At 35.6% G+C, this 72,089-nt stretch overlaps 1 protein-coding gene across 1 annotated transcript; it reads right to left on the reverse strand.

The window, feature by feature from the left end:
* Positions 1 to 990: 990 nt before the first annotated feature.
* On the reverse strand, positions 991 to 59,130 carry LOC129753545 (uncharacterized). Its single transcript, XM_055749375.1, has 9 exons — positions 58,963 to 59,130; positions 58,476 to 58,876; positions 49,824 to 50,168; positions 49,433 to 49,673; positions 45,658 to 45,954; positions 32,536 to 33,707; positions 32,102 to 32,409; positions 14,893 to 15,227; positions 991 to 2,843 (listed from the first exon to the last, which is right to left on the reverse strand). Exons 1-9 carry the CDS (start codon positions 58,975 to 58,977, stop codon positions 1,968 to 1,970), a joined length of 3,990 nt encoding a protein of 1,329 aa, XP_055605350.1. The 5' UTR covers positions 58,978 to 59,130; the 3' UTR covers positions 991 to 1,967.
* Between the last annotated feature and the right edge of the window lie 12,959 nt (positions 59,131 to 72,089).

Raw genomic sequence — 72,089 nt, forward strand, 5'->3', positions numbered from 1 at the left:
TGGAAAACTGCCTCATCATAGAGGAAACTCTCCCCTATCCAACGCATTTTCAGGAAAAAATCGCGGAGGGAACATAACAACTTTCTTTTTTGAAGATTTGCGTACACAATACACGAGCAAAATTTTCAAGTTTTCGCTAAAAATTGTCCCTAAGAACTTCATAAATCACAGTTTTGAGCTTAGATGTTCTAAGGTTTTTTTTTAAATTATTGTTGAAAACACAGGTTTCAGTGGTGGAATAGAGTTATATTTATTCATTTTTCGTCAGTCTAATCATTACATAACTGCACAATTGATTAGCGATTGCTATTGTCGCACTCTCCACTTATCATATTCCGTAACCGGGAAAGAACTTATTTCTCAATGAGTACTTTGATACTCTTACCCAGAATATCTGGCAACACTGTTGTGTTACCACGAACCCAATTTGAGTAGTCTCGCTTAAACGTGTGATAATGTAAACATTTGTACCGCGTTTATCATCATCACCGATTGATCATCGATGATCGCAGATGACAGGTGAAGACAAATGTTTACAACATAACAATGTGAACTGAATCTACTCATACTGTGGTTAGCAGCTATTCTGTAGTGTTGGCAGGTGATAGTGAGTAGTAATTTCATTTTACTCATAGATAAATGAGTACTATTGGACCACCGAAATTAGACTCGATCTCCAGAGGAAAAAAATATGTGACCTTGCTTAAAAAGAATTAATATTTCGAAAAAAAAATAGGTATAAATTGCGCAATTTTTGCATCATACTGTTTAACGGTTCCATAATCATTTGGGACAAATTTGAAACTAAATCTAAATCACAAAATCTAAATCACAAATTGTTTTTTTTAAGAACGTAGGATCTCAACCGGCCATTTAGAGCAAAGATATAGTTGCTTTGCGTATTATCCAGCAGTTTCACACATCATCGAGAAATACTCCCGAAGCAATTAAGGGTTTGTGATATGGGTTATTGATGAAAACAATCACATCTATGAACAAGATCGATAATTGTCGATATATTTTCTTATATTTCAGGACTTGGGAAAATCGAAACAAAATGACGTTATTGCTTGAAGTAATGATAATCTAACGAAAAAATTAGCCATTTAACCAACTGAGATTGACACAAACGAAAAGAAGAATAAGTATCCTAAAACTTCGAATTATTACAACAATACTGAATTCGGTTTTTGGACGGGATGAAACGCTACTCTAGGGTTGTATTTATTGTACAAAAGTTGTTTCAGATTTGTTGGTATTCTATAGGTGAATATATTGATCGTTAGGGTGTTAAGTTAGAACCCACTAGCCTCTAGTTACCCTACTCGTAATAGTGTAATTGCCTTGACTGTTAATACTAATCATCGACTCTTTGTCCTGTTTATTTTTCGTCTGTTGTATTTCTTTTTATTCGGGATTTCACCTTTATATTGGAACTTTCAGCGCTTCCGTTCGTTTCCTCGCGTAAAGGAAGCGAAGGTAACAATTGTCGCTATCGTCTATTTAAAATATGAAAAATAGTTAATAACAACTTAACGATACGCTAAAGATTAAATGTTTCATCTGTGTGCAAAACGTGCGATAAAATCTCTTAGATTCTCACTAAACTTCTATAGTTTAATTGTAGTTCAATTGTTTTTGTAACAAATTAATCTCGCTATCTGCTAGCAGTGGTGGCTAGTCCCTAAGGTTTTCGTAATCGTTTGTCTGAAACTGAATGAAGTTTTCAACCTAGTTGAAATATTTGTTTTGTGAAGTTGCCTCTACTGAGTTTATTTGTAAGTTTTTATCCAAGGGATTTATCATTATTATTTTTTCTGTTTATAGTAGTGCGTTTAAAACGTTGGTTCTTGTTTAGCTCTCACTCTCTCGTCGCATTTTTTTTCTTATGGTTTCTTGTTCCATTCGATAATGATCACATTGGTGATACTGGTGAACATGCACACATCACATTTGAGTCTTAATTCTCAGAGACGATCTTTGTCCCGATCGAAACTCATTGCCTTGAAGACCGACCCGCGGTGCTTGCTGCTGCCCAAGTTCATGCTCGCTCCTCGTCGTAAGTTATGCTGATCTAAGCTGGAAGCCCTTGGCCGTCTCATCGACTCGAGCTCCGGCCCACTGCCATCGGTATCCGTATCGCTGCGCTTTCGTCTCCGCCTCAACAGTCCATCATTTTCTTCCAAATCGCTCGGGAAGTCTGTACTCACACTTTCCCGTCTTTGCAACTCCGCTGCCAACATTCGCACTTCCCAATCGTTGTGATTCATCTGCTCGTCTTCGTCATCGTCGTCGAAGTCGTCGTCGTCGAAATCGTCTTCACTGCTCCGATTGCCTCGATTAGCCACCAGCTTACCCGACTCGCTGGCGAATTCGTCATCTTCATCCTCCTCTTCCTCTCCTTGGCCTTCGGGTACTTGCTCTTCCTCCTCCTCTTCCGCTTCTTCCTCTTCCTCATCGTACACGTTATCGAGCTCGGATTGCGATTGTTCGGAGCTTGAGCTGTTATCGATGTTCAGTACCACACTGTCGGAGATTATGTTTCCGGTTACTTCGGAAATGACGATGTCACGATACGGGCTACGAACTCCACTTCCACCGGGTGAGGCTGTCACGCGCCTTGGAGGAATCGGAGGAGGAGCGCCGGTTGGGGTGGCTGCAGGTGGGGAATCCTTACGGTCGAAGCTATCCTGGTCAGTGCTTTCATCCCAGGTGGGTCGATTCCTCAAAGGTCTGTGGCGCGGTGAGCTACGAGGTTTTTTCGTTCGAGGCTTCGGTGTTCGAGGTCCATCCGAATCCGAGTACGGAGACGAGGCAAAGATTGTGTCCAAAGAATCGCCGCGCTATGAGGAGAAAGATAAGGATTCCGTTAATTTTGGGATTTCATGATTGATCAGAATTTCTTTTTATATATATATGGTACGTGATCTCATTTATAACCATCAGAATTATCTGGATTGGACAACGGTAAAATTTTAAATTCATGCTTTTAATCCTACGAGGTTTTGAATTAACTGTCCATTTTTTTTTCAATCCACCCTACCAATCATAATAAGATGTTAAGAAATTTGTTGTAAAAATTCATGTTCAATTTTTATTGTTTCATGGCTTCGTGTTGCGCAAATGTAATTTATTTTTCGAAAAAAATATGATGAATTTCACTGATTCGGTATTTGAGTCTTGTGACCTGAAATAAACAGCAAAATAAGGTTTAACTGAAGCCAAACGTTATGATTATTTGTTAGACGCTGTTTTTGAAATCTTGGAATAAAGTTCAAGATTAGAGACATAATTTATCATCAACCTTAAACGAATAATATTGATTAAAACAACATTAGCAAACAGCGTTCGGCACAAATGCGCTGATCCGCTATTCGCTTATAACAATAAAAGGTTTTAAACAACCTAAATAGCACTGGAACGATAAATCAAGGAAATTTTTAACCTAAATTTAAAAAAAAAATACAACATGGATACATAAAGCGATGTAACTACCATCTTCCACAATTTGTTTTTTGTTCGGCTTGCTAATTGTTCTAAAATTCGATTATTTTCTTCAAATTTCCATAAAATACTTTATTTCTGGTGGTCTCTTTGGGCCATTTGGTATCTTCCTCCACTCCATATGCTTAAAACTGTATTTGTTCCTCATTTCAGGATTTTCATAAAAATCGAATGGGAGGAACAATGTTTGAATTGAAAACAGCAATTTTAATGGATAAGAATTTGTTGAAATGAGTAATCAACGCAGGTTTCAGTGATGGAATAGAGTTATCGTTTATTCATTTTCGTCAGTCTAGTCCTTAAACTACAGACAATGACATTAGCGATAGCTATTGATCACTCTCACACTGAAGTTATATCCTCACTATTAATGTTTTCATTTCCGTGTGATATTCTGAGCTAACCACTCAGAATATGGTAACACTGCTGGGTTACCAAGAACCTAGTTTGAGTAATTTAGCTTCACGGTGTGATGATGCAAACATTTGTACCTTGTTTATCATCATCCTCTGATCCTCAGTGGAGATGTGTCGAAAAGATAGCTGACCGCTTCTTACGATGTCCCTGATGAAAGCATACTTGAGTGCTCTATCTCCTGTTCCCTGACCGCATTCACGAAGACGTTACCGAGGGTGAGACATGCGAAGATTCTCAGCATTATCAACTTACGAATTGAGGAGAGGTGTTGAAACTTACGGTTTGTTCGGATCCTCCAGAAGAACCGTTTCATGATCCAGATGGAAGATTAGCCCGTTTCGAAGCTGGATATTGAGAGTGTTACTCTCACTATGTGGAGCTACGCTGCAGATAGCACGCGTTAGCTAATCCAAGCATACAGTATGTTTTTTCTGTGGCATTGGAGGAGTTGTTTTGTGAGACGGTTAAATGCTAGCAACGCATCAGAGCCTCATTGGACTCATGCTGCTGAACGTTGCCTTCCGGCTTTTTGGACCACTCAAAGCGTTGAAGCAACAGGACAAAACTCCATGAAGCTGAAAGCCGAGAAAAATGTTCTCTTGCTTGGAGCTGCGCTGCGGTTAGCTTGCGCGAGCTTGTCTTCGATGTTTGGAAGCTGTTCCAAGTACTTCGAAGGAAGAGGTTCATGCGACGGTTAGTTGCCAGCGGTTTCAAACACTTCTTGATTTATACGACATTTTGCACAAGTGCTGTCGATCGAAGTCTGGCTAATTCTCGGGGCCACCGAGAAAAAAAAACTTTGTTAGCTACAAGAGGGTGCTTTTCAGGGTTACCAGAACACAACACTCAAGATATGTTGTACGATCGCATGCTGAGGTTATCAGCCACCAGAATCAACGAAAGATTCGCGTGTCTGGTGTCCGTCAGCGTATGGTGCATGACGAGAGCGACTTCAAGGGTAGCGAAAACGACTATGACGATAATGGCGTTCAACGATATGATCGGTTGTTTGCAGTCATTTCGAAGATCTAACATCAGTTCTGTGGTAAGCGCTCTAAGCAAATACCAGGCAAGCCCAGCTGATAGGCATTGTTCAGGCCTGAAGCCTGTTTTGCGATACCTTTGACGAATGACCGATATAGCGTTGGTATACCGCAGAAACGCGAACACGGATTTACATCGGGAATCTTACTTTGTGGTCAACGGAACGTCAGCAAACGGTCAGTCCGCCATTGACCGAAGCTGAGACTTGTGCCCTGTGCCATGCGATGAAGGAAGGTTTGTTGTTAACAAACTCGGTAAAATGGGTGAGGTTAGCACTTCTTTCACATTGATGGATGTTCTACATCCCTTGCATCCAGTATATTGAGAAGGCGCGGTCTTATTAGCGGATGAAGCATTTGGACGTGAATCTAAGCAATCGAAAGATTCCTTTTAATTCTACCACGGTAAATGAAAAGTTCATATACCGGTATTTCGATAGCAACTTACTACCTTCTTCAGTGAACGTTTTCACTGAAGAAGGTAGTAAGTTGCTATCGAAATACCGGTATATGAACTTTTCATTTACCGTGGTTGGATTAAAAGGAATCTTTCGATTGCTTTGATTCAGTTGAATTATTCAACCAAGTAGGCTCACAACACAACATTTGGACGTGAAGTATGCTTTCATCAGGGAGATCGTGAGAAGCTTCACTTAGGATCAGCCAGCTGATGCATACACAAAGGCGTTACCAAGGGCGAGGCATGCGAAGCAGTTCAGCATTTACAATTTACGAATTGAGCGGAGGTGTTGATATTTGGTTGGGATTCGACCAGACCGAACTGAACGCCATAAACTTGATTTCGAGAAAATCGAGTTCAAAGTTCACAGCCCTACCAATTGATACCATTTTATTAGATATCTCATTTAATCATTTTACAATAACATTTAGACTCTTATAAAGCCGTCGAGGCTATACTGGTCGATTTTTGATTACACAATCAGCCGAAAACTGCAGTTTAAAGCAATATGTTTGCACCCAGTTCACTCTGGTCGAACCAAAAAGTTTAAAAAATTGCCATGCGCTATCATTTAACTGGGCAATTTGTTCTAAACGTAGGAACCTACTAATAGGCGCTTTACGAGCAGCACGCAACGAGTATAGCTGAAGTTTAGAATTTTTTTTTTCGTTGAGCCAGAGGGAACCGAGCCATACAAATTTCGCTCTTTTGAAATCCGGAATATCTTTGATTGGTTGCGTTCGGTTGCGTTCTAAACGACAGTGAGCAATAAAATAAAGCATTTTTTATCGTTAAATGTTAAAAATTCTATCATCCCCTCGAGTAAATTGGAAAACAAAACTCGAGGGATTTGGTTCAGTCTGGCGGAGCGAAATTTTAACAAATGTTTACAATTCGAAATACAAATTTTTTAGCCACGGGAATGTTTTTAATCATTTAATTTATCAGATATTAGTTCGTGACGAGCCGAAGAACTGTTTTGAATCGAAAAAACTAACACACATAAGATTATTTCGCACAAAATCAGTTTTCATGACCGAAATAGACTTTTTGTCTTTACCTCTAAGGTGGCTCTCAGTTCACTTTGTCGCAACGCATTTTTGCCATTTCCACTGTCTGCAACATTGAAAGTTTCTAATAAAATCAGAAAAAATAAAAAAAAAAGTTCTGATTTTCATTGGACAGGTAGTTTATCATGTTTCGCATCCGCTGCAATAGATAACTCATTTTTTTCAAATTGGCGTTCAGTTCGGTCTGGTCGAATCTCGGCCATTTACGGTTTGGATAAGTTCCGGAAGATCGAGCATCCTACAGCAGAAGGAATCTGTTGTTCCTCCCGGGACGACCAAACACTTGTTTTGGTTCTGTCACTTTGCTACGTGCAATTCGCAATTGAGGCAATGGATTGATGATTAAAAATGACAATTGATGATGGTTAACTCGGTACAAATGTTTACATCATCACACTGTGAAACCTAACAACTCAATTTAGGTTCGTGGTAACTCACCAGTGCTGCCAGATATTCTGAGTGGTTCTTGTTGGAATGCTACATGTACATGTAGGGTGATAGGAAAGGGAGAAAGGAGCTGTCTTACAATCTATTTCATAACTCGAAAACTAATCAAGCAAATGGAACCAAATTTGGAATATAAAGGTGTTTTCTCATAACTCGACTTTCCAACTCACCAAGCAAGTGGAACCTAATTTGGTATGGGATGGAAATATGTATATGATTATTTGAAACCACTTTTTTTTTCGAGTAGTAGCATAGAATTGACGACATAGGAAGGGTGCACTAGGGCTTCCATACAATTATTGTCATAGCCCAAGTATTGATCTAACAGATGGACAAAATTTGACATGGGTAATTATTATGATATGGTTCTATGATTATTTGAGACACTACTCTACTTTCAGTGAGTAGGAACTTATCAACCATTAGGATTAAATATGATATGAGAGGGTTTTTGGATACGAAAAAATTGGTATGATTATTAGAGACCCCGACTTCATTCCAGCAGTTTTTTTTTCCATTAACCGCGAACATTTCAAGCAATGGAACTATATTTTATCAGATGGATGTTTTGCGTATGAATATTTTGAGACCCTCCCTTTTCAGGGTGAAGTCTGGAAGGAAGAGGCAGGTTTTATTCATATTTTATTTGATATAACTCGAAAATTCTTATCAAGCAAATGAAGCCAAAGGTGGCATTTTTTCAGATATTCGAAATATTTTCCTGCCCCGCATTGAAAGGGGGGAGGCGGGAAATTTAAATTTTTTAATTCTTGAAAATTAGTTCATGTTTATGTTGTAATTAGATTTAAAATAATGCTCAAATGATAATTTGAATTGTAATAACATATAGAAAATTTCAATTATTTTTGAAAGGTGTAGCCAAGCACACTTGGTCAGCTAGTTAAAAAATATAAAACTAAACGCGACTAAAAAGGACAAAAAATAACAAAAGAAATTATGGAGAACGACAAAAATAGCAAATATGACAAAAAATGAGCATTAGGCCGGAACCAATATCAAATTCTTCTTAACCCCCCCCCCTCCTTCGAAATTTCCAAAAAACCCGAAGGGAGAATAAATAAAGTTTGAAGTATTTTATGAAAATTTCGAAAAATTTATCAAATATCCGAAAGACTACAAGAGCAAAAAACAAACTGTGTAAGATGAGAATTTCATCACAATTTATATTCTTGGTTTTGTTGAATTTTCAAATAAAAAATTACTTGATTAATAGGTTTTGCGCAATGATATAGTATGCAATTTTGTTGCATACAAGCTTTTGTGCAGTTTGTTGCAATTTATAAGTTTTGTGCATCATTTTTAATTACCTAATTTTTACATATGAAAAAATGACCCACGAATGAAAAAAATTAAAACAAATATGAAAGTGTAACTTGAGAGAAGACACGAATGCCACAAGGATGGTAAAGTGTCATTAATAAAACCTTAAAAAAGTAACTTTAGAAAAGTGGTCCTTAGCCTAAAGGATGAGCTAAATTGTTTTTAATGAAACCTCTAGAAACAAAATATGAAATTTTGTTTCATCGGTGGTTCAAATTTTTGGATTTGTTTAAAAGTGTGGTAGATCAAAGTTATTTAATTTGAGCATAAAATGATTTCTTTTTAGGATAGCCTTCAATTTCTTAAAAAAAAAAACTAATTCTATTTTCAAATCAAACAAGCCCAATATTCTAAACTCTTCTGCAAATTCCAAGATTCAAACCTTTGGTGAAATGAATAAAATATTTCAAAAAAAAAAAAAAAAAAAAAACAGTAAGAGATAAAAAAAAATTGAATCAAATTTGCTTGATGCAATTTTGAACTAAATTTATGATTTTATTTTTGAAATTTTGAAATTGACAAGCAAATTTTCAAGCTTATGTCCTTCTGAATTTCTAAACAATTTTATGTTGATTAAAAAACTCATTCACAAGCTAAATCTTTTTCTGACTTTTAAATCTGAATTCTCAACCTGAATTAGAAAAGTGAACTTTGAATTTGTTTCCGAATTTCTATACGATTTCAAAAATGTACAACAAACACGATTTCCGAATCTTAATTCTAGATCAGAGCCCTCATTCATGAATCTATTCTTTAAGCTGTGTAGTGCTGGTTTAATCTTAATTCATTATTTCAATTATTTATTTTTAAACTGTTTCGTGAATCTGATTTAAAATGTGAATTTCGAATGATGAATCAGAATCTGGTTTTCAATTTTGGATCGCCATTTAAAGCTTTGAATGTTTAAATTTTGTGTTAGAATAAAGTTTAAGAACTTCGAATTTGAATATAAAGCCAAATTCTTTCATATTTGGAAAGTTATTATCAAAATATTGAAATGCATTTGATTTTCGAAAAACTTGATTGAAATTTGATATGAAAAGCAAAACCGAATTTGAAAAAGGATTTCAAAACAGCTTTTCATTCCTAATTTCTTATGATTATAGATAATCAGAAATACGAAAATATGTAGAAATACAATTTTGGTTATAGGAATATTTTTCTTTGTTTGTTGGCTTTTCAGTCTAATATAAATAAGAATGTAACAATATTGTTTACATTATGTCCGACGTTTCGGCCTTGAGTCTTGGCCTTCTTCAAAGGAAATCTATAATTTATTTTCGAAACATTTAAAATCTTTTCTACAAATTGTTTATCCTAAATGTTGTACTTACTATGTATCATACTGTACTGTACTAGGTGGTATCGTCTGTGCTTAAAAGCTTCTGGATGGGTTGACCTATGTGAAAATATACTGTGATTGTTTTCTGTGTTGACTTTGCTATAGGGTACGTTACCATTTTGATCGGTGATGAGAAAATTATTTTTAGAAAACTGCGTCCACTTAAAAATTAGATAATTTGCGGGAAACCTACTCTGCACTATTTTTAGTAATGGCTAACTTTTTGTTTACTTTGTGCATTGATGTATGTTTATGTGTGTGTGTGTGATGATTAGATAATATTTTCGTGTGTTTTTTTAACGTATAATATAAGTAATATAGGTACAAATATTCGTAGTGTGTCACTCCGTTGGTTGCAGCTACCCGGGGGATGTTGGTGTTGAAATGAGTTCTTGTTGTGACGGGTTTGTTTTGGATTGTTTCTTACTCCTGTTGGTACTCACCATGTGTATGATGTTGGTGTACATGGGAGTGAACTCTTCTACATCTGAGCGGTAATTTACCGCGCTCTTTGTTGCCTTGATGTGGAAGGTTTCAAGCGTGTTGAGGCGATTTGAGTGGTAAGAACGATCCAAAACCTTTGCCTTTCCTGTATCAAACCGGTGTCGATGTGTGACACAGTGCTTGATCATAGCTGTTGTGCTGTTGGCCAGAGCTTTTATTTCTTCGCTGGAATAGTTGTAGCCCGTTTTGAGCATTGTGTCTAATTTCGTTTGGCTCGATTTGTGTGCAGACATCCGCTTTTTTAACAGCTGTTTTGTTTGTCCTATGTATTGGCCGGGGCATGATGTGCATGGAATGCTGTAAATTATGTTGTGTTGATCCATGGTGCAGAGTGAATCTTTCACCTTAGTGAAGAAATTCTTTACAGTATTGTTCGATTTAGTGGCTATTTTCCAATTAGGGAAATCCATTTTTAGCAGCTTAGAAATTTGTTCGCTTAGAATTGGCACATATGGTATAGATATATATCCAGTAATTTCCTGTTTTATGAGATGTTCATCTGTATCCTTTTCCTTTTTACTTTGTTCTTGTGCTGCCACTCGTTGAAAGATCCTGTTTATTAGTGTTAATGGATAGTTGTTCAGCTTGAGTTGTTTTTGAATTATTTGTTTTGTTTGATCTTTATTCAGGTTCTTACTAAGGTTTATAACTCTATGGATGAAATTATATGCAACATTTATCTTCATTTTAAGGCTATGTAATGACAGATAATTTAAAATTCTGCCTGATGCGATGGGTTTGCTGTACCATTCTGTGGTTAGCTGTCCTTCCGTATTCCTTATGACGATCATATCGAGAAAAGGTAAACGCCGTTCGTTTTCCTCTTCCACAGTAAATTGTAAGTGGGAGTTGTATTGATTGAAGGCCCCTAATGTTTCGTGGATCTTGTCTTTTGGGAGAATCAAGAATAGGTCATCCACGTACTTTTTAAGGACTGGTATTTTGAAAGTCAGACTATTTCTGACTGTGTCGAGCAAAATGTTCAATACAATATCAGCCAAAATTGGTGATAATGGGCTCCCCATAGCTGTGCCAAATTTTTGTAAATACACCTGTCCAGCATACATAAAATAACTTGAATCTAGGCAGGTTTCTTTCGACGTTATTTCGCTGTTCACCAATATACCAAAACATCTGGTCATCAGCGGGATCATCAACAGTTGGGACAGCATAAAGGAACATACGAAGATTAATTTAGACCTCTTCCTTGAAGTTATAGAATTCTGCCTAGATTCAAGTTATTTTATGTATGCTGGACAGGTGTATTTACAAAAATTTGGCACAGCTATGGGGAGCCCATTATCACCAATTTTGGCTGATATTGTATTGAACATTTTGCTCGACACAGTCAGAAATAGTCTGACTTTCAAAATACCAGTCCTTAAAAAGTACGTGGATGACCTATTCTCGATTCTCCCAAAAGACAAGATCCACGAAACATTAGGGGCCTTCAATCAATACAACTCCCACTTACAATTTACTGTGGAAGAGGAAAACGAACGGCGTTTACCTTTTCTCGATATGATCGTCATAAGGAATACGGAAGGACAGCTAACCACAGAATGGTACAGCAAACCCATCGCATCAGGCAGAATTTTAAATTATCTGTCATTACATAGCCTTAAAATGAAGATAAATGTTGCATATAATTTCATCCATAGAGTTATAAACCTTAGTAAGAACCTGAATAAAGATCAAACAAAACAAATAATTCAAAAACAACTCAAGCTGAACAACTATCCATTAACACTAATAAACAGGATCTTTCAACGAGTGGCAGCACAAGAACAAAGTAAAAAGGAAAAGGATACAGATGAACATCTCATAAAACAGGAAATTACTGGATATATATCTATACCATATGTGCCAATTCTAAGCGAACAAATTTCTAAGCTGCTAAAAATGGATTTCCCTAATTGGAAAATAGCCACTAAATCGAACAATACTGTAAAGAATTTCTTCACTAAGGTGAAAGATTCACTCTGCACCATGGATCAACACAACATAATTTACAGCATTCCATGCACATCATGCCCCGGCCAATACATAGGACAAACAAAACAGCTGTTAAAAAAGCGGATGTCTGCACACAAATCGAGCCAAACGAAATTAGACACAATGCTCAAAACGGGCTACAACTATTCCAGCGAAGAAATAAAAGCTCTGGCCAACAGCACAACAGCTATGATCAAGCACTGTGTCACACATCGACACCGGTTTGATACAGGAAAGGCAAAGGTTTTGGATCGTTCTTACCACTCAAATCGCCTCAACACGCTTGAAACCTTCCACATCAAGGCAACAAAGAGCGCGGTAAATTACCGCTCAGATGTAGAAGAGTTCACTCCCATGTACACCAACATCATACACATGGTGAGTACCAACAGGAGTAAGAAACAATCCAAAACAAACCCGTCACAACAAGAACTCATTTCAACACCAACATCCCCCGGGTAGCTGCAACCAACGGAGTGACACACTACGAATATTTGTACCTATATTACTTATATTATACGTTAAAAAAACACACGAAAATATTATCTAATCATCACACACACACACATAAACATACATCAATGCACAAAGTAAACAAAAAGTTAGCCATTACTAAAAATAGTGCAGAGTAGGTTTCCCGCAAATTATCTAATTTTTAAGTGGACGCAGTTTTCTAAAAATAATTTTCTCATCACCGATCAAAATGGTAACGTACCCTATAGCAAAGTCAACACAGAAAACAATCACAGTATATTTTCACATAGGTCAACCCATCCAGAAGCTTTTAAGCACAGACGATACCACCTAGTACAGTACAGTATGATACATAGTAAGTACAACATTTAGGATAAACAATTTGTAGAAAAGATTTTAAATGTTTCGAAAATAAATTATAGATTTCCTTTGAAGAAGGCCAAGACTCAAGGCCGAAACGTCGGACATAATGTAAACAATATTGTTACATTCTTATTTATATTAGACTGAAAAGCCAACAAACAAAGAAAAGTTCAAATCCAGTCGTAAAATTACATTGAAAAGGTTATAGGAATATGAAACTAGAAGGTCCACAACGGGTTTAATTTAAAATTTAATATTCAGACCTGAATTTCTATGTTAAGGTTCCCAAATAGCCCGGTTTTAACCGGGTTGGCCCGGATATTTAATATAAAATTTGGGCAAAGTCCGGTCCGACTCGGTTGCCCCAGATTTCATTTGAAAGGCTCGGATTTTACCCGGGTTTGTGACTCATTCTTGAATCAAATTCTGTTATAATTTTTTTTTATTTATGCTTCTAAAATCTTTTCTGCAAGTTTAAAAAGATTATCATGAAAGGTTTTTTAAATTTTTTTTTCTAGATCTTTGATGAGCAATTCCTAGGTTTTAAACTAAAAAAAAACAAATTGTATTGTAATTTTTTTCATTTTTGCGTCCAAAATTTATGCAGCAAGTGTCAAAAAATTATCATGAAAAGTTTTTTTTTTCTAGATTTTTTATGAGTAATTCCTAGGTTTAAATCAAAATTGTCCGGTAAATTTGATCGACAATTTTGAAATCAAATACCCGGATCTTGCCAGGTTTTATATAAAACAGCTCGGATTTGTCCGGCCCGGACTCGGGCTAAAAAAATTTCTGACAACCTTATTCTATGAACAAGTGGGAAAATTTTGAAAAACTGTAGCAGAATTTTGAACTCGAAATGGGTTTTTGAGGTTTTTGTATAAGTTTTTAGTTCAGAGAGTTACTCTTGAATATCTTTGCTCTATTATCATAATTTGATTATGAATTTATAATTTTGGGTGTAGAGTAGAATACCTCGCTTGCTTTTTTGGACCCTCATGGGAGGGGTTTAATCCCCAAACCCCTTCCCCCCCCCCCCCCCGTTCCTATGGCCATGCTCTGGTTTTCAAAAGGTAGATTTTTCGCTTGGGCTTTTTGAGAGCGTCCATAAAAAAAAGTTAGGAGGCAAAATTTAAGATTTCATGAATTCATTGGAGGTCTCAGATTTTTTTCTCATTTGGATGCGCCTGAATAAAGTTACAAGCCGCCAAACATTCAATGGTATCAAATTGACCCTTTAGAGCGAATTAAGGCTAAATGAGGAGCACCAATTTAGTGGCCAGACTATCTCGCACGTTGGAAAACTAGCAAATTAGTTTGTGCTTACTGAATTCAAATTTCCAGCTTGCTACTTCAGCTTGACTTTGCTACTTTTCAAAATTTTAGAGTGTCGTAGATGCCACTTCCGTCATACATTAATCAAAGTCCCAAGTTTTTACTTTATTTCTATGCCTAAATCACATATAAGCTCAAGGGGCTCATCATGCCCTAATTGCCCTATTCTTTGTTTTTTTTTATATCTATTGCCATATTTTACCATAAAAATACATAAATAAAATAATTGAAGTGGAAAGACAGCCAAAAATAAATCACAGTACAAAAAAAATCAATAGTCCTCAAAAGTAAGTATTTTTAGAAGGTTCCTAAGAAACCTCGAATAATTATGAAGGATTTCACTTTGAAAAGTATCTCCTTCAAAATTGTTTGTAAGACGTGATGAAAATAGCATATTTAGATAAAACCGAGCTCATGTAACGCTGAGAAATAAACATTTCTGTTAGAACAAAAAATGTTTTAAACTCTTAAAGCTTTTGCAAACCTATTTTAAAAATTTTTCACGTTAAGTTAATTTTGAATCATTTACTGTTTCAACATAGACAATATAATGAAAAGCTTCGAGGGAGGGGTTAATTCAATCATTCAATCACTCACCATGAAGGGCAGCTCCTCGGACGAAGGCGATGTGCCACTGCCAGATGATCCCTGTTTTTGTCGCAGGCCATCCCCTGTAGGCGTGGGATCATCCCCTGGCTTGAGGTCCCCATCGTCGTACTGCTGCTGCTGCTGTGATTCGTTGGGTTGGTCCTGTTCCAGCTCTTGGATCCGGTTCTGGAGCTTCGATATGATATCGTCCCGCTTTTTCACCTCCAGCTCCATGTTGAAGAATTGATCCTGAAACTTGACCTGAATCTCTTTCATGTGCGTCTGGATGACCTGTTTGATGCCGAGCAGAACTTCCCCGAAAAATTCCTGCTCCTCCAGTGAACCTGCAGTGGTGGTTGTGTGCAAGACAAACAAAAAAAGCGAACCGGACGAAAGCCATTTTCGGAAAAATGGTTCGGGGTTGGATTCAAGGATGGGAATTTTCCAGGATAGTTTATGTTCCGTGGGTGGGTTTTTTTTTTCATTTACGAACAAACAGGAGTGGGTGAAAGCAGAAAAAAGAATGTAGAACAAGAAAAATCTCTGGTTAGTATTGTTGGCAATCGGTTTCCTAGGAACTCGTTGACCGATTGTGTCGATTGTCCTTCAGCTTTTGATTACCGGAGTCCGGAATTCGAACCGGGCAACGTGTTTATCGAAGGTTATATTCCACAAGAAAGGGAAAGATTTTACAAACGAGGGATTTTCACACTTTTGGTAGGAAAATTCATTTTCTATGTTACTGATGAAGAGTGCCAATCAACAAATCGTTCGAATTCAATTTTTCAAATGCAAAGCATTGATGTCGGTTAAAAGGGGCAGGGAGAAGGTGAAAAGGTCAAGCAGAACTTGTGCAAGGATATTCAGTTGGTGAGAGTTTTCATCTGATTCGTACCAGGGAATGATTGATGAACTATTTGTAAGCATACAAATACTGACTCGAAAAACAGATAAAACAGGGGAAAACCAAAAGTGTTTTGATATTAACGACTTTTTCGAATTCTTTACACCTAAGTTCACAAACTAACAGATACATCGAACACTGTTAACAAATGAATATAAATAATAAGATAATAAACTTGAGATAAGATAAAATTCAATCTAATCTACACAGTCATCAATGTTAATAGCTATTCTAAAAACTTGAAACACACTCGTAAATTTAAGGAAAAATGACTAATAGTTGACATCAATTGGCAAGTAGAGCAGAGTATGTTAATTTTATAAACAAAATTTACAGTTTTTACAGTTTTTTTTAAGTTTAATTATTACAGAAATTCTTTGAAATTCTCAAGACAGTGTAGAAAACACACATTTTTTTCTCATGTCAATCTCGTATAAAGTACTAAAAAACCTCATCGAAAATTTACAAGTAGGTATGTTAAAGTTTGTAAAATCTGACACCATTTTTATCAGTCCAAATTGTCCACCCTTGTAAGCCAATTGTGGACAGTTGACCACTACAAGCTTTGTGTGGAAAATGTAAATTAAAAATTTTACACTTTTCAGAACTTTTTCGGTTGTTTTTACATCCCAGTGTTTTTACTCCCTGTAAATTTTGGAGACGTTTCATTCAGTCCTGTTTAAGCGCAACGAATTTGAACTTTGTATGGGGAAACAAATTTTACTCAAAATATATCATAAAAATACTGAAAATTAAAGAAATATAATACTTCGATTGTTCGATATTTGTTGGTTCTTGTACTTCATTTGATCAAACATTGAACCTAACTTGTGCTAAAGAATTCACTAATTGCTAATAATTTTTTTGCCAAAATTTATTTTTCGATTTTTTGCATCTCTGGCCTAATTTTTAAACCTGTAATGTATGAAAAAAAAGACAATGAAAAAATAGAAAAAAGATTCCAGTAAGTTTGTTTGTTTATGGATCCTCTGTTGAAACAATCGACGAAATTGTATAAAGTTCAAGCGAGGGACACTGTTCATTTCAACTACTTTTACTGATTATAACTGATGATTTAACTTTCTCCAGGGAATTCTTCATTTCTACTCATATTAAGGCTATGATCATTTAGTATCCGGGCAGTTACAAACGTGTGTATTTTAAAAACTATTCATTTGATCGAAAAACTTTCTATGGAGGAAATGAAGGTGTTAATATGACATTAAAACTAAAAATATAAAAAAAAAAATATTTATCAATGATTTCAAGAAATACTCTAACTTTTTCATAAAATCTCTTTTTTATCTTTGCACACTTTTTTCAGTCATGTTTTGATTTATTTTTTTTACCACAGAACCAAAACCTTTGCAAAATCATGATATTTTACACAAACTTACCTGGAAAAAGCAATTGGAATCTGGTTGGAACCTTTTCATGAGTTGGTATCTCGAAGAAATTGATCTCTTAAATCCGGTTTTAACATAAATTTATTTGTCCATCAGAACACATCTGTCATATTGCGTAAAAACCGGATGCACAGATTGCGATCTTTGGATCTGATCATTATTAGTTATTTATTTGGTGTCTACTAGTCAGGCAAAACTTTTTGCCTCTGCCGGAAATGGATTTTTTGCATTATGTAGGGAGTCTTCATTCAGTTATCCCAAATAACCATAGACTTTTCACCATATTTAAGATCAAGAGTTGCACTCCGATAGTTGATTTGAACTTCGTGTGGATCCTAGAGTGGCTCCTTATACTTAATAACCATTTGGTACGAAAAAAAAACAGAAAAAATCAACAGTTCATGAGCTTTCGAGTCAACAATGAAGAATTTTCGAGGCACAAAATGCGCAAAAGGAGTAAATTTGTGCAAAATTATTTATATCATGTCTTTTTGCATAGTAAATATCTCATACACACGTAAACTTAAAAATCTATCAAAAATAGGCAAGATAGTCCTTTTCATAACCAACACAACGCTACTAAAGTTTTGCATATCCGAGCTCTATTAACGCAGCTATCACCAAAATAGAGTGCCCGGATACTAAATGATCATAGCCTTAGCAAAAGATGAAACTAAAGAATCGGTAGAGAAAATATTTAAATATAATTTCTTATTCCTAGTTTATCAAGTTCAATATTTAAGTTTTTATTGCTTTTTGGTAGTTTAGTGAATCAACCATATCATTTCAAATTTTCCACTGATGCATGGTGACCCAAAAAATATAAAAAAAGTAATGAAAAAGTAAATTTTTCCAGCAGTCTTATTTAGTCGCTTTATAAATTTAATTCAAATAACTTTTTGTGTTTTAATTTGACAACTTTTCATTGAAATTTTCAATTTATTCTTTCCAAATTCGGATTAATCACGTGCAAGTGCAAATTTGTATAATTCGCACAATTTCTTCTGAAATATATATATATATATATATATACTACGTCGACTTTCCAATTCACTTTTTTCAAATTTTCTACTGTAACTAGAACAGCGGTTGATCGATTGATTTACACAACTTTTTTACATTTTTTGTGACCACGATCTTTAAAAAAATTTAAAAAAAAGTTCCATATATGCAATATAAGGATTCTAACTTCAGTTTTCTCGGGCTCTATGTGATTATTTTTTTCGAGCACTTAATAACGGATTTACAACCTTTTCCTGAAGCAGGATTTTTCAAAAAAAAAATTCTTGGACTTTATATAACATTGAAATTGATGATTGTAGCTGAAAATTTTCTGAAAATCTTATTTGAGTCACATTATAAGCTTTGAAAAACTATAAATTTTCTAAAAATCCGCACTCCGTGATTGGTTCGCTTAAAATAAATGCGCCCCTTTAAATCTGAAGGTCAATCATGATGGAATTCAAATACTTGCATTGTGAATTCATCAACATGGCGTCATTTTGTGCCCTTCGATTCGGCAACCAACATGGCGTTAGTCAATTCAATGCTTAATAGCATTTTTATGATCAGATAAATGGCTAAGTTTTATAATAGTTTTATAACAGTCATATAAAAAGCTAAAATTTGACGTTAATCTCCCAAGTCAGCCAATTAAACGCAAAGGATGAATTTCTTATTTCTGAGTTGTTAATCATTTGTACAGCGAATGAAGATAGACTTTTTGAATGAAAAGGGATTGATTGTGAATGACCCGTGGAATAAACCATGAGTTGAAGTCTGACGCCATCTTAAAATCCAAGATGGCGGCTTCTGCTGAACTTTAAAGTGATGTAAATGACTTAAAATTACTTAAAATCGTTAAATGACCAATTCCGCTATCAGTCGTCATCTTGAAATCCAAGATGGCGGCTTCCACTGAACATTAAAATGATTTTAATCACTGAATATCACTTGAAATTCACACAATATGGTTATTGGGCAAAGCGGCTTCGTCAGATTAAGTCGAATTTCTCTATAAGACGCCATCTTGAAATGTAAGAAGGCGACTTTCGCTGTGCCTTAAAATGCTGTAAATAACTAAAAATCGCATGCAACCCCCACAATATCGGTATTGGCTAAAGGGCTAAACCAGAAGAAGTCAAATTTCGCTATTAGTTGCATCTCGAAATCCAAGATGGCGGCTTCCACTGAACCTTAAAATGCTGTTAATCACTGAAAATCGCATAAAACTCCCACAGTTTGGGTATTAGGTGATAAGGCTAAACGAGTAGGAGTCAAAGTTTGCTATCAAACGCCATCTTGGAATCCAAGATGGCGGCTTCCACTGAACATTAAAATGATTTTAACCACTGAAAACCGCATGATACCCCCACATTATGGGTATTGAGTGAAAGGATTAAACCAGAAGAAGTCGGATTCGCTATCTTACGCCAGCATCAATCTTTTATGGCGGATTTTTGCTTGGGAAATTTCAGCCGGCAGTCCATTTTAGAGCGAAAACGACACTTTTTGGTCCCTGAAGAAGATGCAAAACGGATTGAAACATTTGATACATAATACAAAAATCGTCTTCGCTCTTAAAAAGACTGCAAGCTGGAATTTCCCAAGAAAAAACAGAACAATCAGTCGATTCCCAAACATAAAAACATGGCGGCTTTCGCTATTCTTTTCAAAGCTGTAAATTACTGAAAATCTCATGATACATCCACAATACGGTATTGGGTGATAGGACTATACACGATTAGAAATCGAATTTCGTTGTTCGATGCCATCTTGAAAGCCTTGGCTTAGCTTGGCCTTTTCACCAAGTACCCATATAGTTACGGCACAGACAAACAGACATGACACTCCGAAGAAAAACTATCGAAATTTTCGCAAAACTGCTTGCATTGCCATCTGGTGTCGACATTGCCTATTATGAACAAATGCAATCATGAACCGGTTCGGAAAATTTAAAATCATCATGATACCCATGAAATCAAACTTTTCATTGTTATTGTAAACAAACAGACTGGTCTGAATTATTGTTGAAATCATAAGTTCAATTTAGAAAGTGCTTTTACATGCATAAAAAAAACCTGAAAACCCTTATGGTGTGCTGCCTTATGGTTCTTAACTCAAGTGCTGGAAGCCTTTAATAAGATATTGTCAAAAATGCGGTTCTCTAGATAACACCAATCTCATCATATTGTATACATATTGTGCGTCCGGCTAGGGACTAGTGAACTGTTCCCGGTCAACTCGATGGTTCCTAGCTGGCCATATGATCCAAAGCTGCAACTTGTCTTGTGGTTGGGTGCAGGACGCGCGCTTGCCTGTCAGTTTTTTATTTTATTTTTTTTTTAATTTTTTTTTCGGTAGGCATCGCACATATCTGATTTGATTAAATGATACTCCGGTTAAACATTTACTAAGTGACAGCAAATTGAAATAAAAAGTTCCCTCATGCAGGTTCTTTCCTGAAAGCAATTTGGGTAACCGGATTTTTTGTACATTGTTTCTGCTAACTACTATGCCCTAGGGATACCCAGCGATTCTAATCACTTCATTAAATATTCCGACTGAATTGACATTAGGAAATATAACGTAGAACATGACTTTTGAGAACTGAAGCGCCTCCAAATGATCTCTTCTTAAGTTAAAAGGGACAATTTTTGTCATGATTCTGTATTTGTTTGTTCAACATTCGCTTTTTGGGCAGCAGCTGAATCAACAGGAACATCCATTTAGAAGTCGAGTTGAGGCATGTGCCTTAAAGTAAATAAACACAGACTTACAGAAAAGGTATTTGACTGTAGTTTATTTCAACAAATTTAATATTTTTGTTCATTTGCTTTAGAAAATTTGCTTCATATCTGGTCAAAAATAAACTCACAGTTGCAGCCAAATGATATGGATATGCAAAACCGGATTTGTTCCTTATTATAATCATTTTTTTTCTTGGTTTAAAGTATCAGATACTGCTATCCAATTCCTTTTTCAACTCTTACCGATAAGCTTCAAGGAACTGGTTCACATATTCGGTAAAGTTTGACATTTCTCCAGAAGGAACCCAAAGGAATACTGCAGCATCAACTTTTTCTGGTATCACCTCTTTCGAATAGAAACACGATCCGTTTGAGTGGGGCACGGACACAGGAAGTGGTGTATCTAAGGGGTTTTTTGAAAATATAAAACTAAGGAACTTTGCAGATTTTTTTTATTTAGATAAAACGTAATTTGTTTACCTTTAAGTTTGATGGGTGTAATGCTCTATGGGGATATGAAAAACAATCAGCTACTATGATGGGGAAGTTTTAATTTTCAGACCAGTGCACCCTGGTGGCGACATTGCCTAGCTTTGAAAGATCTTGAACCGGTTTGCGAAAACCGGAAACAGATTGTCCCGTCTGTTTGTCTGTGGTTACGGTTTAATGCAATTTTTTGTCATTCACGGCATTTAAAGTTCAGCGAAAGCCGCTATCTTGTATTTCAAGATGGCGTCAGATAGCGAAATTCGAATTCTATCCGCCTTTTCACCTTATAGTTCGTATAATGGAAGTTTCATTAGAGCAGGCATGTCAAACTCGTTTAAGTGTGCGGGCCGCATTAAAAATTTTTTATGACGTAGAGGGCCGCAGCCAAAATCAGTTAGAAAACATAACATATTAGTTTCGCGGAGATTAGATACAATAAAATTTTGCGTTAAATTTTTATGTAAGCTTTTAATGTTTAACATTCTTATATTATAATGCATAAGGACTAAGTGGGGTAATTATGAACAAACGCCGTAAGCGCCGTTAGGGTCATAGTAGGGACTCAAAACTGATCAAATGATCAAACTGATAGTCTGTCATTCTATTGATAAGTTACAGTTACAACTTGCAAACCTAACTGTATAAATTTTGTAGTGAGAATTATTAAAATAAAATAATGTCTCTGAGAAATGAAAATCGTTTTGAGACGTGTCTTATAAATTGACTCCCTCGTCAATGTGAATGGAGATGAAATGTTGTTTCCGAAAATTTTACGTTTGGTAATTGACGCTTCATGTGGTGTGATATGATTTTATGATGAAAAAAATTTCCGACCACGCACAAAGAAGTGTTCATATTTACCCCATACTTTTCAAGATGCGGGGTAATTATGAACACGTGTTTTCTCTGCATTGGTTTATGATTGAAATTTACTTTTTTCTTAAAAATCACGATAACCATCCAAACCTTGAAAATAAGCCCAAAACATTACTTCATGTATTTTTTTTTAAAATTGTGGATCTGGGATTATTTGAAAAGATGCCTTCCAGCACAGAGAACAGACATACAAGCTAGCCCACGAAACTTGAAATTTTATTTGTCACTGACACTTTCATTATTTATGATAAATTTTTATCAGATAATCTCGAACGATGAGGAGTTTTTGTAGCTTTCATTTTGAAAAAAAAAAACTGTTCACATAGATAGCTACTTGCAAACATAGCAAGAATTCTGGCAACAAATTTCCGTAACTCAACGTAGCGTTCAAGCAAATAGCTGTAAAATTTTGGTACAGCCAAATCAATGTAATTCGCTTTTAATAAAGAATCGCACTACAGCTCTATCAACTCTAGTTGCAAATTATCTGCAGCATTTTTAGGAGCAAACTTAAATGGAGATACAAACAACGAAAATTCTTGCTCGTATGAATTAAAGTTACGAAAACGGCTGTTTGAATTCATCTAGTAACGACTCTAGGTGAAGTACGAATTGATCAAATGATGCAGCCTCATTTGTTCTTTCCAGTTCTTGACACGTGCACAAGGTTTTCTTTGGAAATTTGGTTGGTCCATAACCGTAACTTCGCTTGAAAGTTTTTAACATCATCACAAGCAGTTATGATATTTTTTTCTTTTCCTTAATGCTTTAAGTTCAAATCTTGCAGGTGGCCTTTGAGATCAACGTCAAATGCTAAATCCTGAACCCAGTCGTCTGCTTGAAAATGTTAAACAAGTTCACCTTTCATTTCCAAAAAAATATTAAAATTTCCTCTCGTAGCAAAAAATTATCTTTTTTACATTTTGTGGCAGGAAAGCCAGCGTACTTCTGCGTAGTAGGGAATTTTGTGAAAATTTAAGACGGGGCTACGCGGGCCGCATTGACCAAAGCCGCGGGCCGCATGCGGCCCGCGAACCCCCAGTTTGACATGCCTGCATTAGAGTTATAGCTTTGAAAAGAAAAGCGAAAGCCGCCATCTGGACTAATGATGGCTTCAGGTAAAAAAAATTCGACTTCTCCTAGTTATTCCTTCCACCCAATACTCATATAGTGGGAATGTCACTTGATTTTCAAAATTATTTTAATGTTCAACGGAAGCCGCCATGTTGGATTTCAAGATGGCGTCTGATAGCAAAATTGGACTTCTATTCGTTTGGTCCTTTCATCCAATACCCATATGGGGGGAGTTTCATGCGATTTTCACTGATTAACAGCATTTTAAAGTTCAGCAGAAGTCGCCATCTTGGATTTCTTTATGGCGTCAGATAACGAAATTCGACTTCTATTAGTTTAGTTCTTTCTCTCAATACTTATATTGTGAGTGATAAGGTCGAATACGATACAAGGCTAAGCGGGTCGTTAAACTTAAGGCAGGATTGAATGATGTAAATAGTCAAATTTTCAAGATGCTGGAAAATTTTGGTGAAACATGAGGATCAAAGGAAAGGAAGATCATAAACCGTAGATATAATGAATTTCCCGAAAAAGATACAACGGCTCGCCGACAGGACTTGAACTCGCAATCTCCGCTTCAGTACAACGGTGAACGTGATGGAATCGACCGACACAAGCGCACAAGTTGAGCTCTATCGTTCGTCTGCCGGACCTGATTTCATATAGAGCAACACCTTCCTGTGTAACCAGTCTGCTCGGAACCTTGAGCAGCATTGATTGCTGCTAAAATCGGCTAAAATCCCGAGTTGTTGTGTGGTTATCAGAGATGATAACTGTGTTTTAGGGAAGTCTGGCAGATTTTGAAAAAAAAAATGTCTGGAAAACTCTGGATAGTGTACTTTGTAGGAGACATTTTTTAATTTTTTTGCCGAAAAATCAAAATGAGCAAAAGTCTGGAATCCTAAAAAATCCGTAGGTCTGACGTTATTTTTATTGCTCGAGTATCTCGTATCGTAAAAATTTTAAATAGTTCAGCCCCTTCTTTCAGTACGTTTACCGTTAAATTTTCTTGTATTGTCCCTGAAAAGTGTCGTCGTACAAGTATGTGCAATTGAAAATTAAAAATTGCACAAGAAGCTTCGGACATTTGGGACATTTGAATCCCTTAGAAGCTTTCACATTTGGACATTTCATGGGTTTTTTTTTGTTTCAAGTAGAAGCGCTGCCCCAGAATATTCAATGGTCCAGAAGAAATATGTTGAAAAAAGGGTGTTTTTGAACACCCTTTTAAAAAGTAAGAGCCACCCTAGCGAGTAAAAGTGAGTTCTCTCTAGGGAACTCACTCTCGTACGACCGATTGTGTGATCGTAGTCGTGGAAACGATTGTTTAGGATTAACCCAGAAATAAATCAGTTTACAGCAACCTCTAAAGCTTCGACATCACCACTAATTGATGCATCCATTCGGCTCGCACAAGTTCTTCAAGAATAAAGGTTTACGTCCTCCCAAATCGGTCGGTCCATTCTACATCAACGGAAGAAAATAAGCTTTGTGGTCAATATCATGCACCTCTAGTGCTGCAAAGGAAGCTCAGTTTAGAGGAACAAAATAGGGTAGCTTTAACTGCGCTAAGTGAAGTGCCACACAACGTGTTGAAGTGTTCCCCCGATCGCCCAACTGTTTAGTAATACAGACCACGATTCGGAACAAAGAGATTTAAAACCATGTTGAAACAAGCAATAAACAAACCTGTTTTTCGAACTTTTAAAGAATTTTTAACTTTCTGTACATTCCCGGAGAGATTTCTGTCAAGAAACCAATAAATGCGCTAAATTTAGTTCAAAATGGGACTTGATCTTACAACTGAGTTTTGAGTTAAAATTTTTTACCATGCAGCTAAGGAGTGTATCGAAAATTAACAATAAACATATTTGGGCCTTCTACTTACTAACGCTTGAACGCATACAACTGTGCTCACCTGTATTTAGCATCTTGATCTGTCAAGAGTGAACCAGCGCTTTGTTTACGTTTGAAACATTCGTTTCTCCCAAAACGTCGCGAATTAAAAAAGAAGTTAAAATTCGTGTGTTGGACACTTGGATGCGAGAGAAGGGCATCTCGATGAATGAAGTGACGAAACGTTTCGGCATTCATCCGGCGAGCGTAAAATCCATCATCCACAAGCAGGCTTCCGAAAAGTACTGGCGAACGACAGTATTCTTGCGAATGTCGCACATGCACTTCGATGAAAGCTTCCCGAATATTTCTTCCCCGACAGTTTTAAAAGGAGCGGTCGTGCGATGTACAGCGATGGCTTATTTTACCTCATGCGAGAGTTTGTTCGTGGGTATGAAATTTTTTTAAGCTTCGTGACAGTTTTGGGAAAATCTTCGTGACAGTTTTCAATGCGTTGAATTTCGCATGACAGTACTTCTTACTCCGTCCGACTGTAGCCGAGATTCGCTCGTGCTGAGTTGATTTCGAACGAACGTATTTTCCTTTTGCTTGAAGCTACTGCGGGTGGTGATCATCCCAATCACCCTCCCCTCCCCACCCCTTTTCGCCTAAACTACACCGGCACCACATATCGCGTTACGCGCCGATCGTATGCTGCTGCTCGGAGCGAATAGATGGCTTGTTCGATCTATTCGAAACCGAGCAGCAGCGCATACGATCAGGCATGGGTACGGTATGGGCACGACAGTCACCCGTGACAGTCCTGCCCAAACTGTCACGCCCTGCAGCCCACAGTTAGGATGAAATTATTTTCGAAACTGGAGGCATGACGGGATAAAAACCAAACTGTCGGTTGGGTTCGCTACAGCTTAAAGCTGAGCTGATTGTTCACCCAAGCAACCAAAAGTCTCATATCTACTTAAACTCGTGCCTCCAAAGTTCGAATTTCGCTGAACAAAGGTTCCAAAGGGAATTGGCACCGAATTTTCTCGAATGTGAGCATGAAAGTTACAAAAGGTTCCTTGAATAGCTTTCTATGGACTTGAAGTTCCAAGAAGTTCCTCAAATAACCTTTTTTGAGACATGTAAATTGCACCCACACAGTATAAAAGTTACAAATTAGGTCTCAAATAGCCTTCTGTGAACTTCAAGTTCCAAGAAGTTCCTCAAATAGCCTTCTGTAAACTTCAAGTTCCAAGAAGTTCCTCAAAAAGCGTTTTATGTGACATGTCAATCGCATCCACACAGTATAAAAGTTACAAATTAGGCCTCAAACAGCCTTCTGTGAACTTCAAGTTCCAAGAAGTTCTTCAAATATCCTTCTGTAAACTTCAAGTTCCAAGAAGTTCCTCAAATAAAGACCCCGTTCGATTTTGGCAACACGCCCGTACATTTTGTGTTGCCAAAATCGAATGTTGCCAAAATCGAACGGTTTTTTTTCTCAACTTTTTTTTCAGTTATTTTTGCAAAATAACTATTATTATTATCAAAAACGTTATTTTTAGTCAATTTCCGACCATTTGCAGTAATTTTTTATTTTTTTTCATCATGTTTTTGATGCATTTTGCACTTTTCTTGTTTTGTTTAAAATGTTTGTTTTCATTTGTCATATTTGCTGTTTTTGTCATTCTTTATCATTTTTTAGTTGTTTTTTGTCATTTTCATTCTTTTGTTTGAATTTGTTTTTTAACTTTTTGAATTTTTCATCTTTTTGTCATTTTTGAGTGCTTTATAAAATTTTTAAATTTTTTTTGTTTTTATTGTTGCATTTTATCACCATTTCAGAACATAAAAATGTATTAATGGTGTTTGTCTAAATTAAATTTGTCCTGTTATAACAAAAACCGAAAGGTAATGTTGTTTCTAAAAACCGTTCGATTTTGGCACATGTGCCAAAATCGGATGTTGCCAAAATCGAATGTTGCCAAAATCGAATGTTGCCAAAAACGAAAGGGGTCTGTAGCCTTTTTCGCATCATTCAGAATAAAAGTTACAAATTGGGTCTCAAATAGCCTTCTATGGACTCGAAGTTCCAAAAAGTTCCTCAAAGAGCCTTTTTTGAGACATGTCCGCCATTTCATGAATATGAAATGTGAACGAACATCACAAAAGGGCATATAAAAAATAAATCATTTTTTGGAGCTTTGAAATTGTTGAAATGTATAATTTATATTGAAACTTCAACTCAGAACAACTAAAAGCTAACTCACAAATGACTGTTTTTGAAAGAGTAAATATTTTGACTTTATAAAATTTCGTCAAACTGTATTTACTTACCACGAATTTATCACACATTGAAAATCAATTGAAGCGATTCATTAATTAAATATCAAGATAAACTCAAGAATTTGTATAATTTTATGCTTAACAGTTATAAACATGGAATTCTTTTTTTTTTAAACCGAAATTATTTTAACGGATGATTGATTTATACGCCGTTTCGTAATGTTTCTTAGTAATAATCAACATGCGTCTTTGCTGCTGGCCGCTGGCTGCCCATGCGGGTATTCTAGGAAGCTTATAACCACTTCGAATTTCAGCTGCCGGCAAGGCAACATCTAGGCGTGGCGTCGTGGCAGCATGTTTGGCTATCATCTCGGAGGATCGGGTTCAAATCTGGTACCAGGACTAATTTTTTCCATTAGTTTGTTTGATTGCTTGAGTAAGCGAATCAAATAATTGTGTAGCAGAACTGGCGTGCGTGCTGGCATGTATCGAACAAAGTTAAAAAAAAGCAATTAACACGTTCGTCGCCACGCTCATTTTGGTAGTTTCCCTAGCCAGGCCCAAAGAAATTCTAGGAGCGAGAAAGAAAAGAGGGAGAGTTCCCATATTAGCAACGTGTGGCTAAACTGAGCGGCTAACTTGAGTAAGAGAGCGTCACCTGCTTTTTGATGTGACGGGCCCCCCAGGAAATACACCCGTCACCCGAATATGGGTGCCGTGGCGACGAACGTGTTAAGTAAGATCAATTGAGGGAGATGATGGGAGGAATAAAGGTAGATGCCGAGAAACCGGCAGCACCACATGGGCTGGTTGGTGGATAAATATCTTCAAAACAATCTGCTCACATTGAACGCAGCCAAAACGAAACTAATCATTTTCCGAGGAATTAAAACTAGATTACCGCCACACTCACCTCTGGTTCACAAAAATATTGTTATAGAAGAAGTTTCTAGCTTCAAATACTTAGGTGTTTATCTAGATAATCGTTTATCCTGGAAGCCACATATACAGAATCTTATAAAAAAATGTGCTCCCATCTGTGGGATTATCCGTAAGTTTTCACATTTTATGCCTAAACATGTTCTGCAAAAGCTTTATTACAGTTTTGTACACAGTCGATACACTTACGCCATCAGTGCCTGGGGACATACGAACATGTCCAACCTGTCAACATTAAAAGTCCAGCAAAACCGATGCATTAAAGCAATTTATAAGCTACCTTTTTTATACCCTAGCCTAGAACTGTACAAAATGCCAAATCATAACATATTACCGATAAACTGCCTGCGAGATCTAAAAACATTAGTGATAATGCATAGAATAATAAGAAACAAAGATATCCACCACAACTTCAATATCGAACATGTAAAACATAACCACAATACTCGATATGTAGACAGATTACTGATAGAAAATGCAACAACAAGAATCGGAGAAAGAATGTTTACCACGACAGGTCCAACAATGTATAATCGCCTCAGTCGAGAAATACGAAACATCGAAAGTTTAACTTTATTTAAAACTCGCTTGAAACAAGATTTCAAAAACAATTTAGAGCGGTTAATGTAAGTTATGTTAGCCATGTAAAACTGAAATTACTCCTATAGTAACTATAATCGAAACCTTTTAGAGGAATGAAAATTCATTAAGGTTTCTTTTCTTTTCTTTCTGTAATGCAATAAAGCCTTAGTTAAAAAAAAAAATAAGAACTTAAATTTTGGGCTGAATAAAAGGAACTTCAGCACATTTATTATGCTGATTAAGCTGTGTTCGACCTCTTTAACAAGACTTTTGGTTGCTTGGGCAGATACAGCCTGGGTTCTCGCACGTGTGCGATGTAGCCGAAGCATTACGATTCGTTACCAACGGTACAGCAGCGAACCGAGTGGTAAGGAAAACCGAGACAGTTTGTTTGGCAAGAAAAAAGCTGTCATAGCAAAGCTGTACTTTTCGGAAGCCTGTCCACAAGTTCGGGGAACACTATACGTTCGATGATTTGCCAGGAAGAGGCAGAAAACCAGGACCATCTGACCCAAATCTGGACCGTAAGGTAATCAACCTCATCAACCGGAATCGATCAATGTCCATACGGGATCTGGCGAAAAAAGCTGGGACATTGATTGAAGCAACCTGAAGACATACAAGAAGCAGAAAGTGTCCAAACAAACGGCTGATAAAAAATTATGAGCCAAAACCACAGCCCGGAAGCTGTATCATCGGATATTGCAGAAACCAGATGCGTGCATTCTCATGAACGATGAAACTTATGAAAAAGAGGATTCCAGTACTCTTCCGGGACCACAATTCTACACTGCAGCTATTGGGGAGGATGTGAGTGACCACGAGAAGTCGATTGAGGTGGAAAAATTAGGCCAGAAAGGGCAGACAATCTGCTCCTGCGAATTGAAGTCTGCGAGTTTCTTTACAAAAGGAACAATAAATGCCAACATCTATCAAAAGGAGTGTTTGCAGAAAAGGTTGCCGCCACTATATAAGAAACATACGACACCACCATTGTTCTGGCCGGATTTGGCGTCAGCCCACTACGCTAAATCCACTCTTAGATGGTTTGAGGATAACGATGTAGATTTCGTTGAGGAAGATATTAACCCACCAAACTGCCCCCAGCTTCGCCCAATAGAACGATATTGGGCTATCGTCAGGAGAATTTTCAAGAAAGATGGTAAGGCCAACAGGACCATGGCGGTTTTCAAGAAAAATTGGAATGCTGCGGCCAAGAAGTGTGATCAATCAGCTGTTCAAAACCTAATGAAACGCGTCAAGTCGAAAGTCCGAGAATATTATCAATGATTGCTTTTTTACTTGTATTTCTTTAGAGCAAGTTCACTGGTATTGGGAAAAAGTGGTAGAAATTTTGACACTTACGGCACATTTTGATAATTTTGCCATGCAAAAACATTTTCAAGATCTGTAGCTTTCTAGTTTTTTTTTACAACACGTGTTGTATTTTCGCATGCTGTGATGCAAAAATAGCAATATTTCTATCACATACGGCTGAAATAGAAACAGTGTTGTAAAAAAATACAACGCCCCAAGATCTTGAAAACATTTTTGCATGGTAAAATTTTCAAAATGTCAGAATTTCTACCACTTTTACCCAACACCAGTGAACTTGCTCTTATAAACTGTAAAAACAAGTATTTTAAAACACTTCCAAAATGTTTTTTTTTTTGTTTGAATCATCAATAAAATCAAAACACTGAAAAAAATGTGTATTTTCGATACACTCCTTACAAGAAAAACTTCGCCGCATTTCTCATTCGTAAAATGATGTAAACAGGAACTGCGAACTGTCACCACAAAAGGGAATTACACTATCGTGAACCAATCCAGTGTATCGATGGAAGGTCCAGCAGTCGACCGATGGAGTACGACAAGTACGCTCGGAAATGGCGGATTCTAGTCCTGCCCTGATCCTTATGTGTCTCTTAAATTTTTGCACTTTGAAAATTTGATTATTTTCAGGTGACAGAAACATAAAGATTTGATTTCAAATAGATGTAAAAAGGTCGATGGACGTGAAATTTAACCCAAATCGAAAGTTGAAAATTTTCTCATGTAACGGTTACTTAAAAATGTTGCAAAAATTCGAGGATGAGTTTTGACCAATATGAAGCTTTTTAGAACGCAGGGTTTGAGAAATTAAAAAATGACCCCAAATTGACTAAGTGTACTGGACAATCAATAGGGAAAAATAAAAGATGAGATCGTAGTGTGAAATAACATTGGAATTCATCAAAAAACTATTCTAATAGCTATATTATCATCACTTGCACAACCAAACATTCAAGCAAACTCAAACATCTGAAAATTTGAAAATTTCCGCAGACGGAAAAACACAATATGTTGACAAGTAATGAAGCCCATAATCGACTGATATATTTGCTTTGAGTTTGAAATGTGCTTCGACCTCATTATTGATAAATTCTATTAGACAGTTCTTCTTGCAGGTCCCTTAGCAATAGCAGACTGTCAAAGAAAATGTTACACCCGACGGCGATATTTCGAACAGATAACCTTTAGTTGATCATTTGCAGTAAGTGTTCATTATTCTTACTATTAGTACTATGCATAAACACAGTTGTGAACCCGTTGATACAATTCAAAATAAAAATGAAATTTAGTCTTAAAGCAAAAGTTGCGATAAAAGTGTTGATTCTAAACGAAATATAGAATTGCAGCTAAGCAATATAAGCAATAATGAAATCTAAAAGTAACATGTTAAAGAAGTTTTAATTGAAAATTTTGAGTTAGAGCGCAACTATATAAGAAGAACAAAGCAGCTATATTTCCTTCCGAATAATTAAGCCTAATTTTTTTTAAGAAGCCCTACAGTTTTGCATAAAACAGAAACGCAACGAAAACGCCTACGTTCACTTTTGAGTGAGGATGAAATTATCAGGTTGAACTTTGAACAACGAAAAAAGAATGTTTCTCTCCCAATAAGAAAAAGCAATAAATGAGCGGTGAGCGTCCGAGTGTGATAAGGCCATGGTTTATGGAGTTTGAAGCATGTTGAAGCGATTGGTGGATTCCGGTCCGCGAAACCGTTTTTGCTCCCTTCGGAGGGCACCTACCTTTGATGAGCTTCCGCTGCGGCACGTACGCTGAGAGTGGTCCCTTCGAGGTGGGATCATCCAGTAGCAACTGCCGGTTACCGTTGGTGTGAAATCTGGGATCATCCGGGTCCAGATAACCGGTGTTGCTGATGATCAGAGCCTGATGGCTCTCTTCGGTCGCCACACAGACAGTGGCCGGTGGAATGGGTGCCGCAAGCGGAAGCTGTTCCGGGATTGCTGGGGTGAAAGGAAGGGCTTCCGCCACGGTTGTTACGGAGCATTCGTCGCTCGTGGAGTTGGTTGTTTGATGGGCTTTAATTTGTGCGCTAAGAAGGGGAAAAAGAGTGCGATCTTCAATAGACTCACATAGATTAGCACTGTTGGGGGGACTAGAGAGTGTGTTTCTATTGAAGGTTACGCTCTTGGAAAGTTTGCTGCGTCTAGCAACGTACCCTTCGATCGTTTGGGCCCGCATCAACTTTTTGAGATCCCGGTTTTGGAAGTGGTGTCGCTGATCGAGGGCAAGTTTGTCTTCGGAGAGTTTCTTGAGAATGCTCTTCAGCTGTCGCCTTTCGGGCGTTTCGTTCGACTCGGGACTGAGTGGTGTTGATCCAATTTCGGAGCGCTGATACTGGCCGACGGGAGAGATGCTCTTGGAGCGGGATCCAATGCCGGAGCCTTCACTCTTGCTGCGGGACAATTGGTCGATGGGATCATACCCGGCACTACTGTTGGAATCTGTACAATCTAAACTAAGGCTACGGGTTTGCAGCACCGATTCGAGTTCAGCCAACTTTTGGCGTTCGTTCAAAATTTTGAGGCGCTTTACAAATGGAAGGCCGCTATATTCAGGCGAAAGATCATCTACGGACACGTAGCTTTTGTAGTCCTTAGGCTCGGTAACTATCTTGATCGGTTTTGGTTTCATTCGGACGCGCGCATTCGGAGGAGCTATTCTCTTGCTAGCAACTTCGCTGTCACTCACACAAGTTTTTTCGCTGAATGCAATACTGCTGAACACTCTGCTCGGTGGTTGGAACACAGACCTGCTGGAGATCGTGGTTGGAGGAGCGGAAGCAATTGGAGGGGGCGTCGTTGAAGCCATACAGCTAAGGTTAAGGTCTGCGGGTATCGAGGACTTTAGGCGAGTTCCCTTCTTGGCCGGCTCCAGGACCGGCGATTCTTCGTTCAAACTATTATTTAAACTAGTATAACTTCCACCTACGCTAACTACTGTGGCTAATTTCAGCTTGGACCACGGTTTCAAATGATCGTCGTGCCTCTGGAGATGACCAAAGGAGCGAATTTTTTCCTTGAGGGTTTGCGCTGCCGACACTTTAATTACTTTCGTATGACTGGTGGTTAGCAGATGCTGATTCATATCCGTCCCTTCAGGAATCGACGCAGCCTGGCTCTCCATCTTGGACTCCTGCCGCTGCATGCTTTTGATGCGATCCTTGAAGGAAACCCGCATCGACGTTTTGGGCGGATGGTGATGTCCAGCCGCCCCGGAAGTGTTCAAAATGGGACTCGGTGGCCCTCTAATAGGCGTAGGCGATGTCGGGCTCATGCTTTGAATCAGCGAGGGCGAACTGGATGTTTGTTGGTTCGCTGACACTTGGAGCTGCAAGGACACAAAAGAAACAAAAGAAAGACAAATGGGGCAACGTTAATTTTATGGTTCATTAGCAATTCCGGAAAAGTCTCTTTGATAGAATTGTCATTGTGGCTCATTCATTCTGTTATTGGTGCAGCTCTGGGTCAGTGAGTATAAGTATACTGGTAGGATTCCATTCACATTTATATAACATCCTAGACCAGTTGGGGACTACCGAGCAAGGTCGTGTATTTGGCAAGACTAGAGATGCTTGAGAGTAGTGGAAAACGGGTGGAAGCTAAAACAGTATACACATTGCAGCGAGCACCCTGACGGCATGCACTTGACAGCTGGAATATGCAGCTCTATGTAGCTAGTTGAAAGAAAGTTGTGATGCGCACTTCGTCTCATCTTGTGAAATCCAAACCCGCCCGGTTCAGTGCCAAGATTGAGTTATATCCATTAGCTCATTGTTGCAGTAGTGCCATTGAGAGCTCAGAGTTCTTCATTGCAAAACAGTTTTCCAGCTGGTAGACGAAGACAGACACTGAGAAAAAGAGACAGACCGCGGAAAGTTGCCTATGTAGAATGCAAATGATGTCGATCGAAAAGCTTCGCAACATTCTCGCCCTACAGGCGTGGGAAGATTAATGGCAATTTGGGTGTTGCGCTTTCCTTCGGAAAAGGAACCGGAGAAAAGCACGAGACGAGGTTTCCATTGAATCGTAATTGATTTAGGTACCGCACACAGTGATAGAGCAATTCCGATTGAATGATTACGGCGGCGAATGGATCGACTTGTACACGTTACCACACACCGGCAATATAATAGGAATCACATTATTTTCATTAAACGGTGTCGTTAATGTGTTTACTTTATAAACATGTGTGTTTAGCGAAAGTGGATTCGAACTTGAGCTGAAATGTGCTAGACAGTCGGGCGCGCTTTCAAGTGGATGCTTTTGACAGATATTGAGACGCTTGACCCGTAGACGACGACGTCATGGTGAAATTGGGGGAAGCTGCAAAATATTTTTAAATGGATTACGGTTTTCACTCATCACTACTGGGCTCATTAATTTTCATGAACTTCGACTAAATTTTAGCTCCAGTTTGCGCTAGAAATTTTAGTGAAAAAGGCCATTTTTCCTTCAAATTTTTCGTAGCAAACCATTTTTAATCAAAGTGATGGTTTTTAAATTCATGATATTTGGTATGAAAAAGCATTTGTTCTTGACAAAACCAGAAAAAAAAATTAAATTATATCTTGAACGGAAATAGTGATTAACGCATCAAGTTGCAAAAAGGGGATTGTTTCAGCATGAGTCTTAAATTTATCCAACGAGGCTTGCCGAGTTGAATAATGACGTCGAGTGCTAAAAAATCGAATTTTGCAACGAGTTGCATATACAATTCCTTGAAAATTTAGCCACAGCTGCTCCTGCAGCTGCTTCCACGTCGATTGGATAGTCATATTCATGACTTGAAGATTCGAATACCCAGCAAACATAAAATCGCATTATAAATGATAATTCAAATAATTTAAAACGTTACTGTGAATCGTAATTCCAACTAAACCGTGGATCATCCAAAATCTGGACGCACTGTTTATTATACCATAGCGCTCCTAGATGTCGGATCTGAAATGTTTGGACAGTTCTTTGTTCGGAAATGTCAGTGTTAAAAATTTCATAACGATTCGTTTTGTTCCAATATAGTTACACGTAATGGAAGCCACGAGGCGAAAATAAATTTCGGACACCCACCTCAAGAACCCGACGTGGTCTGGTTCAAAAATCGTGAAATCTGATTTTGGGCGGCTTCCTGACAAAAATTTTACAAAGCCACTGGTCGGGGTGATGTCCCCGCCAAGTTCAAATTCTTTTTTGCCGATAAGTTGGGAAAAAAGTGTTTGATCTGGCAAGGTATTTGCAGCTGCGGACTAAAAACCCCGGTTTTTGTGTAAAGCAAGTCCATGGACTCCGAAATGTACAAGAAGGAGTGCCTTAAAAACGTTTTTTTTCGTATATTAGATCTCACAAAAGACCAGTAAAGTTTTCGCCAGATTTGGCATGCTGCCACTACAGCAAAGAGGTACATACTACAGTGGTATTGAGCCAACGTGTGGATTTTGTCGAAAAGAACATCAGCCCACCCCACCCCAGACAACCATTTGGTGGGTATATCAAATTTGCAACACAAATATACGTGTAAATATACGTGTAAACATATCGTATATAATGCAGCAAAACCAGTATAAACGTATCATTTTGGAGGCCATATAGGTACATTAGCATACATATTCTGGATTCGGATTGTTTTGTCGTAATAAAATCATGCAATGTATTGAAATACGATAAAGAATATGCATGGGACGCATATTATAGGTGCATGTATACGAATTGTCGTAATAAAAACATGCAATGCATTTAAATACGATAAAGGATACGCATGGGCCGCACATTGTAGGTGCAGATATACGAAAGTGAGTTCAAATAACATTCATACGATATAATCTGTAAAATAATATACGACTTCTGGTTGTCTGGGACTGCCCTCAATTCCGCCCTATCGAAAAATTTTGGTCAATTGTCAAGCAGAAGATGAAGAAAAATAGTAGGACGACCCGGGATGCAACAGAGATGAAGAGATTGTGGAACAAAATGGCCGCTGAGGGCAGTGAATAGGGTGTCCAAACTATGATGAGTGGTTCTAGACGAAAAGCTCGAAATTTCATCAAAACAACACCGAAATAATTTTTTTCTTATTTTTCCTTTGAAGTGCAATAAAAACCCTACATTTTGATTACCGAGATAGACCCTTTTTAATGCGTCCAGATTTTGCGTGATCCATGCTTTAATGCAAGTAAAAGGTCAGAACAATCGCTAGACGAAGTCGGATTAAATGGTTTACATCGATAAAAATTGGTTCGGTTCAAAAACGGTTTACAAATAAATCGGTTTCCAAGAATTGTCCAATGACAGAAGCAGCAAATATTGTCGCTGGCAACGGTTCGCATGCGTTGAGAGAAAAAACTTGTGCTCTCTTGCATTCTTTCAGTATGTATGAATAAAGTGTCGAATATCGTCCAATTCGTATATTCTTCTTGCTTTAGCCAGAGTTTGAAAATATGTATGTATATTTCCTCCACTTTGGTAGGTAAATGCTATTTTTTCGAGTTTCATACGATCATTCTATAATGTGTATGAAACGTATAACCAAGTTGTTGAGAAATATATATACAAAATTGTTTGCTGGGTAAGAAATGATGAAAGTTATACTTTATAGATTACGGATTAGAAATATTTGCTCTTTGGCAAGGTCTTCAATACAGACCCCGTTCGTTTTAGGCAACAAACCCGAAAATTTTACGTTGCCAAAATTAAATGGATTTTATTTGTTACTTTTTTATTTTAACTGTATCAAAAATAAATAAATGTAAAACATAATATAAGCATAAGCTTTTTAATTTGACTCAATTATATTAGTTTCAATATAGTTAGGCCAAATTAAAAAAATCATGTTAATATTATGTTTTACTTTCATTTTGATTAAATTGAAAAAAAAGTAACAAAAAAAAGTTTTTTTAGTATGTTGCCAAAAACGAACGGGGTCTTTATATGCAATTTTTTGTCAAGTTGCGCTTCTGGACAATGAAATATGTCTTTTTGAGAATTTTTTTTAATTGGCAAAAAATTGTGTATGCATCTTGATGCACAATTATGCCACTAGCAAAACTTAATTGTTTCAGCACTCGTGGTTATTGTCCTACTTGGCTAGCCTCGTTGGGTACATTTATGATTCGTGCTGAAAAATTCCACATGTTGTAACCAAGCATGGAAAAAATCGGATCGAAGTACATTCAATCTGCAATCCGTGGTGAACTCATTCAATTCTAACTGCCAATCGAAGCAATCGGGAAAGGAAAAAGTTAACACACCACAATGAACACCAACGATTGCAATCCCGAATGAATGAACTTTAAATAAGTTCGGGTGAACGAAACGAAGCCCGAAACATTCGCCGCGTTCAATTGGATCGTTTTTATTTTCACCACGACGTTCGCAAATTATTGTCGAAACACAATCGCCAAACGATTGTAAGATTGCATTCGCGAATGTTTCCGTAACCGGTAAAGGATTGCGCCATCAGATGCATGTTTTTCGGCTAATTTTGTGCGTGTTTTAGCCCCCGCGCTCGCTGATGGTTTATTTTCTCATGATGTTATTTTAATTTATGTTCGAATAGGAACCTTTAACATATAATTAGTAGAAGTGTGCACATTGCGTAGAAAACTAATTTACAATGGGGGGTTTGAAAATAGGAGGCAAGGACGTCGGCCTGGTGTCGATCAAAGCCGTCGATATTGTTTCAGTCGAATAAACGTCGTCTTAGCTGCTGATTTTCCGGTGCGGAATTCGCTTTTATGTCCCAATGGGATACGAACGCGAAACATACGCACGTATTAGGCTTAGCATTTTTATAGTTATTTCAATTAACAATAAAAATTTATAAAATTTCGAGCCAATACTTCACAATTTTTTATTTCCTTCCGAAAACCAATTCGAACAAAACAAAACGCCTTCAAGTAGGCAAGCACTTAATCGCCCAGATGTAGGCAGATATTTGAGTGCTATGTCGGCTTACAATATTTACGTGTGGTATTTTATAACTTTTATGTGACGCATATAAAAGTAATAATTTTGTTTTCTGTATTCTTGCAAGCTCAACATAATTAAATGATTATTTGGCAATTTTGGTTAAAAAAATGGCCCAGAAGCCAAAAGCTAAATCCCTAGGCTTCGTAAACAAGAGTGGACATTTTCAAACCCCCCTTTGTCAGTTTAGTTATCTACGCAATGTGCAAAAGTGCTGAATGTTCTTATTTGAACATAAATTATAAAATCATGAGAAAACAAACCGTCAGCGAGCGCGGGGGCTAAAACACGCACAAAATTAGCCGAAAAACAAGCACCTGATGGTGCAATCCTTTACCGGTTACAGAAACATTCGCGAATGCAATCGTGCAATCGTTTGGCGATTGTGTTTCAACAATCATTTGCGAATCAATTCACCCAACGAACGTCGTGGTGAAAATAAAAAAACGATCCAGTTAACTGCGGCGAACGTTTCGGCCATCGGTTCGTTCACCCGAACGTATTTAAAAGTTCATTCATTCAGATTGCCAATCCGACCAATCAGCGGTCGTCTGTTAACGCTCGCATCGCCGATGCTATCATCGTGAACGGAGCGGTGATTGAGAATCATTAGCGTTCATACTGGTGAACGAATTTTTCCATCCTTGGTTGTAACTTTGTTTTAATTAAAGACGTTGTCAATTCGACAATTTGTTTCTCATATATAACTATTTCATCTTTTTATAAAAATATATGGAACCATCACTTTATAAAGGGAGGCAACTAAAATTTTGGAATTTTTTCGAGACCCCAATACTCAAACATAAACGAGCTCAGAGAAAAATGAGAGTGTGGATGTGTTAGCTTTGCTTATCCTCTTTACGCCAGTATTTTTCGTTTTGTTTATGTTTGCCAGTTTTGCTCAAATTCCCGTTGAAACAAAAAGCGTTTTGCGAGCGCGTTGTAGAGTGCTACGAACTGCACAAAAATCGCGCAAAAGGTATACACTACAACATTTTAAAAGTGAAAATGTGGCGGCTTCGACTGTTTACCATATCTTAAAATCCCCAACAACTACTGGCAAGTAAGGTAATGGCAGACCAGCGAAAATTATGGTCGCAAAAGGACTTCGTTCTTTTTCTCATGCCTTCAACAACAAGGATTCACTGAGCCAACGGGATGCCGCTGAAAAGTTTATTTATTCACACCAGTACATTGACAAGACATTAAAAAAAGTTGGAATTAAGTACTGAAAGAGGACAAGAGCCTGCAGAATACACTGAGAATCAGATTTTGACTCTTCAATTCCAATGTCACTGGATGTTAAAAAAGTATTCCGTAACATGTCTTGTTTTGGACGACCAAAGTTACTTCCCTCATTCGAAGACGCACATCCCCGGAATCGATCGATACTATTCCAAGGTTAGTTCTACTATATCTCCGAACATTAAATACAATTCAAACACAAGTTTGGAAAGTGATGCTGTACATCGCCGTTTCCATGAAAGGTATTTCCAAGCCATGGTTCAAGCAGTCTGGTTTGGCTATCAATCAAAATGCGTACCAGAATAATTTTTTGAAGAAAATTTTGATGCCGTTTCTACACAAACATCATGCAGATAGACAATACGTGTTTTGGCGGGATAAAGCGTCATCGCATTACGCCAAAAAAAAAAAAAACACAATTCTTCCTGAATACCATTCGATCTCATTTGTACCCAAGAACCACAACCCGACAAATCTGGCTCAGTGTCGCCCAATCGAAGAGTTTTTCGGAGCTTTGAGCTCATTGATGTACAAAAATAATTGGAGGGCCAAGAACTGCAACCCATTGATTGGTAGAATCAAGAGATCGCTAAGTTGACATGAAGGCCGCGTTGTACGGCCGTACCTATTCTGACATAAAACGGAAGATTCGCCGAACAGCTGGCTAAGGACCGTTTTCAAATGTTCATTAATTTTTCTTCAACAATGGACAATGTATCATGGGTCCGGCAATTGAACTGCTACATTACTTCAACAGTAATTATTTTGTTGCACACAAAACAGTATTGAACGACCCCTCGTCGGTTTGTTTACCTTAAGTCTTAGCTATCATTGGATGAAAGTGTTACTTTTGTAATCAGGTGTTATCCGGAAAAATGGATCTCGAACAGAAACGTAGCGCTGTGGTTGCCCTGTTGGTTGCGGCTCCTGGAACGCGATTTGAAAGATTTAAATGACCTGCTCCACCGACAGTATGCCATTATGACAGTATGATCCGTCATCGTTTTGGACACATTTCAACAACAGGAATCGTAACGCCACTATTCCGGTCGATGTGAGTTTTAACGGTGTCACTGCATCTAACCTGACTGAATCAGCAAACATGTTTGCTGACTTTTTCCACAGCGTCTACTGTTCGGTGAGTATTGGCACTGATAGAAACTACCTCGCAACGTTGGATTCTCATGATATAAACTTGCCCATTCCACGCTTCTGTGAACAAGATGTGTATGAGAAGTTGTCAACAGTAGACGCAACGAAATGTTCTGGTCCTGATAGCATACCTCCCGTGATTTTAAAACATTGCGCTGCATCTTTAGCTGCCTCGATTTGTTGCATCCTAAACCGCTCTCTAGCTGAAAGAACTATTCCTAGTGCTTGGAAAATTGCTGGCATAACTCCGATACATGAATCGGGTAATTCTCACTGTGTAGAAAATTATCGCCCCATCTCAATTTTAAACCCAATCTTGAAAAATCTTTGAAGTCCTGATGCACGAACGATTGTATGCTGCTGTAAAACCGTTAATCTCGGAATCCCGACATGGATTCGCGAAGAAACGGTCGACTGTTTCCTTAGTAATAGCTTAGAGAAAGGATGCCAAGTGGATTCAATCTATATCGACTTTGCGAAAGCTTTCGACCGTGTCCCGCACAGAATTCTCATTGCAAAGATGGATCGACTAGGTTCCCCAGCTTGGTCCCTCGAATGGATCGCATCATACCTCACTCATCGTCACGCTTTCACAAAAATTAAACACGCTCGATCAAGAACATTCGCAACGCTATCTGGTCTTCCGCAAGGAAGTCATCTTGGACCTCTTCTGTTCGTAATTTTTGTGAATGACTTGTGTCAACCGCTTCAGTCCGACACACTGCTCTATGCCGACGACCTGAAACTGTTCAGAAAAATTATCAGTGCTGTTGACTGTCTTACGCTACAAACTGATACCGGACGATTAGAAAACTGGTGCCTCTTCAATGGAATGACGGCAAACGTTAAAAAGTTTAAGATAGTCAACTTTACTCGTGCACGCAACGTTGTGAATTTCGACTATCAACTCTCTGGATCAGTTTTGGAGAATGTGAAATCTATACTCGACCTTGGTGTGAAAATCGATAGTAGATTAACATTCGCTGAGCATATCGCGCTTACGTCCGCGAAGGAAATTGCTGCTCAGGGATTTTTGCGTCGTAACACCAAGGACTTCGACGACGTTTATGCGCTCAAAGTAGTTTACTGCTCCTCTGTTCGTAGCATGATGGAATACGCCGCCCAGGTGTGGGCTCCCTCACAGAGCACACTATGCTACCGCCTTGAACGTGTCCAGCGAAGCTTCGTAAGGTACGCTCTACGGCGCCTTCCTTGGAACGAACTACTTCGACTTCCGCCTTACGACCAAGGTTGCCGAAATCACAGAAAAATCTGTAATTTCACAGAATTTTGAGCAAATTTTCATCACAGAATCTGTGTCACAGAACACAAAATTTTGAAATTTTCACAGATTTCACAGAATTTTTGGATTTTGAATATTTCAAAAAGTTCTGAGAAATCTGTGAATATTTCAAAATTCTGTGTTCTGTGACACAGATTCTGTGATGAAAATTTGCTCCGGAATTATAATTTTTATTGGACAGTAACAAATTTAGATTTTTTACTTTGAATAAGAAAAGAATGATGAGATTGGTAATGGTAATTGATTTTGCCTAACTTAAATGTGTAAAAGACCCAATTTATCATGAATTTTCTATGAAATTCAAGGAAATAGCTTCACAGAAATCCATCATAGAATTTTTGGGAAAAATCACAAAATGTCAGAATTATTTTTCTCAAAACCACAGAATTTATTTCGGCAACCTTGCATACGACCAAAGGTGAGCCCTGATAAATATAGCTTCACTAGAAAAACGTCAAACTGAACTACAACAAGTTTTTATATTTTATGTCTTTACAAATCGTATCGACTCCCCTTACATACTAGAACGTGTCAACATTTGCATATCCTCCAGGACACTGCGACAACGTCAATTCCTTTGGATACCTTTCCACCGTACTGCATATGGCCGAAACCATCCCATCGATAAATGTTGTGAACTTTTTAATTCAGTGTACCAGTGTTTTTAATTTTGATATGTGTAAGCGTAGATTTAAATTAGGGTTAAGCAGTTTTTTTCCTTAGTTTTAAGTCAAAGTCTATACGGTTGTATACCGTACAGATTAAAGATACCTGGAGACCGGAAGTGCCAAAAAACGGTATGGTGGGAGACACCGACCTACTGTGGTGACACCTGCCATGGCGAAGTTCGTCAAGAAGCGCGTTAAGAGAAATCCTCGTCGTAGTGCCACTAAATTGGCAGAGGATATCAACATATCGGATCAAAGTCTCCGTCGGATCCTAAAAGTTAAACCTACAAGATCCACAAGTTTCAAGACCTTACGATGAAGCAGAAACAAGAACGGGTAAAAAGAGCGAAGGCGCTGCTGAAGAGGGCCGCGGAAGGAAGGTTGAAGAATATCGTGTTTACCGACTAGAAACTCTTCACCGTACAGCAGTTCGTTAATAAGCAGAACGACAGAGTTTGGTTGCCAGACAGATCACGAAGCCATGCCGACTTGCTGACGGCCACCTGGCGACAGAAACCAGCATCAGAGATGTTAAAATCGCGAGTCTACATACTCGCACTTTGCCCTTCTTTACAGAACGATTTTATTTCGTTAAACTCAAACTGCAATGATGCTATCTATAGTTCAACTCGGAAAGCATCAGGAAGTAAACTTCGGGTAAACTCGGCAGGAGTAAACTGCAATCGGGGGAAACATCAGCGAAGCGAACGTACAGTTCTGCGAATTCAAAATCAGCGTTACCACATATACAGATTTTTCTGTAATCATACAGATTTTTTCGAAATTTTCAATTCAATAATCTGTATATACAGATTACAGATAATTGGAAAATTATACAGATTTTATACAGATTTTCAGAAAATTAAGTTTTTTAACGTTTTTTTGATTATAATTCGAGAAAATCGAAGACATTTTAATTTCTCACAGCCACAAATTTGAAAAATCTTCCAGATCAGGGATCGGGACTATAAAAATACAGAGTAGATAACGACAAACTAGGGTTTGAAAACAGATTGAATCATATGTTTGAGAATCATTTACTAAAATTGTTAAATTTCAATGCTATGTTGAATGTTATTGAGAGGCCCTGAACATTTTTGTAGCAGTATACTGTAAATATACATAACTATGTAAAAAAATTGGCGTATTACAGAGACTTTTGACATAATTTTGAAATCCCAACTGATTGTTAAACCAAAGGACACATTTCGCAGTTATCCTTACAATGTCAAACCAAAAAGCAATTTTCGTGTAGCAAAATGACAGAATTATAAATGATTTAACAGTCCATAGTCCGCAAAAATCATAAGCGCAATCCAATTCAGTGCACTATGCGTTATACATACGTCGTCGTATCAGCATTAGTATCCAGAAACGATATTTCAGATACAGATTTCAATACAGATTTTCGAGATTTGATACAGATAAAAAAGATTTTTTGCCTCGAAAATACAGATTTAAATGTGGCATCGCTGTTCAAAATTCGAACACATCAATCGGACAACGCATGGGGGCGTGGCTAAAAGTGGTAGATACAAGGGAACGGGAAACGAGCGAGAGAAGGATGTGAGGAATGTTAACTCGGTCCGTCGGGCAACGATCGCTCGTGTGCATTCGTGTACGGTAAGCTTCGTTCTGTTGTTTCGTTAGTGTAATTTTATTCCTGCGAGGCATGGAAAACATCAATGCAGAACTGTTTTCTTTGTTTTGTGTGCAATCACGTAATGATTGGAACGAAGATAAAATCAATCTGCACACAACAAGTTAAACTCGGAAGAAATCAGCCGAATGATTCTTTCCGAAGCGAGTTTACACACCGCTGACCAGCATCGGTGACCAGCACCGGGCCGGAAACACCCGTGATGGCCGGACTCCGCTGGTTTTTGTCCCTGAGGGAGTGAAGATCAACCAAAATACATATCGGGAACTAGTTCTAAAGAATGTCGTCGAATCGTGGGCACGTCGACATTTTGGTTCTCGGGATTGAGTTTTCCAACAGGACTCGGCGCCTGCTCACAAAGCGAAGAAAACCCAACTTTGGATTGCGCAACATTTTCCAGGGTTCATTTCGAACTCCGAGTGGCCGGCGAGTTCGCCAGACCTGAACCCTATGGACTTCGCTGTTTGGAGTATGTTGGAGGCCGAAGTCTGCTCTAAGAAACATAAAGGTGTGGAGGTCCTGAAGCGACATATCGTGGCAGCCTGGGATAAAATACCACAAAAACACCTGCGGGCCTCATACGATGCGTTGCGGCGAGTGGTTAAACTCAAGGGGGAACAAGTCGAACTTTACCAGTGAATTGTGAAAAAGTAATTTGTTTTCAAGAGAAATTGAATGAATTTGAAATAAAAAGTTGTTGTTTTGTTTATTTCAATGTAGAACTTCAATTGCCGGACCCTGTAATTACGTCGAGTGCTAAAAAAATCTAGTTTTTTGTTCGAAAAATGTTTAAAATCTACAATGTAGAGGAGTTGGCGGAATTTGTTTTGAGCTGCGGCACCTGTTAACCTAATCAAACCTTTCGGTTATCATACTTCGGATGACTTCTTCTTTTACAACATATACTAAATAATTAAAACTATTCACGTCTAACGGAGGTTGCCATTTTCTAGATTTGCTTGATGCTAAATTTTCTCGAAGTTTCCTATTTTTTACAGCTTTCACATGTTATCTAAAGTTTGGATTATTACAAATGACTTGTGAAGGTCGAATAGTATCGTTATTGGAGAAACTATTGAGTCGTGCTATTGGTTAATGCTTTACAGAGGTGTGGTTAAAATATTGTTTTTCAAACCTGGATCTGCCGATTGAGGTGCTCTTTAACTTCGACAGAAAGAACCCGGAAAACCAGAAAAAGAGACCATATGGTGACCCACCATAAGACGAACCCTCTAGCTAACTAAGTAGGCGCCCTGAGGAGGAAGCTTGCCCCATTTCCCATATACGTTACCTTCGAGCTGGCCTCCTTCGCTTCCCGTTCTTCCTTCGCTTTGAGCATCCGGAGCCGCTGCATCAGCGGCAAACCGGCCCCGATCACTTCCGGTTCCGGTTCTTCCTGTATCGATTCCTGTGGTGATATGGCAGAGGTTACGTGAGTATGCGGCGGTGAGATTATTTGTGCGGTGGTTGTTGTTGAACTTGTATAACTATTATTATTATTATTGTTACTGCTATTATTAACATTATTATTATTATTGGTGACTTGGCTGATGGTGTTGTTGGCTTTCGCAGCTCGCTCTTCGCGATCCTGGAGAATGTTTTTTTTTTGTATATATTTTTTGTTGTAGTAGTTGTTGGTGACGATTGCATATTTAAGTTGATGGTTTATTCGAAGCGTTTACAGGTTTTTGTTTAGGTGGTTCAGCAACGGTGGTTTCGGTAGTTTATATATACAGGTTTAGAGGGATATCGACATTGATCGAATCAACGGTGATTTATTGCAGTGGTATTTTTTGATTGGTGGGGTACACGTGCATGTTACAAAAATACATAGAAATAAAGAAAAAGAGAAAAGAAAAAAACACGTTCTAATATCTAGTTTTCTATTCAGATATATACAGTTGGAATTACACATCGATCTAATCTGTTCAAATGTATGATGGCTGTATGAAAAGGTGCTTCCGCGTGTATTGCTTCTTGATTGCGTTTGCAGCAGACGAAGCTGAGGAATAAATTTGAGCAGCAAAACGAGTGGATTGATAAAATATTTGAGAGCACTCATTTTAAGTAACGCACTAATGTTTTCAAGATTCTCCTCATTGAATTTTAAACTTATATTCTTGATTTTTATTTCTAATTTCTCCTTCCTCATTTCTGATTTATCATTTCTCATTCCTCATTTTTCATTATTCATTTCTCATTTCTCAATCCTTATTTCTCATTCCTAATTTCTTATTCCTTATTTCTCATTTCTCATTCCATATTTCTCATTTCTCATTTCTCATTTCTCATTTTTCATTTCTCATTCCTCATTTCTCATTTCTCATTTCTCATTTCTCATTTCTCATTTCACATTTCGCATTTCTCATTTCTCATTTCTCATTTCTCATTTCTCATTTCTCATTTCTCATTTCTCACTTCTCATTTCTCATTTTTCATTTCTCATTTCTCATTTCTCATTTCTCATTTCTCATTTCTCATTTCTCATTTCTCATTTCTCATTTCTCATTTCTCATTTCTCATTTCCCATTTCTCGTTTCTCATTTCTCATTTCTCATTTCTCATTTCTTATTTCTTATTTCTCATTTCTCATTTCTCATTTCTCATTTCTCATTTCTCATTTCTTATTTCTCATTTCTCATTTCTCATTTCTCATTTCTCATTTCTCATTTCTCATTTCTCATTTCTCATTTCTCATTTCTCATTTCTCATTTCTCATTTCTCATTTCTCATTTCTCATTTCTCATTTCTAATTTCTAATTTCTAATTTCTAATTTCTAATTTCTCATTTCTCATTTCTCATTTCTCATTTCTCATTTCTCATTTCTCATTTCTCATTTCTCATTTCTCATTTCTCATTTCTCATTTCTCATTTCTCATTTCTCATTTCTCATTTCTCATTTCTCATTTCTCATTTCTCATTTCTCATTTCTCATTTCTCATTTCTCATTTCTCATTTCTCATTTCTCATTTCTCATTTCTCATTTCTCATTTCTCATTTCTCATTTCTCATTTCTCATTTCTCATTTCTCATTTCTCATTTCTCATTTCACATTTCTCATTTCTCATTTCTCATTTCTCATTTCTCATTTCTCATTTCTCATTTCTCATTTCTCATTTCTCATTTCTCATTTCTCATTTCTCATTTCTCATTTCTTATTTCTTATTTCTGATTTCTCATTTCTCATTTCTGATTTCTCATTTCTCATTTCTGATTTCTCATTTCTCATTTCTCATTTCTCATTTCTAATTTCTCATTTCTCATTTCTCATTTCTCATTTCTCATTTCTCATTTCTCATTTCTCATTTCTCATTTCTCATTTCTCATTTCTCATTTCTCATTTCTCATTTCTCATTTCTCATTTCTCATTTCTCATTTCTCATTTCTCATTTCTCATTTCTCATTTCTCATTTCTCATTTCTCATTTCTCATTTCTCATTTCTCATTTCTCATTTCTCATTTCCCATTTCTCATTTCTCATTTCTCATTTCTCATTTCTCATTGCTTAACTTATTTTTTGTTTCTCCTTTTTTGATTCTCTTTCCAGAAATCCGATTTGTGATATCAATTTCAAAACAATTTTCAATTTGAATTTAATGTTTTTATTTTTTTTGACTACGGTTGGTGTTTTTTTTTCCTCTCGATTTTGTTTTATTTATTCCTTTTTCTTTCTTATTTCTTGAAAATTTCTTTATTTTTCCTTTGAACTTTTCTGTTCCATCAATTTTTCTTGCTTTTTACTATTTTCGGTCCTTCTTTTTCTTTTTTTGTTTTTTTTTTGCTTTATCGGAGTTTTTTCATCTTATTGTCTGTTAATGTCAGTTTTAGCTATTTTTCCATCTTTTCTTTTATTTATGTTTTGTGTTTCATCTTTCTGCTTGTAAATTTCATGCCTTTTTTATTCTTTTTTTTCATTTTTTTCTTATTCGTAGCTTTAAGTGTATCTTTTTATTTCCTTTACCTTTTTCTCTCGTTTTATTTGCTTTTTTCATATTCGTATTTGATTTTCCCTTACTTTTTTCACAAACTTAGTGTTGCATATTGTTTATTTCTCATGACTTCTTTTTAACATTTTTCCGTTTTTTTTTTTGTTATTCTCTATTTACCATTCATTTTCTATTCTTCTTTCCATTATTTTTACTTTTTTATCTTCTAGATTAATATTTTCCATATATCAGTTTTGACTATGTAGAAGCGATTCTTAAATCTTCACTTCGATTCTTAATTTTAGATTATCAATGTTTGATTCTAGAGATTCTGTATTATAAATGTTCGTGTGTTTTGATTCCTGATTTCAGTTTCTCGAATTTCGATGGTTGTCCATGATATATGAACTTGTTTCGCGTGTTTTGATTGTTGATTTTTTATATCCCACTCCTCGATTATCGATGTTTGATTTTTGATTCTATATTATCAATTCACGATTTTTGACACTTGGATATCGTTTTTGATAAGCGATTTTCGAGTCTTGTTTCTCAATTCTTTATCGATTGGTTCATAAATTTCCAATTTCTGTAATTTTAGATATTTTCGGCATTTTCAACTTAAGTTTTTTTTAAACGCCCTAGTTCAGTTGCTCACATCTCACCTATACTTACGCCGTTCGTCTATCTGCAAAAGCAAACAATTGCAAATGTGGATGTGGTCTTAGCTATCACTAGGGTTGGTCCTATGTAAGCTTTCAAAATGTTCTAATTATATTTTGGGAATTTTGGCAAAAGCAAGTACTCTACTGCTGTTTGGTGTAACTTACTGAAAACTCGGACTGATTTAGCTTTTCTAGGTGGAACATACAATATGTAGTAGCTATACTTTAGCTTGAACGGGTATTTACCGGGACCGCTAGAAAACGACTGTTAACCTAGAGTTCCAAAATCAAATTCAATTCCATGGTCTTGCTAACACTGAGTCAAATGTGGCAATGTTCGAATGCTACTGTGTGTTCTGTGTGCTCGTGTGTGTGTATTTGTGTACCGGAGTCTGTGTAGTGTGTACCTGAGTGGTATGATCGCAATGTGCAATTTTAAAAGATTGTTCAAATGTTTAAAAATCTCAGATCACTGACTTGTTTCTCCTTGAGAAGGCGAAGTCGCTGCAACAGCGGAAGACCGGCACCGATCGGACTCGGTAGCTTGTCGGTGTCCTTGCTCTCGTCTTCGGTGTGAATGTCGTCCGATTTGACGCGGGGCATCCTGCGCAGCGTCGTTTTGGGCGTCTTACTACCACTTCCAGCACTGCCACCGCTAATGTTGCCCTGTAGTGGTTGCATCTCGATCGATTCGTTACTACGTCTAGTTGTTCCCGTTCTGCAATAGACACTTTGTTACATCACATGGCTGACGGAATCACGGCTGGGTGTTTGCTGCATGAACTTCTCATACAGCATCTAGATACTCAAACGTGATTCCTGTCAGCCTTTTACAGATTGCTCGATCAAGTCCCACCCCAATACTCACCTGGATTTTCGTAAAGCGTTCTTCAATCCCTTAACATCACTCCTAAGCTTATCTACGATACGTTTTGAGGCACTATTATCACTACTATCACCTTGGTTATTGTTGTTATTGTTGCTGCTGTTGGCTATTATATTTGAGCTATGATCACTGCCGACCGCGGCTTCCTTGGCGGCGTGTTTGCTGGCGTGCTTCTTGTTCACGCAGCGCACCTCCATCAGTCTTTTGCGTCCCAGCGTTTGGAGAATTTCTTGTGCTTCCGGGTAGTCCTTCATCGCGGTCAGAACGTCCTCCCGGGACAGTGAGAACAGTTCCGAGTAGCCCACGGAGCGGACGTCAGCTGTTCGCCTGGGAAAAGTGAGTGAACGAGAATACGTTTGAGTTAACTTATGTGTTAACCCATAGAAGAGGTTGCGAAAATCCAATGCCTATATAGCAAATCTCTGTGCAGGAAATGCACTTAAAAGAGTACTGTGCCAAAGATGATATGATTGAAAAATCACCAGTGGCATAAACACTCAAATTCCCCGGAAAATGGTGCTTTACTACTATATTCAAGCGAAACATGAAAAACATGCTCTTTCTGGCTCAAGTAGTACACTGATTAAGATGTCGGATTGGCAAGGCGATATAAAAATGGTGTTGTGATTTCGATTTTCAATTCCCAACGACACTTTATTTTTTTTTCTTGTTTCTGGGATGAATTATCCAATAGGATGAAAATCCTACAAAATGATTTTCTTGTTTCGCTTGAATGTAGTGGTCATGCATCTTTTAGCTTGAGAGCTCGAGTCTTTTTGCCTATTGTGCTTTTCCAATCATATCATATTTGGCACAGTACACTTTTAAGTGCATTTCCTGCACAAAGATTTGCCAAATAGGCATGGAATTTTTGCAACCTCATATATGGGTGTGGATTCTTCTAAGATTTGTCTCGATTGTATGTTAAAAAGTATGCCTGAGTCACGCAAAACGCCTAGGGTAACGGACTTATTTTGGACCGGGTACATATTTTGGACCACCTAGCAACTGTTTTTCAATATTTCACTCATAAATCAAGTTAATCATGAAATTTTTTAACGAATATAATTAAAGCTCCTTCCTATTATTCTAATCATATCTAACATTCAACTCAAATAAGCTGATAAGGAATAGAAAATTGATAAATTTTCACAGTTAGGCTAAAGAGACTACATACAAAGAGGCGCAGTCTGATCCCTTTTGAAATAATAAGCTTGCAACCCTGCTGTAGGACTGCCTTTAAGACTGCTTGGTTTTGCTTGATTGGAATGACACTGACAGAAAATCAAAAATTCCAATCGTGACATTTCGTTTTTTTGTTTACTATGGGCTCGTAAGTTAGGCCAAATCAAGCCTATTTGAAGAGGACCTGCCAGTATTGAAGTAAACTTATAAAAGGTTTTCAGCATAGGGGTGATGAATTCAACAACTACAGACATGTTCACAGCTATAATAAAACACCTTAAAACTAGTTGAAAAATCAAAAATACTTGTTTTTATATAATTCTCTAGCAACCAAAAGCCCCACATCTACTTGAGCGCGTACCTACAAAGTTTGAATTTTGCTGAACAAAGGTTTCAAATGGAATTGGGACCGATTTTTTTTTCGGATGCGAGCTTGAAAGTTACAAAATGTTCCTCAAATAGCCTTTTAGTGACTTGTGGATAACCTCCCTTCAGTATAAAAGTTACAAATTGGGTCTCAAATCGCCTTCTATGGACTTGAAAATCCTCAAATAGCCTTTTCATCCATATTAACTGTTAAACACAGCAAACACTGGCGAGTGTTTGAGAGCCAAACGAACTGAAATAATGCATCTGGGCAGTATAATTGGAAAGTCCATTGTTCCAATTATACTGTACAATGAACTTGTGATTCCAGAGCTCGACGAAAACCTTCTTTTGGGCAGAAAGTGCACCGAGAACGGGAAAAGGGATACTTTTCTCTGAAAGCAAGTCAAGTTTGAGTTTTCAGGGAAGGTTTTTGCCCAGAGAAAACTTCTGAAAGACTTATACTGCTTGGATTTGTTTTGGAGCCCTAAAATCAGGCGCAAAGCCTTGTTTGGCAGTCAAACAATTCCATATGTGACTTGGACATCTTAGCGTTGGAGCGTTGCAGCGAATGATCCGTAACAATATGGTGGAAGGTATCAGTCATATTCCAGCCAAGATGGAGAAACAAGCTGCCTGCGAAAGCTGTATGGCAGGTAGACAAGCAGCCAACAGTTTTCACAACGTCGAGCTGCCTAGATCGGGTAGGTCAAGCGGTACGAGGCTATGACAACTGTACTTTTCGGTCAGAAGTTGTGCAAGCTGCGATGTGACAACGGGCGTGAATACGTTAGTAACGAATTTCGAAGACTTTGTTCTGAGAAAGGAATTCAAATGACATTCACAGTCCCATTTACTCAGCAGCAGAATGGCGTCAGCGGGCGAGCCAATCGTACACTGATGGAGAAGGCCAGAGCGATGGTCCATGGTAGCGGATTGTGGAAGACGATGTGGAGCAAAGCTGTTTTATGTGCTGCATACCTCACTAACTGATCACCGAGGTCTAGTGGTCAACAAGACTCCTTTCGAGATGTGGAGGCTAAAGCTGAGCAACCTGCGCATTTTCGCTTCTCCAGCGTACGCACAGATTTCCAAGGAAAAGAGGCAGAACCTTGATCAGAAATCGAAACATCTGATAAGGACATCGAGAAGCCTGTCGAAGACCCACCAGAGGCCGTCACATTTGAGCCGATGTGTATGAGGCAGAACAACAGCCAACATCCAAGCAGCCAGTCAATGTGCGAGCACCCGAAAACACTTTTGAGCGGTTAGCCGATGTACCAACTACAGAAAACACATCTGAGCGGTTAGCTGATGTGCCTGCTGATCCCGATCACACTGTAGTTAACAGTATGATTGGAAGCGGTTAGCTTGCCCCCGGGCCAGAGAAAACCCATCCTGTCTAAGTGGGTGTTCGCCGTGAAAGACGATGATCGCTACAAGGCTCGATTGGTCACGAAAGGATGTTCCCAAAGGCCAGGATTGGATTACTGGGCGTTCGAACCGTCTTGGCGTTGGCAAACGAATCCGACATGTTTTTTCATCAGATGGACGTCAAAACCTTATTCCTGAATGGAAATTTAGAAGAGGTTATCTTCATGCAGTTACCAAACGATGACGTCGGTAAATAGATGGTCGCTCGAATGAGTTTAAGCCTCGACGGCTTGAAGCAAGTGGGTCGTGCTAGGAACCAGCTTTTCGACGACGAGATAAGAAAGCTTGATTTCTATCCGATAAAGAGTGACTGCTGTGTTTACCGATCCTGCAAGCGAGGACTCACCCTCATCCTGTACGTGAATGCCATCCTGATTGCTGGAAAAGGCGTTTCAGAGGTTATCTGGACCAAGACAGAGCTTGGAAGGCTATTCCAGATAAAGGATCTCCTGGAAGTCAAGATGATCATCAAGCGAGACTTCCTGAAAAGCGTAGTCGAGATTTCGCAATCAGGATACGTCGAGAAAGTTCTGCAACGATTCGGTATGGCCGATTGTAAACCTGTAAGCACACCGCTTGACACAAACGTTCGCTGGACGAAGCTGAACGATGGTGAGGTTATCACCGAACAACCGTTCGAAAAATAGATCGGTTGTCTACAATATCTGGCGATATCTTCGAGACCAGATATCTGTTCTGCGGTTAGTGCACTGAGCAAATACCAGGCCAGCCCGACGAATAGGCATTGGCATGGGCTGCATTGGAAGATTCTGCGATATCTTCAAAGTACGACCGACACGGCGTTGGTATTCTGCAGAAAAGCGAAATCGGAACTATTCATCGGATATGCTGATGCAGATTTTGCCAACGACTCCGATGACCGAAGATCTGTATCAGGCTACGCTTACATGATCATCGGGAATCTAGTCTCGTGGTCAACGAAACGTCAGCAGACGGTCAGTCTTTCGTCGTCCGAAGCAGGGATAGGAGCCCTTTGTCATGCAGTCAAGGAAGGTTTGTGGTTAACAAACTTCCTGGTTGAATTGAGTGTGGGTAGCACTCCATTCACGTTAATGGAGACAGCATCCCTTGCAGTAACTGAAAGAGGCGCGGACCCATCAACGGATAAAGCGTCTGGGCGTGAAGTATGCATTCATCAGGGAGATGGTAAGAAGCGGTCAGCTTACTTTAAGACACATCTCTAATGAAGATCAGCCAGCTGATGCGTTCATGAAGGCGTTACCAAAGGCGAGGCACACGAAGCTATTCAGCGTTCTCAATTTACGAATTGAGGGATGTCCAACTCGCTATTGGTGCTTGCTGAGAATAATAGGATGGTGATGATGATGACCGTACAAATGTTGACATCATCACACTGTGAAGCTAAATTACTCAAACTAGGTTCTTGGTTACTAAGCAGTGTTGCCAGATATCCTGAGTGGTTAGCTCAGAATATCACACGAAAGGGAAAACATTAATAGTGACGATATCACTTCAGTGAAGGAGTGATAAATAGCTAACGCTAATGTGATAGCCTGTACTTTAAGGACTAAATAGACTGACGAAAACGAATAAACTATATCTCTATTCCACCACTGAAACTTGCGTTTCCGACAACTATAATCGGCATAAATTCAAAGCCAATTATCATTTAATCTTACTTTTTGTGCAGAATGTTTCAAAACATTTCCATCTTACAATCTATACTACAGACCCCGGTCGATTTTGGCAACACGCCCGTACATTTTGTGTTGCCAAAATCGAATGTTGCCAAAATCGAATGTTGCCAAAATCGAACGGTTTTCTTACTCAACTTTTTTTTCAGTTATTTTTACAAAATAACTATTATTATTACCAAAAACGTAAATTTTAGTAAATTTCCGATCATTTGTAATCATTTTTTATTTTTTTATTATGTTTTTTATGCATTTTGTACTCTTCTTGTTTTGTTTAAAATGTTTGTTTTCAGTTGTCATATTTGCTGTATTTGTCATTCTTCATCATTTTTTAGTCGTTTTTTGTCATTTTCAGTCTTTTGTTTGAATTTGTTTTTTAACTTTTTGAATTTTTCATGTTTTTGTTATTTTTGAGTACTTAATATTTTTAAAAAAAAAACTTTTGTTTTTATTGTTGCACTTTATCAACATTTAAGAACATAAAAACGTATTTATGATGTTTTTCTAAATTAAATTGGTTCTGTTATAACTAAAACTAAAAGGTAATGTTGTTTCTAAAAACCATTCGATCTTGGCACATGTGCCAAAATCGGATGTTGCCAAAATCGAATGTTGCCAAAATCGAATGTTGCCAAAAACGAACGGGGTCTTTAATTGCAGTTGTTTGACTAGCAGTTCACAAAAACTACAGCTTAGAGGAACAAAAACACTAGAAATCTGGAAATTGACCTATTTAAAATAAATTACTATTTTGGTAGCTTCATAAAGTATTAATGACATTAAGACCTGAGAGTAACAACCATTCTGGCTCGATTTTTGGATTAAAATGTGATCCCAAATTTGGTTGAAGTGATGAAATATAAACCCTGTCTTAAGGCGGGGTTGGCAAAAAACAACAACAAATTGACTAATATGTACCTTGTTTAAATTTTTGTATAAGTTAAAATATTTCCGTTATTTGTGAACATTTTTTAACAAAAATAATGAAAAACTGCCATTATGATTGATGTTGATTTTACGAGATGTCGAATGTATGTTTGTTATGTGTATTTATTTCCGGCAAATCAGTCCAGTTATCTTTTACAAACGAAATTTATTTTTAAACCGACGTTTCGATGTTTCGATGTCGTATGACATCATCCTCAGGGATTCTACAATTATTTACGTGTAATTATAAAATTTTTGTGTGATGTGCTTTATTTCGAACTATACTTACAAAAATTGTCGTTTCTATTGCTTTTGGAAAAAGCGTACTGTTTAAATCTGTTCGTCAATAGCTAATAGCTCGTTTACTAGTAATCGGACATTCAAAATTTTGACAGCATTTTGTTGCCTGTAAAAAGTTCTATGCGACCTATTTTTTTTTTCAAAATATAAAATTTACGCGTTTTTGAGATATTTACGATGCAAGAGAAAGAGGAAAAAAATATTTTGCACAGTTTCATTCAAAATCCATCATTATCAAATTGATAGCTGACAAAACCGTTGATTATTCGCAGAATTACTGTGTGTGAGTGGTGGAAAAGTATGCAAATACTGTCAAAAATGTCCACAAAGTTCAAATCAACCATTATTGGAGTGAAGCATATGATCGGCAACTTCGGCTAAGGGTCATCAGGGAAGTCAAGTCTCATACCAGCATTTTTAATTTTCAATAAGCGAAAACTTAGGGTAGATCGCTGAAATTTCCGAAAAAAAATGTTTTTCCGATAAGCTGGAAGTGTTGCCTCTTTATAAGTCTATCAAACCTAACCTCAAACAACAAGTTTTTGCTAGATCCACAGCTCGTAAGCTGTATATCCAGTTGCGAGGCTATGGGACAGATGATTTCTGATGAACGACAAAACTTATGAAATACCCTATTTTAAACAAATTCCAGCGTTTGAATCCTATACCACGTCTGCTCGTGGCAAGGTTCCGAGTATATTAAAGTATGTATTTGCTGGTTGTTTAGTATAAAATATGATGATTTGCTAAAATTCTGCTCCGGTGGAAAAAAACAACAATTTTCAAAACGAAAACTATGGTTTTCACTGTTTTCAAAAGCCTAAAAAGAGTAATCTTTTATGTACCCTTCGCAACCTACGATCTATACTAACCTTTCATACTTTAAGTTCAATCTCCTCATGGTTTAAGTTCGTTATTGCCAGATTTTGCCAGCAGAAATTCCATTAGAAACGCTCAAAAAGTGACTCAAAATAATCAAATTTGTGAATTTCGAAACAGCTGTATCCACTAAATTGGCCTCAGTTTCTTTTAAAAGAGAAGTATTGGTCCGAAAAGTATCAGAAATTGAAGGAGAAGGATGTAGCCACTTGAAATAAAGATTAAACGAAGTATAAGTTTGAAAAACTGATCATTATCATGACTGAAAAAAGTGTGCGCTGGCCAAAGGGAAGTACAAAGAATAACGTAGAATTTATTATTACAAAAAACAATAAATATTTTTTTCAATTTTTTTCATGAATTATCATAAAAAACCTTCATTTCCTTCATAGAAAGTATTTAGATCAAACGAAAGGTTTTTGAGATACACGCATTCGTAACTGTCCCATTTCTAAAAGAACCAAGCTTTAGAAACAACAATTTTTGTTAGTAGAGTTAGAAATAAGAGAACATCACACACAAATTTTATAATTACACGTAAATAATTGTAGAATCCCTGAAGATGATGTTATGCGACCTCGAAACGTCGGTTTAAAGATAAATTTCGTTTGTTAAAAGATAATTGGACTGATTTGCCGGAAATAAATACACATAACAAACATACAGTCGATATCAACTTATGCAAAACTTTAGCTATAAGACAATACTTATATGAATCAAAATTTAAAAAAGGTTGAAATGATAAAAAAGCATCATCCGAAGAAGTACTGAAAATGTAGTTCTTCAGCCCCAGTAGATATGAAATTTTTGAGAAAAAAATTGATTTAAATTTTTCTCAAACGTTAAGGATTTTTGAAAAACTTAAGTTGTTTGAAATCATAAAAGTTAACTTCAATGATTTTTTCAGCGAATTGTTTTTTGGATTTTACAGGGTTATAACGATTTAAAGTACTATAATCTTTGCAAGTACGCTACAGTACTAAAGCCAAATCAAATACACTTGGGGTTTGAAAGAAAAGATAAATCTATTATTATCGGGTAGCTGATGATGAAGGACTTGCTTAACTTATCACTGAGTCGCCAGAAAGTGAGTTGTGTTGCGCTTTAAAATTTAATCCTGATGTTAAGCCAACTGGCCACAGAAAATTGACCAGTATTTGACACTGCACGACAAGTTCAGTTGAGATTGCAGTGTGCTTTCTGAATTTCCAAAACATTTGAAACGAACTTTATGAATGAAGGAGTTTTCTATTGGTAGGTTCCTTCTTCTCATCATAAATTTTAGTTTTATAGCGTAGTTGTACAATCAGATAACAGATGGTTGTATGTTCTAAATACTCAAAAAACAAGAGTAGAAAGAGGCTGAGAAAAAATTTAAGATGGTTAACGAAAGAATTAAAGAGAACAAATCCTTCTACGTGAGTCAAAATAAAAAAGTTTTTTTTAAATTACACACATAAACCAATTTCCGTCAAAACTTTAGCAAAAATTAAAAAAATCTTAATTTAGTTTTAGGGTAGTCCGAAAAAAGGTCCAAAATACTGAAACATTGTGGTCCAAAATACTGATCAGAGTAGGAATCGAGTAAACAAGTTTTTAGGCTTAAACCTTGTTACATTGCAAATACGACGATTAATTCGATAGAAAAAGCCTTGATCTTCGTAATAAATGGATAGAGCAGTTAAAAATTGTAACATATACTATTTTATTTCAAGAAACGGCATCGTCACTTCCCAAAGCAGTCCCAAATAGGTCCGTTACCCTAGTGGTTCAATTCTTGTTTCGCTAGCTAGTTCTGCAGGTCGTTTCGAGTTTCGAATCATTGGAAAACATGAAATCATCATATGGTTGAAATTGGCTAACTTACTTGTTCAGTCCGTCCAGGTTCAGGATCCCGATTTCCCCGAAAAAATCGCCCGCCTTCATGGTGGTCAGGACCTTGCCGGTTTCACTCAGGACCTCCAGGATGCCGTCGGCGATGATGAACATTTCCCGAGCCACTTCACCCTTTCGGCAGATCGAGTCCCCGGGCGTGAAAATGTAGGCTTTCATTTTTAGCACCAAGTCGTGTAGGAATTCCGGCTGGCACTCCTGGAAAATGGTCACCTTTTTGAGCACGCTGAGATTGACGTGGAGCGCCAGTTCGGTTTTGAGCTTGTCCGGTAGCAATCCGAGTGCGGTGTTGATGTCCCCTCCGCCCTGTATCCGACCCCGGGACCAGCTGTAATCGTACCACCGCAGAACGCGTCGCTGCATTCCACCGGGAACCTACACGGGGATTAGCAAGGAAGGAGTTGAAAGTTAGCGTTCTCGGTTGTTCCCATAAATCATCCCCCCTTTCCCAATCAACCAACCTTGTGATGCCGCATGTACGTTTTGGCCCCGTCCAGCAACCTTTCGAATTCCAACCGATTGGCGTTCCGGTTCGTTATCACATTGCCCACCTGCCCAACGATTGTCGCAAAGATGAACACCCCTATCAGGTAACTGACAATGGTAAACACGTACCTGTGAATGACCAAAACGACACCAGGAGGAGACAAGGACGAGAGAGAAAAAATCAGTCAATCTAAATCTTTACTATTTCCGCGCCGCAACCATTCACCCACCCAAACTTCCACCAAATGGAACACCAAATCAAAGTTTTCGAATATAAATTGCTCCCTACGACGTTCGGTCTACAACGAATCGTTGCATCAGTTTTTAGAAACTTGTTACAAACTGTGATAGGTTTGCGCGAAAAAAACAAATCGCTGCTCACGTTACCAAAGTCGTTAGGTAAACAAAGATGGTGGGGAGCCATTCTTTTTTTCATTAGTGATATACGACTGTGACCCTGTCAGCAATCAGAATTTTTACGAGATCGTTTCGAAAATGCTGACGGTGCTGACGGTTCCCAAAAAACATTGGGATTTGTTGGGACATTGGATGCATGAGACCGTGGAAAAGCCTATCCTGTCTGTTCGATCCATATTTATTGCTTTTAAAGGATCTAATCCAGTAGGTCCAGAAGGACAGAAGCTAGGTGTTATTGTGATTTTATGCTTGCAATCAGGGTTTTAATGAAACAAAATTGATGGTCCATACTGTTTATTTGACTCATTGTTCCAACGAAAAAAAAACATGAACTTTTATGGAATAAATATTCTTGACTTAGAAAATTTTAGTCTCTTTGTCTCGGTTGTTAAAAATGCTTTGACCTTTTTTAATTTGTAAAGATTCACTATTTATTTAAATCTTTGACATTCGATCTGACATAAAATAAGTTCCCAAGTTTTGAATCGAAATACATTCGTAAGGTTTGAACTAAAACAAAACATATTCGAGCTCAGGGCCCGAGAAACTCAAATCAGAAATGACCCAAATTATCCATGACGGATTTCACCATTGGCCAAAAAAAAAAGATCTGTAGGTATAAAATTTCAGCTCATAAATTTCAGATCATTTAGCACTAACAAAAAATCGATATTTATCAGTTTTTGTAAATTTTTGTAACTATTTACCCATTTTTGTAAGCTTTCGCTGTTTTTTATGAGTTCCAATATTTTTTTGTAATTTTTTGAAAATTTATGTAATATCTTGTAATTTTCTGAAAATTTTTGTAATTTTTTTGAATTTTTTTGTAAATTTTTGTATATTATGTTAAATTTTTATAATTTTTTGTAAATTTTTGTACTTTTTTTGAATTTTTATAAATTTTTGTAAATTTTAGTAAATTTTTGAAAATTTTTGTAAGTTTTTGTAAATTTTTATAAATTCTTGTAAATTTTTGTAAATTTTTCTATACTTTTGTAAATTTTTCTAATTTTTTGTTAATTTTTCTAATCTTTGGTAGGTTTTTGTAAAAGTTTAAAATTTATAAAAAAAATTGTAAATTTTTGAAATAAAATTTTTTGTTTATTTTTGAAATTTTTTTTTCAATTTTTGAAAATTTTTGTAAAATTTTAAAAACTTTTGTTAATTTTTGTAAAGTTTTGAAAATTCTTCAAAATTTTTGTGAATTTTTGTAACTTTTTATAAATTTTTGAAAATTTTTGGAATTTTTTGTAAATTTTGGTAAATTTTTGTAAACTTTTGTAAATTTATGTAAATTTTTTTGAATTTTTGTAAATTTTTGTAAAATTTTAAAAACTTTTGTTAATTTTTGTGAAGTTTTGAAAATTCTTCAAAATTTTTGTGAATTTTTGTTAATTTTTGTGAATTTTTGTAACTTTTTATAAATTTTTGAAAATTTTTGTAATTTTTTGTAAATTTTGGTAAATTTTGGTAAATTTTTGTAAACTTTTGTAAATTTATGTAAATTTTTTTTGAATTTTTGTAAATTTTTGTAAATTTTCGTAAATTTTTGTAAATTTTTGTAAATTTTTGTAAATTTTGGTAAATTTTTGTAAATTTTTGTAAATTTTTGTTAATTTTTGTAACTTTTTGTTAATTTTTGTAAATTTTTGTTAATTTATTTAAATTTTTGTAAATTTTTGTTAATTTATTTAAATTTTTGAAAATTTTTGTAAATTTTTGTAAATTTTTGAAAAATTTTGTAAATTTTTGTAAATTTTTGTAAATTTATGTAAATTTTTGTAAATTTTTGTAAATTTTTGTAAATTTTTGTAAATTTTTGTAAATTTTGTAAATTTTTGCAAATTTTTGTAAATTTTTGTAAATTTTTGTAAATTTTTGTAAATTTTTGTAAATTTTTGTAAATTTTTTGTAATTTTTTTGTAAATTTTTGTAAATTTTTGTTAATTTTTTTGTGTTTTTGTAAATTTTTGTAATTTTTTGTAAATTTTTGTAATTTTTTGTAATTTTTTGTAAATTTTTGTAAATTTTTGTAAATTTTTGTAAATTTTTGTAAATTTTTGTAAATTTTTGTAAATTTTTCTAAATTTTTGTAAATTTTTGTAAATTTTTGTAAATTTTTGTAAATTTTTGTAAATTTTTGTAAATTTTCGTAAATTTTTGTCATTTTTGAAAATTTTTGTACATTTTTTAAAACTTTTTAAAATTTTGTTTATTTTGTCATAATTATAACTTTTGTAGTTTTTGTCATTTTTGTCATTTTTGTAATTTTGGTTATTTTAGTAATTTTTGTTATTTTTTAATTTTTGTAATTTAGTAATTATTGTTATTTTTGTCATTTTTGTCATTTTTGTCATTTTTGTCATTTTTGTCATTTTTGTCATTTTTGTCATTTTTGTCATTTTTTTCATTTTTGTCATTTTTGTCATTTTTGTCATTTTTGTCATTTTTGTCATTTTTGTCATTTTTGTCATTTTTGTCATTTTTGTCATTTTTGTCATTTTTGTCATTTTTGTCATTTTTGTCATTTTTGTCATTTTTGTCATTTTTGTCATTTTTGTCATTTTTGTCATTTTTGTCATTTTTGTCATTTTTGTCATTTTTGTCATTTTTGTCATTTTTGTCATTTTTGTCATTTTTGTCATTTTTGTCATTTTTGTCATTTTTGTCATTTTTGTCATTTTTGTCATTTTTGTCATTTTTGTAATTTTTGTCATTTTTGTCATTTTTGTCATTTTTGTCATTTTTGTCATTTTTGTCATTTTTGTCATTTTTGTCATTTTTGTCATTTTTGTCATTTTTGTCATTTTTGTCATTTTTGTCATTTTTGTCATTTTTGTCATTTTTGTCATTTTTGTCATTTTTGTCATTTTTGTCGTTTTTGTCATTTTTGTCATTTTTGTCATTTTTGTCATTTTTGTCAAGATCTGTAGGTATAAAATTTCAGCTCATAAATTTCAGATCATTTAGCACTAACAAAAAATCGATATTTATCAGTTTTTGTAAATTTTTGTAACTATTTACCCATTTTTGTAAGCTTTCGCTGTTTTTTATGAGTTCCAATATTTTTTTGTAATTTTTTGAAAATTTATGTAATATCTTGTAATTTTCTGAAAATTTTTGTAATTTTTTTGAATTTTTTTGTAAATTTTTGTATATTATGTTAAATTTTTATAATTTTTTGTAAATTTTTGTACTTTTTTTGAATTTTTATAAATTTTTGTAAATTTTAGTAAATTTTTGAAAATTTTTGTAAGTTTTTGTAAATTTTTATAAATTCTTGTAAATTTTTGTAAATTTTTCTATACTTTTGTAAATTTTTCTAATTTTTTGTTAATTTTTCTAATCTTTGGTAGGTTTTTGTAAAAGTTTAAAATTTATAAAAAAAATTGTAAATTTTTGAAATAAAATTTTTTGTTTATTTTTGAAATTTTTTTTTCAATTTTTGAAAATTTTTGTAAAATTTTAAAAACTTTTGTTAATTTTTGTAAAGTTTTGAAAATTCTTCAAAATTTTTGTGAATTTTTGTAACTTTTTATAAATTTTTGAAAATTTTTGGAATTTTTTGTAAATTTTGGTAAATTTTTGTAAACTTTTGTAAATTTATGTAAATTTTTTTGAATTTTTGTAAATTTTTGTAAAATTTTAAAAACTTTTGTTAATTTTTGTGAAGTTTTGAAAATTCTTCAAAATTTTTGTGAATTTTTGTTAATTTTTGTGAATTTTTGTAACTTTTTATAAATTTTTGAAAATTTTTGTAATTTTTTGTAAATTTTGGTAAATTTTGGTAAATTTTTGTAAACTTTTGTAAATTTATGTAAATTTTTTTTGAATTTTTGTAAATTTTTGTAAATTTTCGTAAATTTTTGTAAATTTTTGTAAATTTTTGTAAATTTTGGTAAATTTTTGTAAATTTTTGTAAATTTTTGTTAATTTTTGTAACTTTTTGTTAATTTTTGTAAATTTTTGTTAATTTATTTAAATTTTTGTAAATTTTTGTTAATTTATTTAAATTTTTGAAAATTTTTGTAAATTTTTGTAAATTTTTGAAAAATTTTGTAAATTTTTGTAAATTTTTGTAAATTTATGTAAATTTTTGTAAATTTTTGTAAATTTTTGTAAATTTTTGTAAATTTTTGTAAATTTTGTAAATTTTTGCAAATTTTTGTAAATTTTTGTAAATTTTTGTAAATTTTTGTTAATTTTTGTAAATTTTTGTAAATTTTTTGTAATTTTTTTGTAAATTTTTGTAAATTTTTGTTAATTTTTTTGTGTTTTTGTAAATTTTTGTAATTTTTTGTAAATTTTTGTAATTTTTTGTAATTTTTTGTAAATTTTTGTAAATTTTTGTAAATTTTTGTAAATTTTTGTAAATTTTTGTAAATTTTTGTAAATTTTTCTAAATTTTTGTAAATTTTTGTAAATTTTTGTAAATTTTTGTAAATTTTTGTAAATTTTTGTAAATTTTCGTAAATTTTTGTCATTTTTGAAAATTTTTGTACATTTTTTAAAACTTTTTAAAATTTTGTTTATTTTGTCATAATTATAACTTTTGTAGTTTTTGTCATTTTTGTCATTTTTGTAATTTTGGTTATTTTAGTAATTTTTGTTATTTTTTAATTTTTGTAATTTAGTAATTATTGTTATTTTTGTCATTTTTGTCATTTTTGTCATTTTTGTCATTTTTGTCATTTTTGTCATTTTTGTCATTTTTGTCATTTTTTTCATTTTTGTCATTTTTGTCATTTTTGTCATTTTTGTCATTTTTGTCATTTTTGTCATTTTTGTCATTTTTGTCATTTTTGTCATTTTTGTCATTTTTGTCATTTTTGTCATTTTTGTCATTTTTGTCATTTTTGTCATTTTTGTCATTTTTGTCATTTTTGTCATTTTTGTCATTTTTGTCATTTTTGTCATTTTTGTCATTTTTGTCATTTTTGTCATTTTTGTCATTTTTGTCATTTTTGTCATTTTTGTCATTTTTGTCATTTTTGTCATTTTTGTCATTTTTGTCATTTTTGTCATTTTTGTAATTTTTGTCATTTTTGTCATTTTTGTCATTTTTGTCATTTTTGTCATTTTTGTCATTTTTGTCATTTTTGTCATTTTTGTCATTTTTGTCATTTTTGTCATTTTTGTCATTTTTGTCATTTTTGTCATTTTTGTCATTTTTGTCATTTTTGTCATTTTTGTCGTTTTTGTCATTTTTGTCATTTTTGTCATTTTTGTCATTTTTGTCATTTTTGTCATTTTTGTCATTTTTGTCATTTTTGTCATTTTTGTCATTTTTGTCATTTTTGTCATTTTTGTCATTTTTGTCATTTTTGTCATTTTTGTCATTTTTATCATTTTTGTCATTTTTGTCATTTTTGTCATTTTTGTCATTTTTGTCATTTTTGTCATTTTTGTCATTTTTGTCATTTTTGTCATTTTTGTCATTTTTGTCATTTTTGTCATTTTTGTCATTTTTGTCATTTTTGTCATTTTTGTCATTTTTGTCATTTTTGTCATTTTTGTCATTTTTGTCATTTTTGTCATTTTTGTCATTTTTGTCATTTTTGTCATTTTTGTCATTTTTGTCATTTTTGTCATTTTTGTCATTTTTGTCATTTTTGTCATTTTTGTCATTTTTGTCATTTTTGTCATTTTTGTCATTTTTGTCATTTTTGTCATTTTTGTCATTTTTGTCATTTTTGTCGTTTTTGTCATTTTTGTCATTTTTGTCATTTTTGTCATTTTTGTCATTTTTGTCATTTTTGTCATTTTTGTCATTTTTGTCATTTTTGTCATTTTTGTCATTTTTGTCATTTTTGTCATTTTTGTCATTTTTGTCATTTTTGTCATTTTTGTCATTTTTGTCATTTTTGTCATTTTTGTCATTTTTGTCATTTTTGTCATTTTTGTCATTTTTGTCATTTTTGTCATTTTTGTCATTTTTGTCATTTTTATCATTTTTGTCATTTTTGTCATTTTTGTCATTTTTGTCATTTTTGTCATTTTTGTCATTTTTGTCATTTTTGTCATTTTTGTCATTTTTGTCATTTTTGTCATTTTTGTCATTTTTGTCATTTTTGTCGTTTTTGTCATTTTTGTCATTTTTGTCATTTTTGTCATTTCTGTCATTTTTGTCATTTTTGTCATTTTTGTCATTTTTGTCATTTTTGTCATTTTTGTCATTTTTGTCATTTTTGTCATTTTTATCATTTTTGTCATTTTTGTCATTTTTGTCATTTTTGTCATTTTTGTCATTTTTGTCATTTTTGTCATTTTTGTCATTTTTGTCATTTTTGTCATTTTTGTCATTTTTGTCATTTTTGTCATTTTTGTCATTTTTGTCATTTTTGTCATTTTTGTCATTTTTGTCATTTTTGTCATTTTTGTCATTTTTGTCATTTTTGTCATTTTTGTCATTTTTGTCATTTTTGTCATTTTTGTCATTTTTGTCATTTTTGTCATTTTTGTCATTTTTGTCATTTTTGTCATTTTTGTCATTTTTGTCATTTTTGTCATTTTTGTCATTTTTGTCATTTTTGTCATTATTTTCTTTTCTGTTTATTTTGGCATTTTTGTCAGTTTTAGCATTTTTGTCATTTTTCCTTTTTTATGGTTTTCATACTTTTAATTTTTTTATATTTCTATGGACGAATCCAAGAATTTGTTAGATGAAAAAAAAACGAAACGTTAAGCTTCTTTATGTAATGTTAGCTATTTCGCAGATAGCTTTGAAATAAGATGATATCGCACAAGTTAATTAATTTTTAATGCCTGTAATCCTTTTGTAATCATACCCACATTTCACAAATCACCTGAAGCTAATTACATTAGAAAATCAGCGCAGCTCAGATAATCTCTCTATTACGTGACAACCAATTCAAACATCTGCCTGCCTGCCTTATAAATCCGTTAATTGCCCGTTCCATCTATGTATGTGTGAAGGATGTAGGTTATGTTATCACGCGCCCATTCAATCTCATGTGTTCTAGCAACAATCGTTTGCCATGTCATGCTCAGATACAAAGCCCATATTTTATCCTGCTGCTGGCTGAATATGATTCTGTTTCTAACAGGCAGCAGTTTTCCCGGTTCTCCTGAAGATGTCCCTAGCCGAGCCTAAGGGCCGTGGAATGAGTTCAAAGGGTATGGGAATGTTTCTCAAATGAATTGGTATGTCTTTAAAAGGCTTTCGTATGACTAGAAAGTGATTATTTGCAGTTAATATTAGTTTTAAATTGTTCATATATAATTTTTGTTTAGATCAGAAAAGTTGATTTATAAACTATTTTTTCACTAAAATATTATTCATGGCTTTGAGACATTGAGTAGGTATATGTTTTGAATTTCAATTAGTGGAACAGTCTAGTGTTCAACGACCTGTGAGTGAGAATTGCTCAGGTTACATATTATAATGGAATATGCGTGAATCTATCCTAGGGAAAAATTTTTCTTCTTATCAAACTCGTTTTGGATTATAAACCGAACGATTTTTTTTTAAATAAAAAGAGATATAGAGATCGGTCACAAATTGTGACATATATTTAAAAAATATTAGGGGAAACTCTCCCCTAATATTTTTTTAAATATTTGTCATAATTTGTGACCGATCTTTAGATCTTTTTTATAAAAAAAAGGAGGAGTGCTTATTATGCCCTGGATGCTCGTTATACCCTTATCTCCCCTAGTAGCAATTTTTTATTTTGCTTTCAGTTTGCTGTAGTCATATTATCACAAAAAAAAAACCAACAAACATAACAATTCATCGGTTTTAAGATTCCATATTTTCACGGAGTTTTCGATCGTCCCCAAAAACACGACACGGAATGAACCGCTTAACAAGAATAATATGAAGTATGGAGAAGGCCCATCATAACCGTTTCTTCATCGGCAGAACAAACAACAAGGCTCCGTCTACGAGGATGATGATGATGATGGAACGGCCAACATAAATGTGTGTACATACATCCATATATCAGAGCATGATGACGATGGTTGGCCGAGAACGGATACGAAGAAAGACGCCCGCCGCCCTCTCCATTTTCTCGATATGTTGTTTTTGTTTTGTTCGTCGTTCTTGCGTTGCCCGCCTTCTGTTGACTCGCGCCTAAAGCTATGCTCTGCCACCCCGCATCGTTAAGTTTCGCTGACATCTATGATGGCCGTCTTACACATACGGTGGTTATTGTATAACGAAAGGCGCTTCTTTCCCGGAGGTTCCGGACCCACTCAGAGTAAGTAAGTAAGCAAGCAAAAAAGTGAAGCTCTTTTACGCACGGAAGACACACATCACGGCCATGCGTCTACAGGGAGAAAATACCGCGCCCTAATGTCTGTTTATCGCATTACATTCGAAAACTTTGATTTATTTGCTTGGATGAGTGAATTTGTTGTTTATTTTTATGGCTTTCGGTGAGGCTGTATGGTATAACTTTCTGTTGCCATCCTGCGCGACTGAAGCATACATACTAAAGAAGTGAGTCATTGATGGAGAGCAACATGGGAATTCGGTCTCGTTGAACCATCATAACATAACGTGGTAAAGAACGACTATCAAGAGGATCGTTAGAAGAACCATTCGTTGAATAGTCTTTATCCTCTGAAACACCTCCACACAAAATGGATTGTTCGGCGGTGTTTGGAACGATCCAGGATTGATATTTGATCATCAATCAAAGCGTGTTCGACTGCAATCAAACTGCTCGTCAACACGATTTGGTTGATGAAAGCCAAAATCGATTGTTATGGGTTGTAGCTCATTTGTCAATCGTGTCGTTCCGATCAGCCCCCTGGGAACAAGCCTTTCCTGTTGCTGAACGTTTAATTTTCCGACGGACAGCACGAAGAAAAAATATTTCCGTAAGATATGGTCGATTTTCATAGTGCAAATATAACTGTTTTTATTTTATCAATTTGCTAAACATTGCTTATTAATCGTTCCCCAAATATGAATGTCTCAATGTGTGTAAGTCGATAAAAGGATGAATCTAGGAAACAAAATTTTATGATAAATATTTCAACCGATAAAAAAAGAATTTGATGATTTTTGTGGCACTTAAAAACGTTTCCACGGGAATGTCAGCTGAGCTGACGAAATCTGTCCAAAACATTTCAGGATCATCATAAAAATCAAATCAATTCAATCGAGTAACTGAGACCTTAGATTGCGAAGTAAAAACAAACGAGAAAACTCGTTTTAGTCTTTCGAAGTCAGCGAAAATAAGTTTTTTGTCAGGAATTTTTTATAATCAACACAACGCTTTGATATTTTTCATATCCAACCACAATGAACGTAGCTATAATCAAAAGAAAGTGTCCCATTTTTTTTTTAAATACTGAGCTTGAAAAACATCAAAATCAAAAAATAAAATGAACGAAATGTAAAATTTAAGGTTTTTAAATTTAAAGGTTTTGAGTAGTTTTGTTCAGTGTAACGAAAAGCGTGAAGTAAAAATCGATATACCACCCATTTGGTTCTCAATATGTTCCTTTTAGTCTCAAAATTAGTTTTTCACATTCGATTGAAAATGAATGTAATTGAACAGAAAAGCAATTTTTCTCTATTAAAAATTCCATGATTGTCATGATATCATAGTTAGAAAATCAAACAAAATACTTACTAGGAATTTTTCAAACAACCAGCTGTGGTCTCTAAAAGTCAGCACTTTTATTACTCCAATATAAATCCCTGATCTTTCTCAATTCAAATTAATCAAATGTTTTTTAATGAGCAAAATGAGTCATCTTTGTTAAAAAATTTTTTTTACAGGGCACTTTAAGGTGCGGTTTCAAATTTCAAATTTCCGAGAAGCATCTGATAGCTAAAATTTGATTATATATCCAAAACAGTAATCCGAGACTTTATGACCCTAGTCGGCTAATTTTTCTTTTTTGCTGGGTGACTCAAAAATCTAATTTGTAGAGAGAGTTGATATCGTTTAAAGGAGGACAAAACAAATTAAACATAACAAAATAGATAAAACAAGTTAATACAGGATAAAAAGTATTGTAAAACAAGAGTAATGCTAAATTCTACAGGTTAAAGTTAAATGAAATATTATAAATCAAGATTAAAGATAAAAAAGAATAAACAATATAAATATGTTCAATTAGTTTATGCAAGAGAAAACAAGACCACCAAAGTTAAACCAGATTAAACCAAATAATATTAGAAAAAATCAGGTTAAAACAAAAATAGATAATACATGGCAACCGAAATAGAAATAGATAAAACAGGAAAAAGCAAGACAAAAAATGGTAAAACGAAGAGAAACTAGAAAATTTAAAATTAATGAAATGCAACATAATGAATAAGGAAGATTAAATTAAATCAGTTTAAAAATAATTAAAACGTGACCAAACTACCTAAACAAAAAAATATACAGGATAAAATTATCAAAATAAATAGCTGGGGATTTTTTTTTTAATTGCTTTATTTTGATTTACTTTTTTAACTTGTTGCAACTTGTTTCATCCTGTTTATCTTGTTTTATCGTATTTTGTTTTTTTTTTATTTTAGTGAACACTAGCTGACCCGGTGTGCTTTGCTACACCTTCCAAAAATTATTGAAATTTATGCCACCTAGATATTCAACTTTCAATGTTTTTGCACAAAATCATTAAACCAATTTCAAAAACATTAATTTTTTTTATTCAAACTAAAATTGCAATTCTTTTTAATTTGAAATCTAAATTCAATATTTTGATATCAAACCATCTAAGAAACATTGCCCGTACACAAATATGCTCCCATACAAATTAGGTTCCATTTTCTCGATTAATTATCGAAATATTAAATATTGTATGAGTGGCCCTCTTCCCACTTTTTATCGTTCCACTGAATGGAGGAAGGGCTGCTAAACTACCGGAAAAAGATTTCTTGTGCTTGAATACTCTCTCATGCAAAATTTGGTTTCGTTTGCATTATTAGTTGTTGAGTCATGCTCTAAATTTTGTATCGGACCCCTTATTCCTATATTTATCCCCTACCTGGAAGAAATAGATAAAAATCAACATTCCGTGTATTCAAATACACTTCCATGCCAAATTCTGACCATTTGTACGATTGTATGATTGTTCCCATGTCATATTTGGTTCCATTTGTTAGATAAGTGGTGGGCCGCTTTATAAGTTCTTGGTATATGCAAAACAATCGTATGAACTTATCGAGCAAATGGAAACAACTTTGGCATAGGAAAGCAGTTGGATACTTCAAATGGTTATTTGCTTATTTGAGACTTCTTTCTCCTTCAATTTGGGATACATTCACAGAAGACGGAGTTCCCGTCTTCTGTAAATGTATCCCCAATTGAAGGAGAAAGAAGTCTCAAATAAGCAAATAACCATTTGAAGTATCCAACTGCTTTCCTATGCCAAAGTTGTTTCCATTTGCTCGATAAGTTCTCGAGTTATGCGAAAAACTGTAAAAGGCCCCCCTTTCTCTCCTTCCTATCACGCACCTGGAAGTAGTACCAAATATTCACAGAAACATTCCTTGTGCTCAAATACCCTCCAAATTTCGTTCCATTTGCCGGGTAAGCTCCCGAGTGATGTGAAAAATTGAATGGGAGCACCCTCCTCCCTTAAGATTTTCCGATTTGAAGAACGGAGGCTTTTAAAAAAATTCATAGAAACATTTCTCGTAATCATATATCTTCTCACATCAAATTCGGTTCAATTTGCTTGAAAATTTTTACAGTAATGCTGAAAACGGTAAAGCAGCCCCCTCACTGGACGGAGGGAGGGGTACCATATATTTTAGAACTATGTATCGTACGCAAATACCCTTCCAAACCAAATTTGGTTTCATTTTCTCGAATAATTTTCAAGTTCTGTAATAAAAAAGGGGTCACAGGCCCCTCCCCTCTTTCCTGAATCTCCACTGTAAGAAGGGAGGGGTCTGAAATAATCATAGAACCATTTTTCGTATTCCACTAACCTCCCATGCCAAATTCGTTTCCATTTGCCTTATTAGTTCTCCAGTTATGTAAAAAATTGTAAAGTAGCCCCCTCCCCCCTTCCTATTTCCCCACTGGAAGGAGGGAGGGGTACCAAACCATCATAGAAACGTTCCTTGTACCGAAATATACTCCCATGCCAAATTTGGTTCCATTTGCATGATCAGTTCTCGAGTTATGAAGACTTATCACTTTTATTTAAATGACCCCCTTCCCCCTTCCAGAAAGAGGGAGGGATCCCAATCTATTATAGGAACCTTCCCCGACCTCCAATACTCCCATTTGCCGAGTTTCACGCAAATCGGTTCTGTAGTTTTCGAGTCTATAGGGAACAGACAGACAGACAGAAATTCATTTTTATATATATAGATAAGAAAAATAAAAACCCACCATGAATAAAAAGACAAAACACAATAAAAAATGAATGCAGAAAATAAAAAAGACTTATCAAAAAAGATCTAAATAAAAGAGGATTTAAAGTTCAAGTTCATTCAAGATCGAGGCTCCTGTTAAGTTTTAAGTGCTTAATATTTTTCATTCAGTTTTCTTTGGATTTTTGCTTATGTCTTGTGATGCTGAATGATTTTTTGGGTGTTGATTTGCTATGGTTTCTTAACATCTATTTTGTTTCCTTTTTTTATTGGTTTTGTTGGAAAGGCAGAGGGGTTCTCCATTGCAAATTTTGACACAACTCAAGAACTTGACTTTTTGAGACCCCTTCCTTCTTTCATTGGGAG

Source organism: Uranotaenia lowii, chromosome 3, assembly GCF_029784155.1.
Source record: "Uranotaenia lowii strain MFRU-FL chromosome 3, ASM2978415v1, whole genome shotgun sequence".
Lineage (NCBI taxonomy): Eukaryota > Metazoa > Arthropoda > Insecta > Diptera > Culicidae > Uranotaenia > Uranotaenia lowii.

Coding starts and splice junctions, on each gene's coding strand:
- LOC129753545 (XM_055749375.1), bottom strand. Junction 50,169..58,475: donor AACCTGGACGGACTGAACAA/GTAAGTTAGCCA, acceptor CACTTTTCCCAG/GCGAACAGCTGACGTCCGCT. Junction 49,674..49,823: donor AACGCTTTACGAAAATCCAG/GTGAGTATTGGG, acceptor TGTCTATTGCAG/AACGGGAACAACTAGACGTA.